Below are 72,089 nucleotides of genomic sequence, written 5' to 3' on the forward strand. Positions count from 1 at the left end.
TGTCAGAAGGAATGAAAAGCCACAGAATTGATAGCCAAAAGGAGGAGTGGATGCAGAACACAGAAGACATGCAAATATCCCATTTAGTGGTCATCTCTGTTTTGGATCTACTCCTGTTTGTTTTTGGCTTTAGCAATACTGATGATGGATTATTGACCGATTGAAAGCGGACAATGACGTTTGAAATGAAGGGCAAAATGATCAATGACATCAATGCAGAATTACTGCCGACACCCTCTGCGCTCTTTTGGGGGGTTTCTACATGTATCCGCGTTTAACAGAACATGCTCTGTCGTAATCTATGGAATCATCTGATCTCAGTGTAAAAAGAGTGCACTCTTTGATGTTATAGTGGGATCTTGGCCCTCAGCTCAGTCCTTTCGAGCTGGCACAGACATTACCTTGTCAGGCTGCATTCCCGCTTCACTTATTTGGTGAAGTTGGCCTCTGTAAGTGCCCATGGAATTGAAAAGTGAAGCGATTTTAAGAGCAGCGGCTTTTATTTGCGTGTCATACTAAAACACAGCATTGCTTGAAGACCAAACCATGCTCCCTATGCATATTTAAGCATGGCACAACATCCTACAACACCCTACAGGCTCTCTGCAGCCAGGAAATACCTGTTTTTTAACGTGATTCGTCATGATTCGATTTGGGTCAAATCTAATTTTTTCAAAAACTTTGGTGAAACAAATTTTTACAAATTTGCCCATCTCTATTCATATTATACCTTTATGTATGTAAATACATCGCTTCTTGTTTTTTAAATATGTATATTATAACAATACATTTTTATTAGATGTGTACACCATGTTTTCTACACTTTTTTCATATGTATACTATTTGATCATACAGGATCTGATGAAAATGAATGTCATCCTCATATTTATAAATAAATTATTCTGCCTATGTGGAAGTTTTGTTTTCCGAATTCCATGAAGCCTTACTTGACATTTCTATCCAGGTTACAGGACAGTGTGCAACCTTCACCACTATAGGCATACTGTCTTAGATAATTCTCCACTTATTGGGACCCAGACACCGGTGGGTTAGTCCACCTGATTCAACTTCACTTTCTACTCTACGGGAGCACAATCTCTCTGATGGTAGATTCCTCCTGCCTGCCTCTGCCATAATCTAATTTCATAACCCTGGAACCTAACCTAACCTAAACCTAACCTATTAATAACTTTATTTTAGTAATATGTAAATTAACTACACCGGCTACTGGGGCATGTCCTAGCCTGGCTGGGCAATGGGAGCTAAGGCTATTATATGCCCCAGTAGCCTCTGTAGTCACTTTACATAAAAAATTACTTTAAAAAGTTTTTAACAAGTTAGGTTAGATTCCAATATTATTAAATTACAGATTATGAGGAAGGCAGGAGGAATCTATCATCAGATTTATTTCTGATCGTAGATTCCTCATGGTAGGATTCCTTTAAAACCACATCATTGGCAAAGAGAGAAAAAGTGGTGGTAACCGTTACCTACCCACCCCTGTCTCATACCATGAGTTATTAAAAAGGGACGGGACAGAGCTCCTGATGTGAGGACTCAGGCTGAGGTGGATGAATATAGTGCCGTGACCGCTGATAGAAAGGGAACCTCCACACTGAACGTGCTTAGAACCGGTTTCAAGTACCCCCAATTAACGCGGTTTAACACCTTCTTGGCATTCACTGTAAGGAGCAGAGAAGGTGTCCAAAGAACTTTAGCTAAAGTAATCAAGTCTATAAACCTTTCGAGTGCCATCTGTTGTTTGACCCATAATGAACCCCACTTGATCTTCTGCTACAACCTGAGGCAGCAAGTTTGCAAGTCTCAAGGCAAGGAGTTTGGCATATAATTTTAGGTCCATATCTAATATGGGATATGGGACAAAAGTTCTGGGGTACATCGGAAGACTTCCCAGGCTTAGGGAGAGTGACTACTATGGCCTGCAACATCTCCGATGTTATTTTGCACCAAGTAAGGGGCCAACTCACCCTTCTGAAATTTATAATACTTGTTGGGAAAGCCATCCGGGCATGGAGATTTGTTATGTTTTAAAATTGAGATGGCTTTTTCTATTTCCTGAATTGAAAAATTTGCGGAGGTCACCAACCCCAGGCTGCAGGGTTTTAGGATCATCAGCCAAGTTACATGAGAAATCATAGTAGAGAGGCCTGTTCCCCTGCCTTCTGAGCTTGCGAAGAGCAAATTCATGTTTGTATGCATTCAATTTACAAAGTTGGCGTGTTTTGGATCAAATCTTAGACGTCCTATCTTGGGAGAATTCCTATTGGTTAAGTCAGCGTACAGAAGCTAGGTTTCCTAGCCTCGCAACCACTAAGATAGATAAATCACCTGGGCCAGATGGCATACACCCCCGGGTTCTGCATGAATTATGTATGGTGATAGACAGACCGTTATTTTTAATATTTGAAGATTCACTTAGGACTGGTTATGTTCCACAGGAATGGCGCATAGCAAATGTGGTACCAATATACAAAAAAAGGATCAAATAGTGATCCTGGAAACTACAGACCCGTGAGTCTAACTGCTGTGGTGGGGAAAATATTTGAGGGGTTTATCAGAGATGCTATCCTGGAGTATCTCACTGTGCACAACCTTATAACCCAGCGTCAGCATGGATTTATGAGAGATCGGTCCTGTCAGACTAATCTGATTGGTTTCTACGAGGAGGTAAGTTCAAGACTGGATCTGGGGGACGCTGTGGATGTTGTATATCTGGACTTCTCAAAGGCATTTGACACCGTGCCACATAAAAGGTTGGTATATAAAATGAGACTGCTGGGAATAGGAGAAAATCTGTGTATTTGGGTAAGTAATTGGCTTAGTGATAGAAAACAGAGGGTCGTCATTAATGGCACATTCTCAGATTGGGTTGATGTTACCAGTGGAGTGCCACAGGGGTCAGTATTGGGGCCACTTCTTTTTAATATTTTTATTAATGACCTTGTAGTGGGTTTACACAGTCAAGTTTCAATATTTGCTGATGATACTAAGCTGTGTAAAGTAATAAATACTGAGGTCGATAGTCTAGCATTACAAAGGGATTTGTGGAAGCTTGAGGAGTGGGCAGAGAAATGGTTGATGAGGTTTAATGTAGATAAATGTAAAGTTATGCACTTGGGCCATGGAAACAAAAAGTATAATTATGTTCTAAACGGTCAATTACTTAGTAAAACTGAAGCTGAAAAGGACTTGGGGGTATTGGTGGATGGTAAACTTAATTTTAGTGACCAGAGCCAGGAGGCTGCTGCTAAAGCAAATAAAATAATGGGATGTATCAAGAGAGGAATAGATTCTCATGATAAAGACATAGTTTTGCCCTTATACAAATCGCTGGTCAGACCACACATGGAATATTGTGTACAGTTTTGGGCACCAGTGTATAAAAAGGATATAGTAGAGCTGGAACGGGTGCAGAGGAGAGCAACCAGGATTATTAGGGGAATGGGGGAACTAGAATACACTGACAGATTACAAAATTTGGGATTATTCAGTTTAGAAAATAGACGACTGATGGGAGACCTCATTACAATGTACAAATACCTGAACGGACAGTACAAGGATCTCTCCAAAGATCTTTTTATAGCTAGGCCTGTGACCAGGACAAGGGGGCATCCTCTATGCCTAGAGGAGAGGCGATTCTACCATCAACATAGACAAAGGTTCTTTACTGTAAGAGCAGTGAGACTGTGGAACTCTCTGCCGCAGGAGGTTGTTATGGCGGACTCTATGTACATGTTCAAGAGAGGCCTGGATGCCTTTCTGGAGAGAAAAAATATCACGGGTTATGGGGATAAAACATTTATTTAATTCTTAAAGGTTGGACTTGATGGACTTGCGTCTCCTTCCAGCCTTATATACTATGATACTATGAATGTGTTTTCTGTTTGTAAGTGTACCCTATTTGCATGAGAGGCTTGATTAATAAAATGGGCCCTCAATGTGGCCTTGTGGGCACAACAAAATGTGGCAGGTGACCCCATTGTTGCTTTTTTTTAAAGTTTTCATCTATCGCCACTTTGGTGTGGAGGGAGTACCATAGATGATAGAGGACATGAGTATTTGTTGCCCATTTGTCAGATTGAGCTTGTAGGAGAAGGGAATTGTTAATTTACTAAAAGAGTTATTGGAGCATAGTCAGACCATTATATGGTTCCTATGGATGTGTCTGAGACCTAATCCAGCAGCTACTGACTAAAAAGTAATCGTTTCTGGTATAAATTTTATGAGAGATGGCGTAGAATTTGAAATTGCGCTCTCTTGGATGATGAATTTATGCAAGATTTGGACAGCAACTGTGTCTCTAATTGCTAACGAGACCCCACTGTTTTTTTCACAGCAGGCGCATGAAACATGAAAATTTTTTTGTTTTTAAACTTATAGTTATTTTCCTCATTGACTTTCGTCTCCTGGAAAAGTATAATATCCGAATTGGATTTGTGGGCTTTACTCCAAACAATGAACCTTTAACAAGAAGAATTAAGCCCTTTGACATTTACAGATACAAACTTAAGTACCATTAAGGAACCAATAGAGTTTTATGAATAGCCGCATTGTTAAGTGTTCAACTTAAGTGTTCAACTTCGTACAACACTGAGTCAAAAGTGTAGAAAGTTAGTAACTCAAAATTGCAGGAAGAGTCTCTAGGTGAATCTCTTCTTCCCTCTGTGGACCGTGATCCTCTCTGTTTGAATGTTTCTTCTTCCATGCTTGTGGCTATACACTCACCGGCCACTTTATTAGGTACACCATGCTAGTAACGGGTTGGACCCCGTTTTGCCTTCAGAACTGCCTCAGTTCTTCGTGGCATAGATTCAACAAGGTGCTGGAAGCATTCCTCAGAGATTTTGGTCCATATTGACATGATGGCATCACACAGTTGCCGTAGATTTGTCAGCTGCACATCCATGATGCGAATCTCCCGTTCCACCACATCCCAAAGATGCTCTATTGGATTGAGATCTGGTGACTGTGGAGGCCATTTGAGTACAGTGAACTCATTGTCATGTTCAAGAAACCAGTCTGAGATGATTCCAGCTTTATGACATGGCGCATTATGCTGCTGAAAGTAGCCATCAGATGTTGGGTACATTGTGGTCATAAAGGGATGGACATGGTCAGCAACAATACTCAGGTAGGCTGCGGCGTTTTAACGATGCTCAATTGGTACTCAAGGGGCCCAAAGAGTGCCAAGAAAATATTCCCCACACCATGACACCACCACCACCAGCCTGAACCGTTGATACAAGGCAGGATGGATCCATGCTTTCATGTTGTTGACACCAAATTCTGACCCTACCAACCGAATGTCGCAGCAGAAATCGAGACTCATCAGACCAGGCAATGTTTTTCCAATCTTCTACTGTCCAATTTCAATGAGCTTGTGCAAATTGTAGCCTCAATTTCCTGTTCTTAGCTGAAAGGAGTGGCACCCAGTGTGGTCTTCTGCTGCTGTAGCCCATCTGCCTCAAAGTTCGACGTACTGTGCATTCGGAGATGCTCTTCTGCCTACCTTGGTTGTAACGGGTGGCAATTTGAGTCACTGTTGCCTTTCTATCAGCTCGAACCAGTCTGCCCATTCTCCTCTGACCTCTGGCATCAACAAGGCATTTCCGCCCACAGAACTGCCGCTCACTGGATGTTTTTTCTTTTTTGGACCATTCTCTGTAAACCCTAGAGATGGTTGTGCGTGAAAATCCCAGTAGATCAGCAGTTTCTGAAATACTCAGACCAGCCCTTCTGGCACCAACAACGATGCCACGTCCAAAGGCACTCAAATCCCCTTTCTTCCCCATACTGATGCCCGTTTTGAGCTGCAGATTGTCCTGACCATGTCTACGTGCCTAAATGCACTGAGTTGCCGCCATGTGATGGGCTGATTAGAAATTAAGTGTTAACGAGCAGTTGGACAGGTGTACCTAATAAAGTGGCCGGTGAGTGTATTTGCTAAATCTTTATGAGCAGTGGTCAGCTCTGCCATCTTGTTCTCAAATGAAAGGTACAGTCGCCCAATGCAGAAACTTTGTTTCTTACGCTCTGGAGGAAACATTGCTCCTCTTTAGAAATGTTGTGCTGGAGGTCTGTCGTTAATAGTCTCATAGCTGCCATAGTCACTGTGATTCACTGGCTCCCTCATTCCCTGAGTGAGATAAGGAACTGTGAGGCACTGGCGATTCCCACGCACCTGTGTACTGCTGTGAAGGAGTCCCTGGCAGACGGAGTAGAAAGGCAAGAGGAGGCAAGGTCAGCGATGGTGGATTATCTGATTCCAAAACTGCAATAGAAAAATGGCTGTCTTGGGCTAAGGTAAGCCGTAGTTCCGATAGCAGGAAGTCTGCTAGTAAAGGAGAGTAGTCCTCCAAAGGTGGAATGGCTGCCGAAGTCGCAGTGCATGTCTCTTGCTCACCTCGTGGCTGGCACCATCTTGCTGCACCTCTGGAGCGGGGAAAAACATATTCATTTTAAGGGGCTTTGTTATTTAATTTTCTCCTTCGCCATGTTTCCTCATCCTGCACCACACTAGGTCAGGGAGAAAAAGGGCTGGTTCTAAAAGTCGATAAGTGCTTCTTTGGACCACAGTACCTTGGAGCTCACAGATCAGACATCCGGCTCCATGTGTATTGGAACACTTCCCCCACAGGTACATTTTTAATAATATCTAATTAAAGAAATGTATGTATATGACAGATTAAATTAATTAAATGTGAATGTCTAGATGCTAATACCCCTTTAATTTGTCGTTTTCAAAAAAATGCAATGATACTGCTAAAACCTTAATGTGTCTTCCAGCTGAATTAATTGTTTATGTGGTAAGCAATCATTGGTTGTGATGATGCAAGTGAAACCTAAGTTGCAGTATAAAAGTACGGGTTGCCAGAATGTGTTATGTTAGTGTGTTATGTTAGTGTGACAGCTTTCTCAACTTTCTCAACTCCAAACTTTCAAACTTTAAGTAAAAGTTTTGTTTAGATTTTTCCAGTTATTACAAGAACTAAAAGGAAATATTATTTCAGTGCAATTGCGAAGATGAGAAAGGTATGTGTTTCTATATATGTATGCATCTTGGTAGTATTTCCCTTTGTGGATTTGAGCACAAGCAACCAAGAAAATCTAAAGGACACTTTGTGTACTACATGTACCTGGAGGGAAAGCACCAAATTATCAAGATTAGAAACAATTAAATTTCAGATTCTTAGTAAACTTCGACTCGAGCAGACACCTAACATCAGCAAGAATGCTATAAAACATGTTTTGCCAAAAGCACCACTGTTGCAAGATATAATAGATCATTATGATTTGCAAAGAGATTCTAGCAGTGCTGGATCACTAGAAGATGATGATTACCATGCCACAACTGAAACAATCATCTTTATTCCAACTAAACGTAAGTAAAATAAATATTAATTATGATTAATAATTTAAATAGATGTTAATTATGACCTTTTATTTTCTGTAACTGCACTTTTAGTGGTGAGATAAAAATTGAGATTTAATACTGAAAGGACTACCACCAGTATGAAGGACTGTATGCAAATGAACCATTAACACCTATGGAGCCAGGAGCCCCTCATTTGCATACATAGGCCATTTAAATATTGTGAAGTACCAAGCGTTATGAAGTTTAGGACGGATTCACATTGGCATTTTTTCCCAGCAGTGATTTTTTACTGAAGGCATACTGCTTTCTAGACACATACAGATTGTTTTTCTCTTCCTGGCTTCAATGATACTGAAGCTTTTTCAAAGGGCTTTTTCACTCTTCAGTGTTTCTCCACTCCAATGGACAACATTGGATCATATTCACTGAAGCCAGAAAGAGAAAACCAATATGTATGTTTTCAAAAGCCAAAATGGCTTCCGTGAAAAATCACTGATGTGAAAAAATGCCACTGTGAACAAATGCTTACCAGCTGCAGCCTTTCAACTAAAAATCCATTGAATATATTTTTCCAAATGTTTATTTTAACCCTACACTCCAGCATCTGTTTTGGGCCTTGGTAACGAAGCTATTTTTATCCTACAAACAACTACTATCGGCTACAATTATTGCTATTTTTCTGTCATCATATCTGTATGCAAATATAATAGCACAATTATGGGTTTTACACATCTTGTAGATTTGTTCAATTGTCTAGCCTATGTTGCTGTGGGTGTGGAAACACTAAAATTAGTGTGCTGTAACTTTATACTTTACAGTGGTTTATTTTTCATTTGGGGTGATTGCTTTTAACAGTCTTTATTTCCCCTTCCACAATTATGTTTTTTAACATTGTACAATTATTTTGGACACTGAGATGTGATCACTTGTATAATGCACTGCACTAAAACAGTGTATCAGACACTGTTACTGTCAGAAATCAACTGATTTCAACTAATGCCCAGTAACTGATTCTGGGCATTATGTATGTCCTAAAAAGCAGATTTTACAGGCAATGTGAAGGTTCTTCATTAGACACCATTATTACCTTGTCATTTTTAAATGTTTTGTTTTAACAATTCACCTAAAAACATGTGGTGTGTTTAGGTAAAATATGTAGCAATAGTGCTACACAAATACCTTATTAAATATGTTTCAAATAAATAAACATATTAACAAATAAACCAAACTGTAGAGAAATTATTAGGAAGTGGTTAATTTTTTTTATTCTGTTTTTTTTAATGAAATACTATTGGAGATGAAGTCTATGGTGTAGTAAAGTCTACAGATTTTTTTTACTAAGATTAAGCAAAATTTAATTTGACAGATCAATTACAATGACAGATCATTGCAGGAGAACTGTTTAATTTGTTGGTGAGTCAATAGGAATATTTATCATGATTGATAGAAAAGTGTGTAATATTTGACTTTACAGTAGTTGGGGTTGGCATTGGGGGTTGTTTTCTTATTGTATATGCTACCATTGAAAGCAATAAATAATATACAGTAAAACACTACATAAAACCTATTCTTTGGGTTCTGGAGAAAATTATGTAACTTATTAACTGCTTTTCAGCTTAAAGCATCTCCTATAACTTTAATGGGCAGTTACACATTGGGGAACATGTATCTTTATTGATGCTGATTTTTGTTTCTTTCATTTTTGACATTTGTTTTGAGACTTTTGCTGTACACCTTTGTCTGCACATTATGCAGTGTGCCTTATGTATCTTTGTTTTTAAGATGTTCCATGCGGCATTTACCTTGTGTATAATTTTTTTCCTATATTTTTTTGCCACTTTTCAGGCACAAATCTGCACCTGGTCCAGGGCAGGGGCAGAGGAAGGATTGTGTCCACTATTGAAGTACAACTGCTGAGCTAGGTGCCACACAAAGGCCTGCGTATGGCAGGATATGACTTATTTTTTCCTTGGACCTTGTTTAAACATATAAATTGTAATTAGTTCACATACTTTGAATGTGTAAAATTTTGCACATGAACAAGTTTGGGCTTGTTTTTTTATTTTTAAATTTTTGCATGCATAATTTATCAAACCTTATTGGTTACTTATAAATTCAGCTTGCTTTCAATTGTTTGTTTTGTGGCCCAATTAGATGCGTTTATGTAAGTTTTAATTGCTAGGTTTAGTAAATTTCAAGGAGTGGTCACACGTGGCCTTTGCAGTGTTTTTTAAACTCATTGCAAAAACACATTTTTCATGTTACCGTGCATTTGGCTGCTTTGAAAACTGTTTTCTTCATTGCTGGAAGTGTAACCAGCTTTGAAAATAATAACTTCTCAAACCAGTAAAACTCATGGTAACATGAAAAACGCATTGCAAATGCCACATGTGACACCCTTCTATGTTGTCATCTCCCTGGGGTGTGGCTAGGGTGAGTTAAAATACAGGTCGCTTGCTAAAATCCATCATTTAGAGTAGTGTCTACTCCTGTACATAACCCTCCTTTCCTGGCTTGTGTCCATTTGAATTTGAGACATTTGCAAGGACATTTACAGGAAAAACTAAACGTATATCACAAGAAAAAAGACATGAACAAATATGATGTGCAAAAAAATCCTACCAAAAGTATCAATTAGACCAAGAAAATAATTCTCCACCGCAGATAATTTTCAAGGCTTAATTAATTCCATGTGTGGCCAAAATATTACTGGAATTACTGCATCAGATTTCTTTAAATATTGTAACACTTTTAAATTAGAAATGGAGCTGAGAAACTGACACCCTATCAGTAGTTGAACAATCAAAATAAACTAGAAACAGAATTGATTTTTACAGTAACTTCTGAATGACTGACATTCTATTGTCAGGATTCGGGATCAGTAGATGCTCAGGACCACTGTCAGGATTCAGGTACTAGCCGACACCTGGTACTGGAATCTAAGTGGTACCTGGTCTTCACCATAGCCCGCCGCAAAGCGGGATGGTCTTGCTGCGGCAGGGTATGACCAGGTCGTTCCACAAGTGCGACTAGCCCGCGGTGGCAGCCATGGTTGAGGTACCTTTGCAGGAGACAGTCTCATGGTCAAGCTCAGGCACAGGGTCAGGGCAGACGGCAGAGATGCAAGGTCAAGCCCAATCCGGGGTCAGCAACAGGAGGTCCAGGCAGAAGGGAAACGGGAACACAGGAAGAGACTGGAACACACAGGAGCAGGAACACACAGGACAATGGGACCAGGAATACAGGAACACGGAAACAGGAACGCAGGAACATACAAAAATGCAGGAACAGGAACACATAGGAACGCAGGAATACTCAGAGATTTCGCAGGGGAGCTATCTCTATGGCATAGGCTCAAAGATCCGGTGTGCTGGCCCTTTAAATTTCCTAGAGCTGGCGCGCGTACTCCCTAGGAGACGGGGACATGCGCACACAGACCATGGACGGGAATCAGGAGCGGGGAGAGATGAGCAGTACAAGCACTGTGCTTGTGAACATGAAGGGGCACGGGTGAGCCCGCGACCCGTGATATGGGTCGCAAGAGCACCCGTGACCCCCGTGACATGTATGTTTTAAGCAACATGATTTCTAATATATTGAGTACAGTGTAACATGTAGGATGATTTTGAATACTGTTTGAACATTTACTATCTCTCTTGGCTGATTATTTGAACATCTGAATAAAGTATTACAGCCATGAGAAATGTTAAAAGGGAAGTAGCTTTAAATCATATCTTGTTGGGTAACAGGCTTACAAATGGAATCTAACTGTTATCTTGGCAGGAGAAGCAGCTGCTTGTATATAATACAAGTGTAAGTGATAATGCTTTCCATCCAAGACATCTAATACATAGTGATCTTGTAGCAGAGAATACTTCAGCAATTTTTTATTTACATAACTTAATGGTCGTAATTCTTTTTATGATTTTATAGACCGGATAGGCAGTGGCAGCTGCAATAAAAATAATGTGTGTGCTCAAACTCTCTTTCTTGTTGAACAGAACTATGTGTGGTTCTTAGAAACAGGTAACTAGATGTACAAGCCAGCAATGTAAGTGATCCAATGTCCCAAGCCTTCTCAGTTTCACTACCAATTATAGAACTGAGAAAGTATTTTATGAAAGTTGTAATTGAGAGACATATGCCAATATGTAGATAAGTAGATACATGATTTATTTTTGGCAGTCACAGTTGCATAAAGAAATTAAAAACCTTTGCCAATACTTGTTGATATTGCTGCATAACATTTTGCCTTTGATATTTACAGTAGGGATAAAAAAAAGTGAATTCAAGTCAAAGCTATAAATAAATTATGTTTTCTTAATGAAGCCTTGGGGAAAAAATAACTTGCTTATTCTTACATTTTTTCATGTTTTAAATTTATACAATTATGAATAAAGCTACCATATCATAAACAATGCATTTAGATTTTCAGTAACATTTGTCTTTCAAACCATTTGGACTTATACATTCAGAATTTAAATTACTTGAAGGTTAGCTATATAGATACAATATACATGACAAATGATCCTTAGAAAAGATTTGATTTATGCTCCTCTTTGCTTTTCAGCTGAATTTTTAACTGAAGCAACAGAAAACCCCAAATGCTGCTATTTTAAAGTGAGCACCAAACTACAGTTAAATAAAATAACAAAGGCACAATTATGGATTTACCTCAAGCCTATCCAAAGACCAACAACAGTGGTAGTGCAAATCTTAAGACTCATTAAACCTTTGAAAGATGGCTCAAGACATATTGGAATCCGAGCATTAAAACTTGAGATGAATCCAGGACCTGGATCTTGGCAAAGTATAGATGTGAAAACTGTGCTTCAAAACTGGCTGAGACATCCTGAAACCAATCGAGGAATTGAAATTAAAGCATTTGATGGAAATGGAGAAGACCTTGCAGTTACCAACAATGAAAATGGCCTGGTAAATTTTAAATTCCAATTGATTTACGTGCTAATAACAGTTTTATTTAAAAATTCAAGTTTAAAAGGCTTCCCAAATTTCTACAATTCCCTTTTTATGTTAAAACTAGCCTGTTTAACTATTAAAAATAACTGTAAAGAGTCAGATCCCCTATATTTGGCTGTCTAGCACCTAAAAGAACACTTCTGAAATATGTGAAGAAAGTGGTTCTTTGTAATATAGTAGATGGTATGGTATACAGCTCGATGCTCCCGTTAGGTGGAATGTCTAGAAACAATGGCTAAATTCTCAGAGCACAACCATGGGCTGCTCCAGGACACAATATGGAAACATAGTGAATAGCAGATTCTCCAGTAGAGATATGAAAATAGTTCTTAACAAAAAAAAAATCTGCTACTTGGAGATTTCATTAATAGTAGACAACACATTCCCAGTGGCAACTTTGCAGGATAATGTGTAAGGGTACATTCACACTTCTTTTTTTGGTACACGTTCAGCATATACACCCGGAAATATCACGTATAAGCTGAACGAGTCCATTGCCGTAAAGCGAAAGATGGAGGCATGTTTTTTTGCCTCCATCTGCTCAGTGTATGTTGCATCCAGCAGGAAACACTGGCTGAAAAAGCACATCGCATTTTCTGCAGGAAAGAGCAGTGTACAATTTTGTAAAATGCACTGAACCTCTTTTTTTCCCCAATCTTTGTTGATGGTAACAATTTACAATCTAAATACATTGGCAAACCATAATCAGTACAAGTCAAATAATACAAGAAATAGAAACCATATCCATACACAATCAAAGATGCCTTTCTGCTATTTACTAGTGCATTTCCATAGTCATTTGTGTACTCTGCTGCTTTTCACTAATGCTAAAGTTACATTGTTTAGCATGCTGCTGCTACTCCCCCCCCATCACTCTCTCTACCCAACCCACCATATTTCTATTTTTATAGTCAAGTGTAGCACTGAGTATATCCAGTGCTGTATGTACAAACAATGCACAATAACTTGTCAAGTTTTGTATGTATATATCAGAGCATTGAACCACTTAACCAGTTCTATATATATAAAAACACACACACTACACTATCTAGTTCTGCAAGCAGTGTTGGACTGAGGTGCAGAGGGCCACCAGGGGAGCTGGTTCTGTGGGCCCACCTTTTACAATAATGCATCTTCCCCTTTTTTTATTTCCATAAGGACAGACTATAAAAGACACCTTATATACACAGGAGAGATATATAAGTCAATGGTGTAAGTTCACACAGGGATAGTTGCTGGCCAAACCTTGATTCCGCTAGCAGTAATATCTCCAAACTCCCTCATACACAGCCTGTTCAAGCATACATGTATAGTCAATGAAGTGAAAGGAGAGCTTCAGTATATAAAGATCAGGCAGTGAAAATTAAACTTGTCTAATATTTATCTCCATCCTGTCTGTCATTGGAGAAGGGAGAGTTTGGATGCCCCATACAAAATGGGACACATTTACTAAGGGTCCGCACAGCGCATTTTCGTCGGGTTTCCCAACTATTTCCGATTTGCGCCGCATTTAAGTGTGGTTTTTGGCGCACACAATTGGATTTTAGCGCTGACTTGCATGCAACACAAATTGAGGGGCGTGGCCGACGAACAACCGACTGATTCGGACTAATTCGGGATTTACAATTCAAATTGTGTCGCAAGACAATGCACTCACATACACCGGGAAGAAGAAGGTGAACTCCGGCGAACCTCAGCAGGGAAGCGACAGATGCAGGAAAATGGACGCACAATCTTGAAGAATTGCGCCGGACTTCATTTTTATTGGAGAACGCACCTCGAGAATCGCGACAGGACTGGGTAAGTAAATCTGCCCCAATATGTGGTTATACCTACCTTCCAAAAAAATTGAAATTAGACCATTTTCATCTAACGTGTATGGAGCTTAACAGTGCCAAATAGGAGAGGCACCCAGTGTGTATATAAGTTTACTACACCAGAAAAGCATAGATAAATGGTCCACAACAGTACACACAAATACTGCTATACGTTGTAAAGATGTATAGATCATGTAGATGCACAGCTAATGCATCAAACTAAGCACCTAGTTGAATCTCACAATATCCTATTCCTTGGTAAAATCTATCTACTGCGTTTTTCTACAGGATCAATAAGTGCCGCATTGTCCATGATCCTTTGTTGAACATCATTGAATGTGGTTGGTTTTGTTCTGTAAACATGGCTTTTTAGATGACCCCAGAATGGTTGCAAACATTTCGATAACGCTAATTAAAACAGACTTAGGTCAAATCAATGTAATTTTCCTGGAGAATCAGAATCTGCAATAGAAATGGATGGGGGTTCCCATTAAAGATTTTTAAGTTGCAACCGCCCCACCCCAATGGAGTCCCTAAATTTTTGGTAAACACTAGTTTTCAGCTCAATGACCAGACTCGATTTTTCAAATCTGACATGTCTCACGATAATTGGTTATAACTTCGGAATGCTTTAACATATCCTGGTGATTTTGAGAATGTTTTCTCGTGACACATTGTACTTCATGTTAGTTATAAAATTTAAGTGATAAGTTTTGCATTTCATTCTGAAAAAAAGTGAAAATTTGGCAAAAGTTTGTAAAAATTCTTAATTTTCTAAATTTGAAATGTTCTGGTTTCCAGAGTATACACGGCCGAGTATAGAATGAATGGAGGCGCCATTCACAGCAGATTTGTATTGTCACATTGTACGACCTATACATTTTAATTTTTTTTGGTAATACAAACATATGAGGGCTTATTTTTTATGGGATGAGATACAATGTATAGATAATTTATTTTGGGAGTCTAGAGCTTATTCTTGAGATTTTATTAACTATTTCAAGGGGGACACAAACAAAATCATCAATTTTTATTTTGGATTGTTAGCATTTTTTTTCCCCCGCTCACCGTAATGTAAAAATAATATTTTATCTTTATTCTCTGGTTCACTACGATTGCGGTGATACCTCATTTATATAGTTTTTCTTATTTTTGCTCAATTTTCCTGAGCAAAACCAATATTGGAGAAAATCGCATTGTTTTTACTATTGACAACTTTTCAGGGCCATAACTTCTGTATTTTTCTGTTGTCAGATCTGGTTGAGGGCTTATTTTTTCCGAAAACAGTTGTTCTTTTCAGTAGTATCATATTAGGGAACGTAACTTTTTTTTGATCACTTTTTAGAACATTTTTTGTGATGGTGTTTGATGAAAAATTGTATATTATGGGAAGTTTTCCGAGTTTTTTTTTAACGTAGTTCACCGAGCGGGTTCAATATTGATTTAGATTTATTGTACAGATTAATACGGACGCGGTGATACAAATATGTATGATTTTTTTTTTTTTAACTTTTTTACATTTTCTACTTCTTGGCTTGAATAAGCGATCATCTGATCGCTTATTCAAGCCTTTACACTGCAATACACTTGTATTGCAGTGTATAGTGTAAGTAACTGAGCATGCTGCGCATGCTCAGTTACTTACAGCCGGGTCCTGCCAGGAAGGCAGGACCCGGCGAGAACAGCCTCGGGTCACTCGTCGGGACCCGGGGCAGCGGCAGGAGGGATCACACCGGGGGGTCCGATCCACGGGGGACACACTTACACGCCGTGGTCATGCTTGACCGCGGCGTGTAAGGGGTTAAACACAGCCCGACACCGGCACTATACTGACCCGATGTCCCGAAATCTTGTTCTGACGCGGCGCCGTAGAAAGGCGTCGCGTCAGAAGAAGTACCCTTAATGACCGCCGTAGAAACCCGATAGGGCGGTCAATAAGGGGTTAACATGTTTAAAAATTAGTAAAAACAAAGAACATAGGCGCAAGGTTTTTGATGGTGTATGATATGAGTGTTAGGTGTCTTCTAGGAGGAAGTACAACCTTCTTGAAAGCACCTAATTTTTAGTCGCTGCTGGTAATGTATGAGCCGCCCTTGCTCATAAAAATGTACAAAGTGCCAAATTACTAAACAAATAGGTACCTGCGCTGACTCATATGAGTTCAGACCTGCATGTTGGATTTCTGGTACAATCTCCTTAAAGGTCTTCTATTCAATTTTATTCTCCATAGACTGTAACAGACAATCCACATCCGTTACTAACAGTAGGAGAAATAATAGAACCTGTCGATCTCAGATGTGAACTTGGCCTTACTCGCACACTTGCATATACACATACATATACATTCCATACAAACTTCATGCACATTTATACATTCTACATACATGTACATATACATTTCACTTATATTTCCATTAAACGTATATATATATAAAATAATAATTCTTTATTTATATAGCATCTACAGATTACGCAGAGCTGCACAAAGCATGCAAAATTGGCCCCAGTCCCCATGGGGCTTACAATCTAAACAACCTACCAGTATGTTTTAGAGTGTGGTCGGAAACTAGAGGACTAGGAGGAAACCCACCCAAACACAGAGAGAACATACAAACTCTTTGCAGATGTTGACCTGGGTGGGACAAAAACCCAGGACTCCAGCGCTGCAAGGCAGAAGTGCTACCCACTCAGCCACTGTGCTACCCCTATATATAAATTTGTATACACACTACTCTTACACAAATAGTCTACATTCATACATATTTCCCCAATATACATATTACAGATAGATATATGCAATACACTAATACTCCTAAAATAACTCATTCCCAACCACTCTTTCGTAATATATCTTTAGAGTTGGGGAAAAACATATTACACAGCTGGGAGATGAGGAAATAGCTAATGGGGGAGGATAATATAGCAGCTGATGGAAGAGAAGAGGTGTGTGCAGCTGGGGGACGGCAGTGGTGAGCAGTTTGGCGGGAATGTATATCTCAGGGCATGACAGCTGGTGTGTGGAGAAGAGGTTAAGGTGCAGTCAACAACAGCTGTTCACAAGGTCCGAGCTGGTGGGCGGGGCTTACTCAAATGATTTTCTGCACAAGTGCAGAGAGCTGGGCCCAGGTACTCCAAGGGGCCAGTCTGACAATGTCTTTAAGTGTATAACACTGAACAGTCCAATTTATTCAGTTTTGTATGTCTATAAAAGTGCACTGTAACCCTTATGCTATTCTTTCTGTGTATAACACTACTCAATAATAGTTTGATATGTACATAATGCCGTACAATAATATTTATCCATTTATGTATGTATAAAACACAGCGCACTACCCATCCTGTTGTATATATATATATATATATATATATAAATAATATGATGTAACAATAAGGTTGGGAGGGTGAAATACACCTTGGAAAATACTAGCACTTCTAGCAAAATACACATTGGATCTAAAAACTAAAACTACTAAAACTAAAAAATAATATGATGTAACAATAAGGTTGGGAGGGTGAAATACACCTTGGAAAATACTAGCACCTCTAGCAAAATACACATCGGATCTAAAAACTAAAACTACCGTATATATGCTTGAGTATAAGCCGAGTTTTTCAGCACAAAAAAATGTCCCGAGTCGTGTCTTACCTGTCCACTCTCCAGCGACAGCCCCTGTGGTCCGGCTCTGTGAGATTTAAAGGGCCAGCGCACCGTTAATTGTCGCTGACCTGCCGTTGACCTAATATATAGCCGGCCTCTTACTGTAACCCATGACAGATCTTTGTGCCCTAGAGAAAGCTTACTATTGTGACTCCTAGGATTACCCGTTGTGACCTCTGTTTCCATTTCTGACCTCGACCTTCTGCTACGTCCCTGACTCCGATCCTGTGCCCTCTTCCTGACCTCTACTTTAGTTCTGCCTGCCTTTTCTTTACCTCTGTACCGAGCAACGTCACGCCTGTGGAGCGACATGGTGGTATCCCGCTCCAGCAAGTTCTACCAACCTTGCAATGGTCTTTGGTGAGTGGCACTTAGATTCCACTCCCAGGTGTCGGCTTAAATCATCACTCGCGGTGGTTTAGTGGCTATAGTGTCTTCTGCAGAACCCAGCTCATTGAGCTCATGCCTACACAATTCGTCACTGTGGTCTAAGGTGTAATTCGTGGTCTACTCTTTGGGAAAGCCCTGGCATGGGCTACTCCTCTCTGGGACAGGAACAACCCGGTCACAGCCAATCTCACCATATTCCTTACTGAATTCCGGTCTGTCTTCGAGGAACCAGCCTGGGTATCTTCTGCTGAAAGCGTCAAGGGGATATGTCAGATGGAAACTATGTGGTTTAGTTCTGCACTCTTGGCTCCGTGCTTTCTTGAAATGAAGCGGCCTTGGTCGCCACTTTTAAGAAAGGACAGGCCAGTCAAATCAAAGACACTGGGGCTTATTTACCAAGGGTCCCACTTCCGCATTTCTGCCGGGTTTTCCGATGTTTTTGGGGATCGCGCCACTGGGACAGGTATTTAGTAGCACAAGATTGGATTGTGTTGAAATTTCACTGGCTTTCATGCCACACAAATCGGGGGTGGGCCGACGGATGATCTGACGGATTCGGACAAACCGCGGGATTTTACTTTGCGGATGTAAGCGGGGAAGCGACACATGCAGTAAATCAGGCAAACAATCTTAGTGAATCGCGCCAGACTGCCTGATTGACGGATACTCTGTACCGCGTGAACTCAAGTGGCTGGGTAAGTAAACGTGCCCCAATCTGTCTGCACGGGACCTACCGTCTTCACGGAGTGACCTCATCACTCTGGACACTCGGATTGACATCCACTTCTCAGAGCGTCTGTAGGAGCAGCGTCTTGGACAAGCACAGATCAGGACCCGTCGACTGCGCCGCTTGGCTCCAGTCTTCCAAACACCACCACAGCCGTCCTCCTTGACTTCTACAGAGGAGGCTATGCAGGTGGATAAAGCTCACCAGACAACCCAAGAGCGCTCCAGGCGATGACAAGAGAATCTGTATCTCTACTGTGCCAACCCGGAGCACTTTCTCTGGACTTTTCCTCTCTCCACTCCGTCCACGGCATCTGGGAAATGCATGCACCTAGTGTTCCTGGGAGAAGTGTCCCTAGGTGAGAGCGAAGCTTCTCCAAGCCTGAACATACCTGTCCTACTCAGCTCTGGCACAAGTTTTAAGCTTCTGCCTTCCTGGATTCCGGTTATTCAGGGAACTTTGTGGATCCTATTTTCTCAGCATCATCTTCCTGTGGTCTGTCTTGAGAAGCCACTGGTCAGCTCGTCCGTCAGTGGGCAGATCCTCTGCGATCTGGTCCTGTACCGCATTGAGCCCTTGTGCCTGTGTGGCACCCCTTTCTTTAGGCTGAGGCTCTCCACTGAAAGGGGGACCAGGCGATGAATGGAAGACAGTCTTCAATACTCGTGATAGACCCTTAGAGTATCTGGTCATGCTGTTTGGACTAGTTAATGCACCAGCCATTTCCAGGAGTTTTTCAATGACAATTTCAGAGACTTTCTATATATCTGTGTTGTGGTCTACCTGAACGATATAATGGTGTTCTCTGCAGACTTTGAGTCCCTCAATCGCCTGTATGCCAAGCTCGAGATGTGCATACTCCATTAAAAAAGTCTTCCTTTCCTCAGGTATATCATCTCTAACAAGGGACTACAGATGGACTGTCTGCAGTCCTTCAGTGAGCTCCAGTCCAGTGGGACTTTGGGCCATCCAGAGATTCCTGGGCTTCGCTAATTACTGATTCATACCACATTTTTCCTTCCTTGTGTCTCTCATTGTGGTGCTGACTAAGAAAAACGCCAATCCTATGCTCTGGCCTCTAGCGGCTGAGGAAGCTTTCTCCAAGCTGATGTGTGCCTTTGCTTCTGCTCCTGCACTCTCTCAGCCTGATACAGAGAAACCATTCCTGCTAGAAGTTGACTCCTCCTTGGTAGGAGCTGGTGCTGTTTTCACCCAGAAAGGGTCCAAAGGCCGAACTCTCACATGCGGTTTCTTCTCGAAAACCTTCTCAGCCAGATAGGAACTACTCCATAAGTGAACAGGAGCTTCTGGTCATAAAGCTTGCCTTGGAAGAATGGCATTATTTTCTGGAAAGAGCTTGTCATTTGGTCTGTATTTATACTGATCACAAGAATCTCCTATATCTCCAGACCGCTCTCAATCCAAGGCAGGCTCGTTGGTCCCTCTTCTTCTCTCGCTTTAACTTCCTGATCCATTTCCGTCCAGCAGAGAATAATGTCAAAGCTGATGCCCTCTCTCGTGCCTCCGATGTAATTGGGAATGAACCAGCTCCTCGACATTTCGTTCCTCCTGAACAGCTCCTGTGGATCTATGGCAAATTCCTTCCGGCAAGACCTATGTCCAATCTGCTCTTTGGAAGAGGATACTAACTTGTGGACACCGTCAGTTAGCCCCCTGTATATAGCCAGTCCCCCCCCCAGTATACAACAAGCTCACCTATAGAGCCAGCCAGTCCCCCCTCAGTATGCAGTCAGTCAGACTCCCCTCAGTATACAGCCAACCCCCCCACAGTATACAGCCAGCCAGCTCACCCTCAGTATACAGCCAACCCCCCTTCAGTATACAGCCAGCCCCCCTCAGTATACAGCCAGCACCCCCTCATTATACAGCAAGCCCCATCAGTATAAGGCCAGCCCCCTCACTATACAGACAGCCAGCCCCCCCAGTGTACAACAAGCTCCCCTATAGAGCCAGTCAGTCCCCCCTCAGTATACAGCAAGTCAGACTCCCCTCAGTATACAGCCAACACTCCCTCAGTATACAGCCAGCCAGCTCCCCCTCAGTATACAGCCATCCCCCCTTCAGTATACAGCCAGCCCCCCTTCAGTATACCGCTAGCCCCCCTCAGTATACAGCCAGCCAGGGCCCCCTCAGTATACAGCTAGCCAGGACCCCCTCAGTATACAGCCAGCCAGCACCCCCTCATTATACAGCCAGCACCATCAGTATAAGGCCAGCCAGCCCCCCTTGTGTACAGCCAGCCCCCCAGTATACAGACAGCCAGTCCCTCTCAGTATACAGCAAGCCACCTCCTCAGTAGAGTCAGACAGCTCCCCTTCTCAGTGTACAGCCAGCTAGCCCCCCTCAGTATAGAGCCAGCCAGCCTACCCTCGGTATACAGCCAGCTCCCCTCACAATACAGCCAGCCAGCCCTCCCTGTATACAGCCAGCCCCAATCATTATACAGCCATCTCCTCCTCAGTATACAGCCAGCCCTCCCCTGTATACAGCCAGCCACCCCCTGTATACAGCCAGCCATCCCCCTCAGTATACAGCCAGCCACCCCCCTCAGTATACAGCCAACCTGTCCCCCCCTCAGTATACAGCCTTCCTCCCTCAGTATAGAGCCAGCCAGCACTCCCTCAGCATACAGCCAGCCCCCCCTCAGTTTACAGCATGCCCTCTCCCTCAGTATACAGCAAGCCAGTCCCCCTACCCTCTGTATAGAGCAATCCCCCTGCCCAGCACATAAAAATAATAAACCCTGTACTCACCTTTCTGATGCTCCCCTGCACCATCCGCAGAGCAGTTGGCCCACCGGGATTTCCCACGGTGGGCTTAATGGGCAGACCACCCCTGTAGCCAGGTCTGGTCAAGGATGTACGAGACTTTGTGAGTTCCTGCACTTCCTGTGCACAAAATAAGTTGTTGTGTCTCAAGCCAGCAGGCCTACTTATGCCACTGCCTGTCCCCAGCTGACACATGGACTTTGTTACGGATCATCCGCCATCTTCCGGTAATAATGTCATCTGAGTGGTCACAGATTGTTTCTCTAGAATGTCCCACTTCATTCCTCTGCCTGGTCTGCCATCATCTCCTCGTCTTGCCAGCTTGTTCTTTCTCCACTTCTTCCAGCTTCATGGACTTCCTCAGAACATTGTCTAAGAGCGAGGAGTCCAGTTTGTTTCCAGGTTCTGGCATTCCTTATGCAACCAACCAACTGGCAAGGGGCAAGTAGAGAGTCAATCAGACTCTGGGCTGCTATCTACTGGCCCATCCTGTTACCTTGGGTGGAGTTCTCCTATAATTCTTTAGACTCTGAATCCGCCGGTGCTGCTCCCTTCTTCATTATTTATAGACAACATCCAATCTCTTCCTCTTTCCGTGCCTTTTGATGTTCCTGCCATAAAACAATTAGTACAAGACAACCTGGGAGCAAACTCGTCATACTTCAGGCATCTGCCCGCACCAAAACTTGGGCAGACAAGAAATGCAGTCCTCCTCCAGTCTGTTCTCCGGGTGATAGTTTGGCTGTCATGAAAAGTAAAAAGAAAATTGCGGTTCGCTCACCCAATCACCTAGTTATCCTCCTGCATCTGTATCCTGTGGTGGTGCACGCCGTCAGATCCTTGACTGTTAAAATCTTCAAACTTTGCAAAAGGTAGTAGTAGGCGGCACTCAGGAGAACCACACCGGAATACGTGCAAACATGTTCTTTTTATTGGGCTTAGTCGTGCATCAAAAACATGGATAAAAAGAACGCGTAAGATCTTACGCGTTCTTTTTATCCATGTTTTGGATGCACGACTAAGCCCAATAAAAAGAACATGTTTGCACGTATTCCGGTGTGGTTCTCCTGAGTGCCGCCTACTACTACCTTTTGCATAGTTTGGCTGTCCTCCAAATATGTCTGGCTAAAGATCCCCAGCTACAAACTTGGTTCTCGTTTCCTGGGTCCATTTGAGGTACTGAAGCCCTTGTCTTCCTCCCACCATGAACATCCTGAACTCCTTCCATGTCTCTCTTTTAAAGTCTTTCATCCTGAATCGCTTCAAAAGGCAAGTACTACCTCCTGCTCCACCAATGTCTTTGAAGTAAAGGATATCCTGGACATGAAGTCGGTTAGAGGGAAACGGTTCTTTCTTATCGATTGGAAGAGGTTTGGGGCAGAGGAGAGATCTTGGGAGCCTGAAGACAACATCTTGGACTGCATCTTGGGTCTTCAAAAACTTTTTCAGGCCAAGAAGAACAGGAGGCCGATGGGAGGGGCACTGTCATGGGTGCACCTGCAACCCACCTGCTGCTGCCAACAGAAGAGGAGAAGACCTGCAGGGGAAAGGGGAGTTTCAACCGCGTTCTGAAGATACCACGCGCGCTGCCATCTCAAGTCGGCGGAACTTCCGGTTACATGACCAAGTGATGTGACCGCTAAGGGGGAATGTATCTTTAACAGTCGTCATGGAAACCTGATGCAATTGTCAGTAGGAACATTGGCTTGCCGCTGACAGAAAAACACAGCTTCAAAAGGCTGATAAAGCACCACAATAGGTATTGTAAAGCGCCAGCCACCCGATTCAGTGGGTATTAGATTGTTATTCCATGTAATTATTAGCGACCTCCACATGACGTGGAGCTAGGAGTAACACTAATCGCAATTTCTTGCAGTGCACAACAAATTATGATTTCAGTGCTTCAACAGCACAAAACTGGTGTAGAAGCGCTGATAAATTTTCCCCGTATATAATAGTTATCAGATTAGTCATGGGTGGCAAGTAACATCGAAGCCCTTTATATTAGTGTCCTACACAGCCTTGCACTTAGAGCCATATCCACATCCATATGGATAAACAAATAATTTAAAATTACTTTTGACAGTCACTAGGGGACATGTATCTTTATTTCTGCAAGTTTAATTGTCTTTTTTGTGTCTTTTGTAGTTTTTGAAACTTCTCACTGCAACTTTTGCTGTCCGTTTTTCACGTACACCTTGGTCTGTACCTTGTGCAGTGTTCCGTGTATATCTTTATTTTCCAGATCTTCTGTGCGACTTTTCACTTGTGTATACTTTTTTTTTTGCTTATTTTTGCAACTTTTTAGACTGAAATCTGCACCATTATTTTTTCATGTGTGGGCTTGTATACTGCGCAACAAATTGCACTTCATTGTGACGGTATTTAACCCCTTAGGGACGTGGCCCTTTTTCGTTTTTCATTTTTTACTCCCTACCTTCAAAAATCTGTAACTTTTTCATTTTTCCATGTAAAGAGCTCTGTTTGGGCTTGTTTTCTGCATAACAAATTGAACTTCATAGTGATGGTATTTATTATTCCATAACGTATACTGGGAAGCGGGAAAAAAATTCAGAATGCAGTGAAAATTATTAAAAAACAAATTTGCGCCATTTTCTTGTGGGTTTGGATTTTACAGTTTTCACTGAGCGCCCCAAATCACATGTCTATTTTATTCTTTGGTTCGGTATGATCACGAGGATACCAAATTTGTACAGGTTTTATAATGTTTTCATACATTTAAAAAAATTAAAACCTGTTAAAAAAAAAATTCTTCATTTTGCCATGTTCTGGCACTAATAACTTTCTTACTTCAGTGTATGGAGCTGTGGGTGGAGTCATTTTTTTCGACTTTTGATGACGTTTTTAATGCTTTCATTTTTAGGACTGTATGGGCTTTTGATCACTTTTTATAGAATTTTTTATATTTCTCAAAATGGCAAAAAAGTGGCATTTTCGACTTTGGGCGCCAATTTCCGTTACGTGGTTAAACGCTGGGAAAAATCGATTATACTGTATATTTTGATAGATCAGGCATTTTGGGATGCGATGATACCTAAAATGTTTATGATTTTTTCCGTTTATTTATATTATAGTTCTAGGGAAAGGGGGGTGATTTAAACTTTTACTATTTTTACTATTTTTTCATATTTTTTAAAAAAATGTGTACATTTTTTTTTGCCATTATTTTAGATCCCCCAGGGTAATTTAACCCTGCAGGGTCTGATTGCTAATACTATATACTGCAATACTACTGTATTGCAGTATATAGTTATTTAACAATGATTTTTAATAGCCTGCCCTCTGGTGGCTATTAGAAATCATTGCACCTGGCAAGCCTACGAGTCTCAATGAGACTCTAGGCTGCCATAGCAACTGATCGCCTCCCTCCGATGACGTTCTAGGGGGCGGCGATCGGGCATCCAAGATGGCGGCGCCCATGTAAAGGTAATTTAGGTGCCGCGGTCGGGTGCCGCGGGCACTTAACAGGTTTACTGCGGCAGTGACAGGCGGGTGTTGGCTGTTTTATACAGCCATTACCCGCTGTGTATGGAGAGAGCTCAGCTCCATACACCCCTTGCCACGCAAGGACGATATAGTTCGTCCTCGGTAGGCAAGGTGTTAATATTCCATGGCGTGTGCTGGGAAGCAGGAAAAAATTCCAATTGCAGTGAAAATGGTGAAAAAATGTGTTTGTGCCGGATTTTACGGCTTTCACTCTGCGCAAATTACATGTCTACTTCATTCTTTGGGTCAGTTTGATCATGGAGATACCAAATTTGTATATGTTTTATAATGTTTTCATACATTTACAAAAATTAAAACCTGTACAAAAAAAATTATTAATTTTACTGGCGCTAATAACTTTCATACTTATTGTACGGAGCTGTGGGTGGTGTCATTGTTTGCAAATTTTGATGAGGCTTCCAATGCTATGATTTTTAGGACTGTAAGGCCTTTTGATCACTTTTTATTGAATTTTTTTATATTTTTCAAAATTGCAAAAAAGTGGTATTTTCAACTTTTGGTGCTATTTTCTGTTATGGGGGTTAAATGCTGGGAATGACCATTATTGCATTTTGATCTGACATTTTGGGAAGCGACAATACCTAACATGTTTATGATTTTTACAGTTTATTTATATCAGTTCTAGGGAAAGGGGGGTAATTTAAATTTTTAAGTTTTTTTAAAATTGTTTTTAAAACTTTTTTTTCAGTTTTTTTGCAATTTCTTAGACCCTCTTGGGTACATTAACCCTAGGTGGTCTGATCTTTCCTAAGATATACTGCAATACTACTGTATTGCAGTATACACTCACCGGCCACTTTATTAGGTACACCTGTCCAACTGCTCGTTAACACTTAATTTCTAATCAGCCAATCACATGGCGGCAACTCAGTACATTTAGGCATGTATACATGGTCAAGACAATCTCCTGCAGTTCAAACTGAGCATCAGTATGGGGAAGAAAGGTGATTTGAGTGCCTTTGAACATGGCATGGTTGTTGGTGCCAGAAGGGCTGGTCTGAGTATTTCAGAAACTGCTGATCTACTGGGATTTTCACGCACAACCATTTCTAGGGTTTACAGAGAATGGTCCAAAAAAGAAAAAACATCCAGTGAGCGGCAGTTCTGTGGGCAGAAATGCCTTGTTGATGCCAGAGGTCAGAGGAGAATGGGCAGACTGGTTCGAGCTGATAGAAAGGCAACAGTGACTCAAATCGCCATCCGTTACAACCAAGGTAGGCAGAAGAGCATCTATGAACGCACAGTACGTCCAACTTTGAGGCAGATGGGCTACAGCAGCAGAAGACCACACCGGGTGCCACTCCTTTCAGCTAAGAACAGGAAACGGAGGCTACAATTTGCACATGCTCATCGAAATCGGACAGTAGAAGATTGGAAAAACGTTGCCTGGTCTGATGAGTTTCGATTTCTGCTGCAAAATTCAGATGGTAGGGTCAGAATTTGACATGAAAGCATGGATCCATCCTGCCTTGTATCAACGGTTCAGGCTGGTGGTGGTAGTGTCATGGTGTGGGGAATATTTTCTTGGCACTCTTTGGGCCCCTTGGTACCAATTGAGCATCGTAGCAACGCCACAGCCTACCTGAGTATTGTTGCTGACCATGTCCATCCCTTTATGACCACAATGTACCCAACATCTGATAGCTACTTTCAGCAGGATAATGCGCCATGTCATAAAGCTGGAATCATCTCAGACTGGTTTCTTGAACTTGACAATGAGTTCACTGTACTCAAATGGCCTCCACAGTCACCAGATCTTAATCCAATAGAGCATCTTTGGGATGTGGTGGAATGGGAGATTCGCATCATGGATGTGCAGCCGACAAATCTGCGGAAACTGTGTGATGCCATCATGTCAATATAGACCAAAATCTCTGAGGAATGCTTCCAGCACCTTGTTGAATCTATGCCACGAAGAATTGAGGCAGTTCTGAAGGCAAAAGGATGTCCAACCCGTTATTAGCATGGTGTACCTAATAAAGTGGCCGTTGAGTGTATGCCATTTTTGCATAGTATTCATAACAATGAGCCACTAGTTCATTTTAATGATTCTGCAACAACGAGACATCCTCGGGTCTGCAGAAGACCCGAGGCTGTAATGGCAACCAATCAGTTTTCCCCATGACATCACAGGGGAGGGGGGTGCGGCGATCGCATCCAAGAAGGCCGCGCCAACACGCCACCCGGATTTAAATGCCTCAGGCATTTACAGGGTTAACACCCATGATCAGTGCAAGCACTGACCATGGGTGTTACTGGTGGGTGCAGCAGACGCACTGCAAAGAAAATATCAGATTGGGTTGAGGTTACCAGTGGAGTGCCACGGGTCAGTATTGGGGCCAGTTCTTGTAGTGGGTTTACACAATCAACTTTCAATATTTGCAGATGATAATAAGCTGTGATAAGTAATAAATACTGAGGTCGATATTATAGCATTACAGAGGGATTTGTGGAAGCTTGAGCGGTGGGCGGAACAAAATTGTTGATGAGCTTTATTGTAGATAAATGTAAAGTTATGCACTTGGGCCATGAAAAGAAAAGGTACAATTATGTTCCAAACAGTCAATTACTTGGTAAAACTGGAGATGATAAAAACTTGGGGGTATTGGTGGATGGTAAACTTAACTTTTGTGACCAGAGCCAGACAGCTGCTGCTAAAGCAAATAAAATAATGGGATGTATCAAGAGAGGAATAGATTCTCATGATAAGGACAAAGTTTTGCCCTTATACAAATCACTGGTCAGACCACACATGGAATATTGTGTACAGTTTTGGGCACCAGTGTATAAAAAGGACACAGTAGAACTTGAACGGGTGCAGAGGAGAGCAACCAAGATTATTAGGGGAATGGGGGGACTAGAATATAATGACAGATTACAAAATTTGGGATTATTTTTTAGTTTAGTTTAGAAAAAAGACAAATCATTACAATGTACAAATACCTGAACGGGCAGTACAAGGATCTCTCCAAAGATCTTTTTATACCTAGGCCTGTGACCAGGACAAGGGGGCATCCTCTACGCCTAGAGGAGAGGCGATTCTACCACACAAAGGTTCTTTACTGTAAGAGCAGTAAGACTATGGAATTCTCTGCCGCAGGAGGTTGTTATGGCGGACTCTATGTACATGTTCAAGAGAGGCCAAAATATCACGGGTTATGGGGAAAAACATTTGCTTAATTCTTAAAGAGTAACTTTAAAGTTTTTTTTGTTTTCCACAAACCATTAGCTCTCTGGATGTAAAACAACTTTGCCTATTATCTTTATTACCTATATGCAGTAGTTTCCTTGCTATAGCCCTCACATTACCTTAGTGCTGTAATGGCTGCCTCCATTCCATGTGCTGACAAGCCGTGGAATCTGTCAGAGAAACAAAGGTTAAACAAACTACAGATTGATGTCACCATATGCACCCTGTGTGTGCACTGTACAGTGTTCATTGGATTTACTTGTGGGAAACTAAATGGATTTAATGCTAAATTACTTTGAGAGAGAACACAAGGCATCATGGGAACTGTGGGCAAGCTAGCTGGCATCAGCTTGAGGGCATAGATTGGCAGACATTGGTCTCCACTCACTTCACCTCTAGTGAGAAATATTTTTGTCAAACACTTCCAGAACAGAAATTGTCATAACTTTGGAAAGAAAAGGGCAAGCAGCACAAAGTAGGCATCATTCTGTTTGTTTTCAAAGGGGGAATCACATATAATAATTTGGTAAAATCCCTATAGTTTTACAGTTACGCTTTAAAGGTTGGACTTGATGGACTTGCACCTTTTTCCAGCCTTTTATACTATGAACCTTCGTGACCAGGCCCTATTTTTATATTTGAGATTTGTCACTATGAGTAGTAATACCTTTGGAAAGCTTTAGCAGGTAAAGTTAGTTTTGAGAATGTTTCTTGTACTTTGTGTTAGTTGAAAAGGTTTGATATATCTATAGTTTAGTCATAAAAAAATTTTTATTTGGGAAATTTAAAAAAAAAATTCTCAAAGTTTTAAATTCTCTGCTTTTATACCACCTAAATAATTTGACATTTGATGAATTTCTTTATGTGGGAATTTTTTTTTTATCTCTGATGTTCTGGGTTTTAAAACTTTTGCAATTTTTTTACATTTTCATGTAAAACACCAAAACGTATTATTTAGGCACCTGCTGAGCTTTTAAATGTCTTTGAGAGGCCTAAATAATAGTTGGACACCAACTAGCTGTAACCTTTACTTTGCTGGTGAGCCAGTGACAGAAGCTAGACATAAAAATACTGCAATTTACAGAAAATAACTCCTCGAAGCAGGGTGTCATTATGTCCATTTGCTGCAAGGGGGTCAAACTATATAAAATCAATTAAGTGACCATAGTTTAAGTTATGACCAACAATTAATTATGGTTTAATTGCTACCACCAATGCATTAGTTAACTGAGAGAAATTAATGAAATTTTATGTGAAATTTTATTGGTCTATATGCATCTATTTATTAATCATATCCTCAACTGAATAAGGTGATTGAAACTACTTCTAGTAAATGGAAAACAAATAATTCATAATTAAAAAAAAGGAACTTCTAATGCATTTTGACTGGTACCCTGGTCAAATTCTAAAAGTATCCCCGCCTCAGCTTCTTCTTGCTGCTCAGGTGGACTGGCAGTCTTTTCTTCCATGTTCTGTTTCCTAACTGCAAAACAGGACTGGGATTGTTCTACTTATATACCTTCTACCAAGGGAGGAGTGGTTACATTTCAGCACAAAAACAACAACCAAGCATTTCCCCATATACTTACAGTCCCCATAGTATTCTATGACAGCAAGATTGTAATGTGTAAACAACTTTCCAAACATCACCTGTCATTCTAAAGGTCAGGCTGTCTGTTTTGCAGAAAAAAAACAGACTGGTTTACCAGACAAGCAATCTGTAATATAGATATGTAAAAATACTGGTTTCCCTGAGAAATAGAGATACACTGAAATGTCCCTCAATGTTCCCTTTCTACTAGGCTATACAGATACAACAATAATAAACAGAATGTAAACATAGGGGAGAGATCCCAATGTTCACAAATTTTAAAATGTCCATTGACCATATATTCACTATGATAAAGTTCAAAGAACTTGCATTCTCAGACCACAAGGTAACGTGAGTATGTTAACATATTTGTAAACTTATTTGTAAACTTGCATAAGCATAATCACAGTCCATCCTTTGAATGACCTTTTAAACAACTCATGTATCCTGCTGCTGACCATATATTCACTATGATAAAGTTCAAAGAGCTTGCATCTTCAGACCACAAGGTAGTGTGAGTATGTTAACACATTTGTAAACATCCTTTGAATGTCCTTTAAAACAACTCACGTATCCTGGTGTATGGACGGAGACCCTAACTCAAGCAGACGCCTCCCGAAAGTGCTGTGAGCACTGTGCTGTCCATGCTCATCTGTTATAGTGCACTATAGATCTGACAGAGGAAAAATAAACAAGCTTCAAATGCAGTAGGAAAGTTTGTTTTTACAACAAATTTTCATGTGAACACCATGATTTCTTAATTATGGTGTTCACATCATCGGGACAGCCTTTGATAATTTCTCACAGTACTTCTGCAGCAGATCGCAGCAAGTGCTGGGAGTTAAATCAGCACAGGGAAACAGTGTCTGTGCAAAAAAGTTCCATGTTCATTAACAGACTGCAGGCTCAAGGACCAGCCCTAAAGCATGTGAAGTGAGTGTCAAGGGGTTAAACAGTAAAAGCCAAGATAATTAAAAGTTAGATCCAGGATGCATAAAAAACTATTTTAGACTTTTGAGTGAATGTAACATTTTGAGTTTATTTTAGTTTCCAAGTCCGCATGACCACACTTTTCAGGCTCCTGCACCATATCTTGACAGAGAAAAAAACAGAACAATATTTTTTTTATTTATTAAACAAGAAAAACTGATGCTCAATGCCCAATGCTCAATTGGGGTTAAGTCAGCGCTCTGGCTGGGCCAGTCAAGAATGATCACAGAGTTGTTCTGTTGTTCTAGGATAGTCATTCTTGATCACAGAGTTGTTCTGTTGTTCTGGGACAGTTAAGAATGATCACAGAGTTATTCTGAAGCCAATACTTTGTAATTTTAGATGTGTGCTTAGGGTCATTGTCTTGTTGGATGGTGAACCTTCGGCCCAGTCTTATTTCCAGAGCACTCTGGAAGAGGTTTTCATTCAGTCGTCCTGTCCCTGGAGCTAATGCTGCCACCACCTTTTTTCACTGTTGGGATTGTATTTGCCTGCTGATGAGCAGTGCCTGGTTATCTCATCAGATCAGAGCACCTTATTTCTCATAGTCTTGGAGTCCTTCATGTGTTTTTCTGCAAACTGTATGCAGGCTTTCATATGCCTTGAGGATAGGCTTCTGTTGGCACACTCTGCAATAAAGCCCAGACTGGTGGAGGGCTGCAGTCAGCGGCGTAACTAGGGGAGGCTGGGCCCCATAGCGGATTTCAGTATGGGGCCCCCTTATATGCATATTTGTAAAGTTGCACACAATTATATACTCCAATACACACAAATAAGGTTCTACACTAGACACATTAATACACTCTTAAACTCATAGTCTCACATTTATACAGTAATAGATACGTTACATACAAACTCATAAGGGGGATGTTTATCAGGGCTTCTGTGCCAAAACACTGGCATATTGCTAGTACTATCCCTTTAAGCTAGTCGCATGTAGTGACTTTTCACACTGGAATAATTTCAGGTTGTGTTTATTTCTATGCTAGGTAGGACCTGTCATAGAAATAAGATGCACCGCAGCCACACACCAGATATATCATGAGGCTTGATGTATCTGGCAGCACAGCCTTCAGCAAAACTGTGACGGTTGGATTTGGTGTACTTTTGCACAAAAATATACAAAAACACCCCATGCCTGCCTACTCTGCCAACGGCTGTGTCCCTCTACGCCCACATGGCGTGGAGGTGGCGTAGTGGCGAAGGTGCTATTACTTCACTGTTTCTATGCCAAAAACTGGCAAATTTACCCCATAGTATATACACATCATATACACACATTCTGTATAGATAGCATTGAAAACGTCATCAAAAGTCACAAAAAAAATCACACCACCCACAGCTCTGTACATCGAAGTATGAAAAGGTTATTAGCGCCAGAAGATGGCAAAATGAAGAATAATTTTTTTGTACTGGAGGATTTAATTTTTGTAAATGTCTGAATACATGATAAAACCTATACAAATTTGAAATCCCCATGATCGCACTGACCCAAAGAATGAAGTAGACATGTCCTTTGGGGTGCAGAGTGAAAGCGGTAAAATCCAAGCCCAAAAAAATATGTTGAAAATGTGTTTTTTTTCGCCGCATTTGGAATTTTTTTCCTGCTTCCCAGTACATGGTATGGAATATTAAATATGTTCACTATGAAGTCCAATTTGTTATGAAAAAATCAAGCCCTCACACAGCTCTCTACATGGAAAAATAAAAAAGCTATAGATTTATGAAGGTGGGGAGTAAAAAAAGGAAACACATAAACGAAAATGGGCCTCAGCTGCAATGAATCAAAGAGTGAAAAATTTAAAGGGGTATGAATACTTTCCATACCCACTGTACACATGATGCATTAAAAACCTACTGCAAAAAGGTAACCTGTGTCTAAAAGGTCTAAGTGGCTGCAAAAGATAATGCTGGTAAGCAGAAGTAAAAACACACATTGGGGCTCATTTACTAAGGGTCGCGCTGCACTTTTGTCTGACTGTGCACTTTTTTCAGGGTTAAAACAGCTTGCACAGGTATTTAAGTAGCGGGTGCACTGCGATTGTGTCGCACCAGACCCTTTTTTTTGGTGCGGCTTCACTGGCTTCCATGAGACACAAATTAGGGGGCATGCCATCGGACGATCTGGCTGATTCGGACTGAGTGCATGATTTAACTTTCAAATTGTGTCGCAAGCCCTAACACTTACATGCACCACTAAAAACATGGTGAACTCTGTGGGACCTGAGCAGCAAAGCTACACTTTCACGATGTCGGGTGCACAGTGCATTATCGTTGAACAATGTACTTTCGGTGGACTACAGTGGCCGGGTATGTAAATGTGCCCTCATATGAGAAAAAAGATTATTATGCCTTTTTATGTAAATCATTTATGAGTTGCTTGTATGGGAAAGAGGGTGGACGTGGGCTGTGTGAGAAGGGGACTTGAGGGGTGCAGATTGTGGTGGTCATTGTGGTAAAGATTGTGTGAGAAGAAGGAAATGTTTGTCTTATATGGGCCCCTAGTGACGTGGTTAAAATACCATCTTAAAATCAGGACAGATACACCAAAGATGATAATGTGCATGTTAAAACAATAACCGGACACTCTACCTCATGTGTTTTATAAGGTGCATTTATAAATATATGTTTTATGAGTGTAAGGGGCAGGATATTAGATAATTTGGCAACATACAGTCCATCTATTAATTGTTCTGCTCTGCTTTTTTGATACGTAAAGTGAAGTCTCCTGTCTTTTACTTTATCAGCCAGGGATTCAGGTCCATAAAATGTCCACAGATGGGATCATGTGATCTCTAACCTATTTTGGACAAATCCCCCAATGTCCTACTTTGCACATTGATAACAATGCTATAAGCAATGGAAATGCTGATTGTTATGAATAATAGACTGTCCATCAACAACATGAAACCCACATGATGAATGATACACAAATGAAAAATAATTTTTAATGGTAATGAGCTTTTTGTATGCAATTAACCTTACTTGTGTTATATCCCCTTTTTTAACAGATGCCATTTATTGAGGTAAAGGTAACAGATGCACCAAAACGCTTTAGAAGAGAGTCTGGCATTGACTGTGATGATCATTCTGCTGAAACGATGTGCTGCCGTTACCCATTATTAGTTGATTTTGAAGCAATTGGATGGGACTGGGTTATTGCACCCAAGAAATATAAAGCAAATGAATGTTCTGGAGAATGTGGAATAGACTTTTTGCAAAAATATCCCCACAGCCATCTTGTAAATCAGGCAAACCAAAAGGGCTATACTGGGCCATGCTGTTCCCCAACTAAATTGTCCTCTATTAATATGCTTTATTTTAATGATGATGCAGAAGTTATTCAGAGTAAAGTTCCAGGGATGGTGGTTGATCGTTGTGGGTGCACATAAAATTTCTCAAAACCATTTTATAATGCTATCTTAACATCAGGACAGGTACACCAGAAACTCAAATGTGTAACATAATAAACCATTTGTAAAGTATATGGGTATATATACATTTACAGAGTGATCTATTGTTTTGTCATATGGTACTGAAACTCAGCAACAACCAGTAAACATGAATTTTACTTTTTAAACTTTTAACATACATGAATTGAGACAAAATAGCCTCATAAATATTACAATTAAGCAAACCTGGTGATGGATAAAAGTCATGTAGAATTGAAAAATCAAATAATTTGTATCTAATGTGACTCCATATAGCCACGTTACTATGGGGAAGGTATCTGTGTGTATTTATGTATTTATTCATGTAGAACATTTTAAAAATTATAACTTTAAAAATTATGCATAGCTTAAGTTAGAAATTGTGAACATTTCTAACTTAAGCTATGCATAGCATCATCCTCTACATTGTTGAATGTGAAGGACATTTCTCTGTATTTTCGCCTCTTTATGCCTGCATACAAACTGAAGGGACAGTATGGAGCTATATTTATCATTCTAGATTTTGGCTTTGGCTTACCTCTGGTATAGCTATACCACTGAATATTTATTTTAAGCAATTTCATGAGACTATACTTACAGCATTGGAGTTAAAATGTTCTCTCCTATGTGATGATTACAAATGAAAGAAAATTAGATCAGCAGGAGTCCATTAACTGGAACCATTGTGTTTTTTCTTATACATTTCTAAATATGTTATTATCTATGTTTACTCAATCAGAAAACAATAAAAATAAGCAGTAATGATAGCATAAGAATGCTATCATTCATTATATCATACCAAACCTTGTCTATGTTCTCAAGTGTGGAATATGTAAATAAATTTCTATCTTTTTCATTGCAGATCATACATTTGTGTGCACTAATTAATTAATGCTCCACATTTTCTTCAAATCACTGGAATTTAGCATATGTAGCAGATAAAAACTTGATGGAAAGCACATGAAAATTTGACAGATAGAAATTAGCAGAACAAATTATTTCCCCCCTTATGTTACCTCCATGCTGAATGTGCTTGTGCACTAGCCATAGCATCCTTTGATCCAAATCTGGATGAATCAAAACAGGAACATTCATAAAGCTTTTCTCTAGCTGTATGTATGCCAATGCAGCACCTGGATTCCAATTGGTTACTGCATCTTTCCCTGTCAGATCGCTCAACGGTTTTGCCAAAACAGAAAAAGTTTAAAAAAAATTTTTTAGTAAAAAAAAAAAAATCCTAAAAAAGGTACAGGGCTTTAAAATTTTTTTGGACAGTCTTAGGCCCCTTTCACACTTGCGTTTTTCATGCGCGTTTTCTGCATGTGCTTTTGACGTGCAGAACTGACATTGCACTCTGACCCATTGTAATCAATGGGTCTTTTCAGACTTGCATTTTTTCTCACGCACACACGCACGTTTTTTTTAACGTGCGTTTAAATCTCGACATGCTCTACTTTTGCAAGTCACACGGAAAACGCACCATACAAGTCTATGGAGATGCATCAAAAACGCATTGCACTCTGAGACACTTGCAAGTGCAATGCAAGTGCAATGCGTTTTTCACGCATCAATTGCCATAGAAAAGATAGAGCTCAGTCTTGAGTCCTTTCACACGCATTACCTGCGTGTGAAAAACGCATTGAAATTGCATTGAAAACGCGCATGAAAAACTGAGCCACTGAACACATACTGAAAACTGATTGCACTCTGATGCAAAATGTTCGTTTTTCACTGACCAAACCCTGATCGCACCCTGATCAAACTCTGACATGATCTGCAACGCAAGTGTGAAAGGGGCCTTAGTTTTCAATAGCTTGGACCTTGATTGGATCCATGCAAAATGATTCAGGAGTGATGCTGCCACACAGGAATGTTTTGGACTCCAAACACCTAGAAAGTGTAGCAAATAAAAGATTTTGATGAAGTTTAGATAATACATTCCTGGCATGTTATATACAAGTAACCCAATCCAAAGGAAAGATAAAGATAATACAAATAAACAACTCATTGGGCCAGGCGATCCCGGAAGATATCATTTACAAACTGTTGGAAGACAGCAGGAGCATTACACAAATATTCAAAATGCCCCCCCCCCCCCGGGAGTATTAACCCCTTAACGCCCGAAGCCACTTTTCACCTTCCTGACACGGCCCATTTTTTCAAATATGCCCTGTGTCACTATAAATGGTAATAACTTTGAAACACTTTATAATATCCAAGTGATTTTAAAATTGTTTTCTCGTGACACTTTGTACTTCGTGTTAGTTGAAAAATTTTGGTGGTATGTTTTGCATTTATTTATAAGAAAATCAGATATTTGGTGAAAATTTGGAAAAATTCTCGATTTTTGAACTTCAAAATGTTCTACTTTTTCCACACGTAGTCATAACCGCAAAAAACTTAGTAACTAACATTCACTGAATGTCTACTTTATGCAGACATGGTTTTTTTAAGCATACTCTTATTTTTGTAGGATGCTATGGGTCTTTGAACGTTAGGTGCAAGATTTCACATTTTCATAAAAAAAAGCTAAATTCTGCTATTGAGGGACCTGCTCAGGTTTCAAGTTACTTTGAGAGGCCTAAATAAAAATAAAACCCCATAAATTACCCCATTATAGAAACTATACCCCTCAACGTACATAAAACAACTTTTATGAAGTTGGTTAACCCTTTAATTGTTTTACACGGGGTAAATCAAAATGGGATGCAATTTTGAAAGTACATTTTTTTGGCTAAATTAATGTGTTTTTTAGAGATGAGCGAGCACTAAAATGCTCGGGTACTCGTTATTCGAGACGAACTTTTCAAGATGCTCGAGTGCTCGTCTCGAATAACGAGCCCCATTGAAGTCAATGGGAGACTCGAGCATTTTTCAAGGGGACCAAGGCTCTGCACAGGGAAGCTTGGCCAAACACCTGGAAACCTCAGAAAAGGATGGAAACACCACGGAAATGGACAGGAAACAGCAGGGACAGCATGCATGGATGCCTCTGAGGCTGCTTAAACGCACCATTATGCCAAAATTATGGCCAACAGCATGGCCATGACAGAGTGACAGAATGAAGCTAGATAGCATCTAAAACATCCAATAATTGACCCTGACACTATAGGGGACGGCATGCAGAGGCAGCGGCAGCAGCGGCAGGCTAGAGAGTGTCTTGGCAACATACCCCAAATGGACTCAGGCTTAAAACCAATGGGTGGCAGAGAGGAACAAAAGGAGGTGAGCAAGAAGCGCTCAAATAATATCGGTAAATGATAAAAGTTGGCAGTATATTTTGTGGATTACACAGCAGGGTGGCGACAAAGTTAACAAGTTTGATGTGGAAGCCATGAAAACAACCCAAAATTCTGCCAGACACAGCTCGTTTGATAAGGGGACCATGTATGGAGGTAGTGAACTAGTAGTAGATTAAAGGTGCTGCAGTTAAAACTATGTTAGTTGGATCTTGGGATGGAGCTGGCGCTCCGCTGCCAGGCGAGCTTTCGCCAATCCAAGCCCCTGTCTCTAGGCTACTCCCGAAACAGCACTTCTAAGAACCTTTTGTATAAGATCAAGTGTAGTAGCGTTCTTATAAGTTTAGGATATGGCGGGTGAGGGGAATGTAAACAGATGCGCAAGAAGCGCTGAAATAATATTGGTAAATGATAAAAGTTTGCCAGTATATTTTGTGGATTACACAGCAGGGTGGCGACAAAGTTAACAAGTTTGTTGTGGAAGCCATGAAAACAACCCAAAATTCTGCCTGACACAGCTCGTTTGATAAGGGGACCATGTATGCCTACAGTTCATGCCAGTCGCTGCACTGGCTGCCAGTCTCCTTTCGAATACAGTTTAAAATAATAACCCTCATCCATAGAGCTCTGTATAATGCTGCACCCCCCTACCTCTCCTCTCTTATCTCAGTCTATCGCCCAACCCGTGCTCTTAGATCCGCCAGTGATCTTAGATTAACCTCTACCCTAGTGCGGACCTCCCACTCGCGTCTCCAAGACTTCTCTAGAGCTGCACCAATTCTATGGAATGCTCTGCCCCGGACTATCAGACTAATACCTAACCTCCAAAGTTTCAAACGTGCTCTTAAAACCCATTTCTTTAGGCAAGCCTATAACACTCATTAACTGCATGAAGTTTTAACTCTTCTACTAACCCGTCCTGTGTCGTCCTCCCATCTGTTATCCAGCAACCAACAGGCACCAGACTTCTCTGCAGTCCCATTCACCCTGGACCTGGTATATAAGATGACGGCTGAGTGGTTCAAGCGACAGCAATTCCATTTATTATATTTTGTTCTATTCCCTAAGAAAAATGGCTTGACCATTAAATATTCTTTTACCTCGTGTTACCCCATCATCTTCATAAACCGTAAGCTCTGGCGAGCAGCGACCTCACTCCTGTTGTTCCATACAAATGTTGTGCTCTGTTACATTACATTTGTATTTGTTTCCTATGATTTGTAAAGCGCTACGGAATATGATGGCGCTATATAAATAAAGATTATTATTATTATTATTATTATTATGGAGGCAGTGAACTAGTAGTAGATTAAAGGTGCTGCAGTTAAAACTATGTTAGTTGGATCTTGGGATGGAGCTGGCGCTCCGCTTCCAGGCGAGCTTTCGCCAATCCAAGCCCCTGTCTCTAGGCTACTCCCCAAACAGCACTTCTAAGAACCTTTTGTATAAGATCAAGTGTAGTAGCGTTCTTATAAGTTTGGGATATGGCGGGTGAGGGGAATGTAAACATATGCGCAAGAAGCGCTGAAATAATATCGGTAAATGCTAAAAGTTTGCCAGTATATTTTTTGGATTACACAGCAGGGTGGCGACAAAGTTAACAAGTTTGATGTGGAATGCCCTGTAATAGCTCTTGGGCGGTGTGCCTTTTATCGCCTAGGCTCAGCAGTTTGAGCACCGCCTGCTGTCGCTTAGCGACGGCACTGCTGCTGTGCCTAGAGCTACCGACTGAGGGCACCATGCCCACGGATGGTAATTCGGAGGAGGAGGAGGTGGAGGAGGGGTGGGAGGAGGAGGAGGTATAGTAGGCCTTTGAGACCTGGACCGAGGTAGGCCCCGCAATCCTCGGCGTCGGCAGTATATGACCAGCCCCAGGGTCAGACTCGGTCCCAGCCTGCACCAAGTTAAGTGTAGTAGCGCTCTTATAAGTTTGGGATATGGCGGGTGAGGGGAATGTAAACAGATGCGCAAGAAGCGCTGAAATAATATCCGTAAATGGTAAAAGTTTGGCAGTATATTTTGTGGATTACACAGCAGTGTAATCAACAGATGCGCAAGAAGCGCTGAAATAATATCGGTAAATGATAAAAGTTTGCCAGTATATTTTTTGGATTACACAGCAGGGTGGCGACAAAGTTAACAAGTTTGATGTGGAATGCCCTGTAATAGCTCTTGGGCGGTGTGCCTTTTATCGCCTAGGCTCAGCAGTTTGAGCACCGCCTGCTGTCGCTTAGCGACGGCACTGCTGCTGTGCCTAGAGCTACCGACTGAGGGCACCATGCCCACGGATGGTAATTCGGAGGAGGAGGAGGTGGAGGAGGGGTGGGAGGAGGAGGAGGTATAGTAGGCCTTTGAGACCTGGACCGAGGTAGGCCCCGCAATCCTCGGCGTCGGCAGTATATGACCAGCCCCAGGGTCAGACTCGGTCCCAGCCTGCACCAAGTTAAGTGTAGTAGCGCTCTTATAAGTTTGGGATATGGCGGGTGAGGGGAATGTAAACAGATGCGCAAGAAGCGCTGAAATAATATCCGTAAATGGTAAAAGTTTGGCAGTATATTTTGTGGATTACACAGCAGTGTAATCAACAGATGCGCAAGAAGCGCTGAAATAATATCGGTAAATGATAAAAGTTTGCCAGTATATTTTGTGGATAACACAGCAGGGTGGCGACAAAGTTAACAACTTTGATGTGGAATCCATGAAAACAACCCAAATTTCTGCCTGACACACCTCGTTTGATAAGGGGACGATGTATGGAGGCAGCTATATAGACGACTTTTGGAGGTAGCAATGGAGACAACGTTTGGAGGCTGCTATGGAGACAATTTAATTTGGATAGTGCGTGTATGTGGCAGTCCAAAAAAGTTTTCAAACCAGAGGTGCAGGTAGGTGGCCCTCCAGAAAAATGAAATAGATTGAGTGCCTGTATGTGGCAGTCCAAAAAAGTTTTCAAACCAGAGGAGCAGGTAGGTGGCCCTCCAGAAAAATGAAATAGATTGAGTGCCTGTATGTGGCAGTCCAAAAAAGTTTTCAAACCAGAGGAGCAGGTAGGTGGCCCTCCAGAAAAATGAAATAGATTGAGTGCCTGTATGTGGCAGTCCAAAAAATTGTTTAAAACAGAGGACCGGGTAGGTGGCCCTCCAGAAAAATTAAATGCATAAAGTACTATAGCTAGAGCCAGTGGGCCCTGTCAAAAAATAGCCAGTTTCCTCTGCTTTAGTGTACAAAGAGGAGGAGAAGGAGGAAAATGAGGAGGAGGAGTGCATAAATTATTCAGGTTGAGCTTCCTTCACCTGGTGGAGATTGGAAATTATGAGAAATCCAGGCTTTATTCATCTTAATAAGCGTCAGCCTGTCAGTCGACAGGCGTGTACGCTTATCGGTGATGATGCCACCAGCTGCACTGAAAACCCGCTCGGACAACACGCTAGCGGCAGGGCAGGCAAGAACCTCCAAGGCGTACAGCGCCAGTTCGTGCCACATGTCCAGCTTTGAAACCCAGTAGTTGTAGGGAGCTGTGTGATCATTTAGGACGATGGTATGGTCAGCTACGTACTCCCTCACCATCTTTCTGTAAAGATCAGCCCTACTGTGCCGAGACTGGGGACAGGTGACAGTGTCTTGCTGGGGTGACATAAAGCTGGCAAAAGCCTTGTAAAGCGTACCCTTGCCAGTGCTGGACAAGCTGCCAGCTCGCCTACTCTCCCTCGCTACTTGTCCCGCAGAACTACGCACTCTGCCACTAGCGCTGTCAGAAGGGAAATACTGTTTCAGCTTGTGCACCAGGGCCTGCTGGTATTCATGCATTCTCATACTCCTTTCCTCTCCAGGGATGAGAGTGGAAAGATTTTGCTTGTACCGTGGGTCCAGGAGAGTGAATACCCAGTAATCAGTGCTGGAATAAATTCTTTGAACGCGAGGGTCACGGGATAGGCAGCCTAGCATGAAATCTGCCATATGCGCCAGAGTCCCAACTCTCAAGAATTCACTCCCCTCACTGGCCTGACTGTCCATCTCCTCCTCCTCCAACTCCTCTTCTTCTGCCCATACACGCTGAACAGTGAAGGTCTGAGCAATGCTCCCCTCTTGTGTCTCGCCAACATTCTCCTCCTCTTCCTCCTCATCCTCCTCCACCTCCTCCGATATGCGCTGAGAAACAGACCTGAGGGTGCTTTGGCTATCAACAAGGGAATCTTCTTCCCCCATCTCTTGTGACGAGCGCAAAGCTTCCGACTTCATGCTGATCAGAGAGTTTTTCAACAGGCCAAGCAGCGGGATGGTGAGGCTGATGATGGCGGCATCGCCACTGACCATCTGTGTTGACTCCTCAAAGTTACTCAGCACCTGACAGATATCAGACATCCACGTCCACTCCTCATTGTAGACTTGAGGAAGCTGACTGACCTGACTACCAGTTCTGGTGGAAGTTGACATCTGGCAGTCTACAAACGCTCTGCGCTGCTGGTAAACTCTGGATAACATGGTTAATGTTGAATTCCACCTCGTGGGCACGTCGCACAACAGTCGGTGAGCGGGCAGTTGGAGGCGGCGCTGCGCTGCCCTGAGAGTGGCAGCATCTGTGCTGGACTTCCTGAAATGCGCACAGATACGGCGCACCTTCGTGAGCAAATCAGACAGATTGGGGTTTGTCTTGAGGAAACGCTGAACTATCAGATTTAACACATGGGCCAGGCATGGCACATGTGTCAGTCTGCCGAGTTGCAGAGCCGCCACCAGGTTATGGCCGTTGTCACACACAACCATGCCTGGCTTCAGGTTCAGTGGTGCCAGCCACAGATCAGTCTGCGCCGTGATGCCCTGTAATAGTTCTTGGGCGGTGTGCCTTTTATCGCCTAGGCTCAGCAGTTTGAGCACCGCCTGCTGTCGCTTAGCGACGGCACTGCTGCTGTGCCTAGAGCTAGCGACTGATGGCGCCATGCCCACGGATGGTAGTTCGGAGGAGGAGGAGGGGGAGGAGGGGTGGGAGGAGGAGGAGGCATAGTAGGCCTGAAAGACCTGGACCGAGGTAGGCCCCGCAATCCTCGGCGTCGGCAGTATATGACCAGCCGCAGGGTCAGACTCGGTTCCAGCCTCCACCAAGTTAACCCAATGTGCCGTCAGTGATATATAGTGGCCCTGCCACGTGTCCGTGGTCAGGTGGACCTTGTCAGAAACGGCGTTGGTCAGGGCACGGATGATGTTGTCTGACACGTGCTGGTGCAGGGCTGGGGCGGCACATCGGGAAAAGTAGTGGCGGCTGGGGACCGAATACCGAGGGGCCGCCACCATGAGGTTGCGAAAGGCCTCGGTCTCTACTAGCCTATAGGGCAGCATCTCCAGGCTAAGCAATCTGGAGATGTGGACATTAAGGGCTTGGGCTTGCAGGTGGGTTGCACTATATTTCCGTTTCCGCTCCAGCGTCTGGGGTATGGAGAGCTGAACGCTGGTGGATGCTGTGGAGGATCGTGGAGGCGACGATGGGGTTTTTGTGCCAGGGTCCTGGGCAGGGGGCTAACTATCAGCTGACACAGGGGAAGGAGCAGTGGTGTGCACGGCCGGAGGTGAACGGGCTTGGTGCCACTGAGTGGGGTGTTTAGCATTCATATGCCTGCGCATACTGGTGGTAGTTAAGCTAGTAGTGGTGGAACCCCTGCTGATCCTGGTTTGGCAAAGGTTGCACACCACAGTCCGTCGGTCATCCGGTGTTTCCTTAAAGAACCTCCAGACTTCTGAAAATCTAGCCCTCGCCGCGGGAGCCCTCGCCACGGGAGCTTCACTACGTGACACATTTGGCGCTGATGCACCTGCTCTGGCCCTGCCTCTCCGTCTGGCCCCACCACTGCCTCTTCCAACCTGTTCTGGTCGAGGACTCTCCTCCGTCTCAGAAGCACTGTGTTCACCCGGCCTCTCAACCCAGCTTGGGTCTGTCACCTCATCATCCTCCGATCCCTCAGTCTGCTCAACCCTCGGACTTCCTGCCCTGACAACAACTTCACCACTGTCTGACAACCGTGTCTCCTTATCGTCAGACACCTCTTTACACACTTCTTCCACTACGTCAAGAAGGTCATCATCACCCACAGACTGCGACTGGTGGAAAACCTGGGCATCGGAAAATTGCTCAGCAGCAACCGGACAACTGGTTTGTGACTGTGGGAAGGGTCCAGAAAACAGTTCCTCAGAGTATGCCGGTTCAAATGCAGGGGAGGGGGCAGACTGGGGGGGAGGAGGCTGAGGTGCAGGAGCTGGAGGAGTGCCGATTTCGGTGACATGGTGGACTGCGTGGAAGACTGACTGGTGGACAAATTGCTCGAAGCATTGTCGGCAATCCATGACATCACCTGTTCGCACTGTTCTGGCCTCAACAGTGCTCTACCACGAGTCCCAGTAACTTCAGACATGAACCTAGGGAGTGTAGCTCTGCGGCGTTCCCCTGCTCCCTCATCAGCAGGTGGTGTCTCACCCCGCCCAGGACCACGGCCTCTGACCCCTGCAGTAGTTGGACGCCCACGTCCCCGCCCTCGTCCTCTACCCCTAGCCCTCGGGTTAAACATTTTGAAAATGAAAGTTATAACTTTAATTTTTTTTTTACTTTTTTGTGTTTTTTTGTGTTTTTTAGTTTTTAAAACCAAACGATGCTATCCTATTGTTATGGCTATTTTCTAGCCAAGTATGAAAGCACACTGCTATGCCAGATGAGATGACGCTGAGTTACGAAAAAATAAACGTAAAATAAAAAGTAAATGGCAGACTGTGCCTAATTGAAATCAAACCCCTAATAAATTTTCCCACTTCGGTCTTTGCGATGGATATGTGCGTCACTAAGCGCTAAACACAACGGTCGCAAGTCTCACTACAAATTCCTCACAATATGGTAGTAGATGCACTGCAGCAAAGACAGCCACCAGCAGATCAACCAGAAATAAAATATATATAACGCTATTGTAGGCCTAAGTAAGCCGTTTGGATTCTCCTATGGCTATTTTCTAGCCAAGTATGAAAGCACACTGCTATGCCAGATGAGATGACGCTGAGTTATTAAAAAAATAAACGTAAAATAAAAAGAAACTGGCAGACTGTGCCTAATTGAAATCAAACCCCTAATAAATTTTCCCACTTCGGTCTTTGCGATGGATATGTGCGTCACTAAGCGCTAAACACAACGGTCGCAAGTCTCACTACAAATTCCTCACAATATGGTAGTAGAGGCACTGCAGCAAGGACAGCCACCAGCAGATCAACCAGAAATAAAATATATATAACGCTATTGTAGGCCTAAGTAAGCAGTTTGGATTCTCCTATGGCTATTTTCTAGCCAAGTATGAAAGCACACTGCTATGCCAGATGAGATGACGCTGAGTTATGAAAAAATAAACGTAAAATAAAAAGTAAATGGCAGACTGTGCCTAATTGAAATCAAACCCCTAATAAATTTTCCCACTTCGGTCTTTGCGATGGATATGTGCGTCACTAAGCGCTAAACACAACGGTCGCAAGTCTCACTACAAATTCCTCACAATATGGTAGTAGATGCACTGCAGCAAGGACAGCCACCAGCAGATCAACCAGAAATAAAATATATATAACGCTACTGTAGGCCTAAGTAAGCCGTTTGGATTCTCCTATGGCTATTTTCTAGCCAAGTATGAAAGCACACTGCTATGCCAGATGAAATGACGCTGAGTTATTAAAAAAATAAACGTAAAATAAAAAGAAACTGGCAGACTGTGCCTAATTGAAATCAAACCCCTAATAAATTTTCCCACTTCGGTCTTTGCGATGGATATGTGCGTCACTAAGCGCTAAACACAACGGTCGCAAGTCTCACTACAAATCCCTCACAATATGGTAGTAGATGCACTGCAGCAAGGACAGCCTCCAGCAGATCAACCAGAAATAAAATATATATAACGCTATTGTAGGCCTAAGTAAGCCGTTTGGATTCTCCTATGGCTATTTTCTAGCCAAGTATGAAAGCACACTGCTATGCCAGATGAGATGACGCTGAGTTATGAAAAAATAAACGTAAAATAAAAAGTAAATGGCAGACTGTGCCTAATTGAAATCAAACCCCTAATAAATTTTCCCACTTTGGTGTTTGAGATGGATATGTGTGTCACTAAGAGCTAAACACAACGGTAGCAAGTCCCCCTGCAAATTCCTCACAATATGGTACTAGCTGCAAATAAAAAAAAAAAAAAGTATAACGTTATTGTATTCCTAAGAAGGGCTGTTGGGTTCTTGTAGAATCACTCCTGCCTAACACTATTCTAATTGAACAGCCTAACGCTTTCCCTGACCAGCAGCAGCTCTCTCCCTAGCGGCATCCAGACACAGAATGATCCGAGCAGCGCAGGCAGGGGCTAGTCTATTCCAGGGTCACCTGATCTGGCCAGCCAACCACTGCTATCGACTTGTAAGGGTACCACGTCATGCTGGGTGGAGTGCAGAGTCTCCTGGCTTGTGATTGGCCCTGTTTCTGGCCGCCAAAAAGCAAAACGGCGGGAGGTGCCATTTTCTCGAGCGGGCGAAGTATTCGTCCGAGCAACGAGCAGTTTCGAGTACGCTAATGCTCGAACGAGCATCAAGCTCGGACGAGTATGTTCGCTCATCTCTAGTGTTTTTCAAAAAATGTACAAATTCTCAGTGGATAAAATACCAAAACGCTCCACAAAATTTGACTCCAGAAGTTTGGCGTAATAGTACTGCATTTTGCAGGAACGTTCCTCCCGCGATGCAGTACTATTACGTCAAATGTCGGTAAGGGGTTAAACGTGATCTTCTTTTTGTCTCCTTCTCTGATTTGGGTCAAATTGTAAGCCCTGCTTATATCAATACCATGGTCATTGTAGTCAATACATACCTGTCCCCATGGGGTAATTTGAGTTGCAGATATGCCCCTTCTGTCCCAAATGGACTCCTGCAAAGGCTCATGTTTTGGAGGAGACAGATTGAAAATGATACACTGATGATGGGTGGAGATAAGGGGAGGGAAAAGAATAATAAAATATTACTAGGGGTTTGTTATAAGGCTCCAAATATAATGGAGGCAGCAGAGGAAATGCTGATAAGTGAAATGGATGCGGCTTCAAAGCATGGTGATGTACTTATCATGGGGGACTTCAATTACCCAGATATTGACTGGCGGGCAGAAACCTGCAGGTCCTTCAAAGGTAGCAGGCTCTTGTCAACAACAAAAGACAATTACCTGTTGAACTAGTCCTGGAGCCAACAAGAGGGTGGGCACTGCTGGACCTTACCCTTACCAACAGACCTGATAGGGTATCAAAACTACAGGTTGGGGGGAACCTGGGGAATAGTGATCATAATATCATTGATTTTGTATTACGCTTTACTAACAGCGTTAGTGAAGGGGCAACCAGCACTCTAAACTTCAGGAGGGCAAATTTTCAGCAACTAAGGGAAGACCTTAAAGGCATAGACTGGGATAATGTTCTCAAAGACAAAAGCCCCCCCCCTCCCCCAAAAATGGGACTTTTTCTCATATATTCTGAAAAAGTCCTGTGATAAACACATACCTTATGGGAAAAAGCATAAAAGGAACAAGAAAAAGCCTATGTGGCTAACTAGTCTTGTAAGGAAAGCAATAAGCAAGAAAGATAAGGCGGTTAAGGTGCTTAAACATGAAGGTAGCAATGAGGCATTACAGGATTATAGAGAGAAAAATAAATCATGTAAAACGGCCGCAAAAATAGAGACTGAGAGAAATATTGCCAGGGAGAGCAAAAATAACCCAAAATTATTTTTCAAGTATATAAATTATAAGAAACTAAAAACAGAGAATGTGGGTCCCCTTAGAAATAACATGGGGGTCATGGTGGAAGGAGATGAGGAAAGGGCCAATCTACTGAATGTCGCTTTCTCAACTGTCTTTACCCAGGAAAATCCCCTGGTGGAAGACACAATGAGAAATATTGTAAATTCTTTTTGGAATGTCAACAGTTTAACCCAGGAAGAGGTACGGCGCCACCTCGCAACCACTAAGATAGATAAATCACCGGGGCCAGATGGCATACACCCCCAGGTTCTGCATGAATTATGTACGGTGATAGACATACCGTTATTTTTAATATTTGAAGATTCACTGAGGACTGGTTATGTTCCACAGGACTGGCGCAAAGCAAATGTGGTACCAATATGCAAAAAAGGATCAAATAGCAATCCTGGAAACTACAGACCCGTGAGTCTAACTGCTGTGGTGGGGAAAATATTTGAGGGGTTTGTTAGAGATGCTATCCTGGAGTATCTCACTGTGCACAACCTTATAACCCAGCGTCAGCATGGGTTTATGAGAGATTGGTCCTGTCAAACTAATTAGATTGGTTTCTACGAGGAGCTAAGTTCAAGACTGAATCTGGGGGATGTTGTATATCTGGACTTTTCAAAGGCATTTGACACCGTGCCACATAAAAGGTTGGTATATAAAATGAGACTGCTGGGAATAGGAGAAAATCTGTGTATTTGGGTAAGTAATTGGCTTAGTGGCACATTCTCAGATTGGGTTGATGTTACCAGTGGAGTGCCACAGGGGTCAGTATTGGGGCCACTTCTTTTTAATATTTTTATTAATGACCTTGTAGTGGATTTACACAGTCAAGTTTCAATATTTGCAGATGATACTAAGCTGTGTAAAGTAATAAATACTGAGGTCGATAGTTGAGCATTACAGAGGGATTTGTGGAAGTTTGAGGAGTGGGCAGAGAAATGGTTGATGAGGTTTAATGTAGATAAATGTAAAGTTATGCACTTGGGCCATGGAAACAAAAAGTATAATTATGTTCTAAACGGTAAATTACTTAAACTGGAGCTGCAAAGGACTTGGGGGTATTGGTGGATGGTAAACTTATATTTAGTGACCAGAGCCAGGCGGTTGCTGCTAAAGCAAATAAAATTATGGGATGTATCAAGAGAGGAATAGATTCTCATGATAAAGACATAGTTTTGCCCTTATACAAATCCCTGGTCAGACCACACATGGAATATTGTGTACAGTTTTGGGCACCAGTGTATAAAAAGGATATAGTAGAGCTGGAACGGGTGCAGAGCAGAGCAACCAGGATTATTAGGGGAATGGAGGGATTAGAATACACAGACAGATTACAAAATTTGGATTATTCAGTTTAGAAAAAAGACGACTGAGGGGAGACCTCATTACAATGTACAAATACCTGAACGGACAGTACAAGGATCTCTCCAAAGATCATTTTATACCTAGGCCTGTGACCAGGACAAGGGGGCATCCTCTACGCCTAGAGGAGAGGCGATTTTACCATCAACATAGACAAAGGTTCTTTACTGTAAGCAGTGAGACTGTGGAACTCTCTGCCGCAGGAGGTTGTTATGGCGGACTCTATGTACATGTTCAAGAGAGGCCTGGATGCCTTTCTGGAGAGATAAAATATCACGGGTTATGAGGATAAAACATTTATTTAATTCTTAAAGGTTGGACTTGATGGATTCGTCTTTTTCCAGCCTTATATACTATGATACTATGATACTATGACTTGGGATATTTAGAGCCTGGTTAGATATCAATCCTACAGTTGTAAGGCCAATGTGGGGGCAAGGACTTAGCACAAATATTTATCAAAAACATCAGCAAAATCTCCAATGAATTCAGGCAAATTATTATTCTCAATCTGGTAATCAGAAACAAGCAAGGAAATATAGTGAGGAGAATATTTTGGGCCCCATTTAACTTATTTTCCAGAGCTCCAACCAAAGACGGGATTATGTAGAATTAATAATGTTAGACATGATAGGGATGGATTCTATATCACCTAATACATCCCCTTATTAAGAGCCTATTCATCTTAATGTCCTTAGTTGTGATGAATAAATATTATTCCATAAAGAACATGAATAATGATCTGTGTAGGAGACCAGAATGGACTTTGATCAGTTATCTATACTTTTAATTATGGAACTAGCTGCACCTGGCTCTTAATAGGAAAATCAATAAGCTAATTATTAACCAATCAAGTGCTATGAAATTATAGAATGGGGCCTTGACGCTGTCCAATGATTGTAAGACTACTCAGTAACAGCCCTTTTGGGTATATAAGACGGTCTATGCTATAATAAAGTTGAGTCTTTATCCTGAGAGCAAACTTGCGTTCTTGCTTAATGACTACCTGCAGATTACCAGAAACATAAAGTCGTCTGTTCTAAAGAAAACAAGAAAATTCCCCGGAGCAGAAAAAAAGTTAAATGCTAGGGCAAATTTACTAAAAGCAAATTTACTAAGAGCTGTGTGCCAGTTTTGCTGGACTTTGCACATCCTTTTAGGTATAAACTGCTTGCATAGGTATTTACATGCAACCCTTTTGAGGTGCAGCTGCACTAGGCATCATGCAACACAAATTAGGGGGCGTTCCAGTGCTCATTTGGAGCGTGCAAAATCCAACAGAATTGTGTTGCACGCCCTATGTTGAAGGAGCACCAAAAAAAAGTTTGTGAACTCTTTGGGGGCAGTGCAGGGAGCACCAGATTCATCTAAGAATTTATATCCTTATTCATACTCAAAACCAACAAATGCGGCAAGTTAATATATTACTCCAATGAAAGTGACTGAACAGTAACCCCCCCTTCCGGACATAATGCGATGACAATATGCATAAAAAAGGTAAGTGAAATAAAACAATATAAATACTAGCAAATGCATGATATGCATTACCATATCATAATATGTTAATGATACGCATTAACATAACATGCATTTGCTAGTATTTATATTGTTTTATTTCACTTACCTTTTTTTATGCATATTGTCATCGCATTATGTAAGGACATAAATTCTTAGATGAATCTGCTGCTCCCTGCACTGCCCCCAAAGAGTTCACAAACTTATTTTTGGTGCTCCTTCAACATAGGGCGTGCAACACAATTCTGTTGGACTTTGCACGTTCCGAATGAGCACTGGAACCCCCTAATTTAATCATTCAGAAGGTCAAGCACTGGAACGCCTCCTAATTTAATATATATTCATGGTTTGTCCTAAAAAAAGGTAAGTGAAATAAAACAATATAAATACTAGCAAATGCACGATATGTTACATTAATGAATGACGAGTATCCAAAGTAAGTATCCAGAAGGTGTCACACATATGTGCAGTTTCTTTTTTTCTGTCTCCTCCCTTATGATCCGTAGTGTCCCGTAGTTTCAATAGCTTTAACAATGAAGAATTTTACAGAACTTTTATGGTAAGTGCTTAGAAAGACTAGATCCAGATTTTCCTTCTGTTAAAGTCTGAGGGTCAGTTCCCAAAATATGTTCTCCAATCCTCATCTTGAGTGTACGTGTGGTACAACCAACACATTGGAGTTTGCATTTATCACACTACCAAATATATGATAAAGATGGAATTACAATTCATGTGTTGTTCAATAGTGAAAGTAGATTTAGTAGAATTTGATTGTAAAATAATAGCCTGACGCATATACTGACGTAGACTTTGGGTCAGAATTGATTAATATGCAAGGAGATAAAAAATTTCCTAGAGTGGTGGCTCTAGCAGAGACACTATTTATGCTTTCCTGTAAGATTTGACGTAGAGAGTTTTCATGACACAAGATAGAAGATGTGTTTTCTAACTATTTAGACTATTCCATCATAATTGCTACTATATCGGGTGGAAAAGGTAGGTGTACAACAAGCGTCTCATTTATTGTTAGAATTAGCAATATTCAAATAGTGAAACTGAAATTTAGTGTCTTTAATGCATCTTTTTCTGATACAAATCGTATAACCTCTATCATATAATAAGTGGAAAATATCATTACAGGTCTGCTTGTACTTAAAAAGAGTGGTACATGCCCTCTTAGCAGGTACAAATCCACTAAGAGGTATATTCCTAACTGAATGCTGTCTGATCAAATCAGTGTGTTACCTGACATGGTTTTACAGTATAGGCAGGTAAGTACCTCATTTTCCTCACTGAACACGAGAAATATATCCATAAAGGGTATGGTAACAGGATGGTGCTAAAAAGTAAACTTTAAATAAAGGGGATTGTCATTATTATAATGGATAAAATTAGCAGCTGCCTCAGAACTGTAACATTCCAAGAGGCAGTCGTCAATATAACGACAATACCATTTAATTAAAGACGTTAATGGATTGAAAACACTGTAGAGCTATCTTTCCTCCTAAGTAGCCAACCTTCTGGATACATACTTGGAATACTGGTAATAGGACAGCTAGGAAGAGGTTGCTGCTCGTCATATGGTCAGTCAGACAGGCAGGAACTGCTGAAAATTGTCCTTGTCAAGAGTATAGAAGAGGTTCCTAATATAGGTAAAGATGGAAATCTAAAACAATTATTAGGTCACTCTGAAGATTTACATGAGTGTAGGGATATTCTGACTGATTACAGGATTATACAACAATCAGGGCCGGATTAAAGGAGGGTTCCTGGGGCTCTAGCCACGGGGGCCCCCACCACTTTCACTTTTTAACGGGCCCCCACCAGTTTCCGATAGTCAGCGACTCAGCTGACTGTCTTTGTGTCCGATGCACAATGCACATAGGGGTCTAGGATGTCAGCAGTGTCAGGGAGACACAGCTGCCATTGCTGGGGGAGTTTGCTGATGCACTGTTTTGGTGGCAGGAGGTTGTGATGGGACGCCGGTGGTGAGTGATGACGTCATGCTGTCAGCGTCCGATCACTACATACTGCTGCCAAAACAGTGCATCTGCGATCCCCCCCAGTGATGGCAGCTGTGTCTTCAGTGGCTGGCGGCTGCCTGAAGAGTGAGGAAGAGCCTGCAGCGTCGTGGGATCACTGGAAGGGAAGGTGAGGTAAGTTTATTATTTTGTGGCTATTTTCTAGAGGGGACTACCAGCTAAATTCTAAAGGGGGCTGGTGGCTGTATACTACAGGGGGCTGCTGGCTGTATTCTACAGGGGGCTGGTGGCTGTATACTACAGGGGCCTGCAGGCTACATACTACAGGAGTCTGGCAGGCTATATACTACAGGGGGCTGGCAGGCTACATACTACAGGGGGATGGCAGGCTGCATACTACAGGGGGCTGGCAGGCTATATAATACAGGGCAGGCTATATACTTCCAAAAACATTGTTGGAAAGGCCCCCACCACCCTTAATCCTGACAACAATAGTTGCAAAGACCAGACAGGATTTTTAGCTTTTACGGCATAATCCATCATGAATGCCCTGTCTTTGTAAAGTATTCAGCTCTAAAAAGATCATCATCATCAATCATAACTTGATGGCAAAATTGCTCCTGTCAGTGAATAGTGCATACAAATATGTTAATTCTAAAAGTTTTGTTGCCAGTATAAAACACGCACACTGATAAGTGAATCAGAAAAGTAATTTTATTACTGAATAGTGCACAATGATACATTAATCAGAAAATATGTAGATTATAGAAGTTCTTTTGTTTGTAAATAGCGTGATACCTTGATTGTAAGGCTGTTGTCACAGTATTGTTGGTACTGCAGGTATAAAATCAGGAAAACAGGATTACAGTACAGGGACCCGGGATGGGTGCTGGTTGTGAAGGAGATTGAGATGTTTCAGGGAGAGGACGTGTTCCATTTCTGCATGCTCCAACTTCCTCTGGAGCAATTAGGCAGCAGGATTTGAGGCATTGGTTGATTACATGGTAAACAGTACATCAACTTCCATGGGATTAACTTTGCCACAATCTTTCTCAGTTGGAAGTGCAGAGCCCTCCACCTCACCCCCCTTCAAAGTAGCAAAACCGTTTCAGCCCCAAGTCATGGAGCAGGCAGTCATAGCTTGGAGTCTGTGGCCCATCCACCTGCCCCTGTCCCAGACAAAGAGTTTCAAGATTTCCAATAACTTTTATTGGAGGATGAGTTGTGGGCGGTGGAACATTAGAAGAGACTTATGATGACATTGAAACACAAATGGCTGTGGCTTTCTGCAATGTAGAAGGCAGTGACACTCTGGACAAAGAGGTGGTATCCAGGAAGCCACAGGTAGCTGAAAGAAAAAGCCAAAGGGAGCCATGGCACAGAGGTCTGCCCTTAGCCACATCATCATGCTACTGCCAACAACCTGGCACCCAGAAAACAAAGACTATCCTACATGGTGCCTCTAGCATGGTATTTTTTCTCACAGAATGCAGAAGACAGAACATGTGTCATTTGCTGTGTCACCAGTCCATCAAGCATGGCCAAAGCCTTACCAATCTGAGTACCTCATGTATGACCAAGCACCTGCAGAGTAAACATGAGCTACAGTGGCTGAGACACCAAAAAAGCCTGGAAACACCTTATGGCTCTGCCTGCTGCTTCATTTGGCCCAACCCTTTCCACTGCTTCCCTAGTCACAAGGTTACCTGTCTCCCTACTAAGGGAAGATGTGACATTGTCACCACCACTACCCCCACCATCAGCACCACCATCACCAAGCCTGATCACAACATCAGCTAACTATCCCACAAATCATGGATAGAAAAAGCAAAAGGTTGGTCCTTCGCATGCACAATCTCTAGCCGTTAATTGGAGCATGTCCAAATTGCTGGCCTTTCAATTGCTCACATTTTGGATGGTGGAGACAGACAGCTTTAAAGATCTTATCCCAGCCACCCTGCACCAACAGGTTGTGGACAAGAGAAAATGTGCACTGTGCAATGCTATTAGCCCAGGTTCACAACTGACACATGGATCAATAAGAATGAGCACTGGTTTAATGTAGTGACGGCTGTTCCTAAGGCAGGGGGCACTCTGGCTCACATCTGTCCACCCCCAGGATTGCCGGACATCACTCCTTGCCTCTTGTCGCCTCTTCCTTCCTTAAACCCCTCTATCTAGGGTGAAAGACCACACCTGCGGACTGGGACCCAGGAGCAGACAGGTGAGAGGTTGCTGCTGCTGATCCTCAAGCCCAGCAAAGTGGTGTGCAACAATATCTGGAACCTTTTAGCAGTTTTTGTCCGAGCTAAGTTTATGCACATCCCATGTATTGCACATCTGCTCCACTTGGTGGTGCAAAGTTTCCTGTACAGACCTTCAATTGTGGAATTCCAGTTCCAGAATGCCTGGCTGAGTCAAAGTAGTCACCAGGAGCACATCACCACCAATGGCTGGGTGCCCATGAGGGACATTTGTTCAGTGCTGCACTGCTTCCAATATGCCACCAATATTGTCAGCTTTACCATCCCCATCTTTTGCCTGCTTGAAAGGATGTGCACACTTCCCATTAAGGCTCCACAGGGTGGGTTCCCAGAATGGTGGTCTGCTACTGCACAGTCCAGAAGCAGGAGGAGGAGTTGGGTGAGAAGCTCAGAGCAGCTCAAGAGCGTACTGGAGCATGGCTGACAGCATGGCTCACAGGTCAGATTGTTATTGCCTTTGGACACTCTTGCCAAAATTAGGCACTATATGCCTGCTCACTGACACCCGAGTTGTCTATATACTCAACAGTGTTGAATACTGGGTGGCCACATAAATCCTTACAAATCTTTATGAATCCATTGATTAAAATGTAACGAATAGTAAAAAGCTGAATTAAAAAGTGTGTTTCACAATTTATATGGTGTACAAATACATAAGGCCTTACGAAAGTATTCACCTCCCCTGAACTTTTCTACCTTTTGCCACAGGTTTCAAACATAAAGTTCTAAAATTGCAATTTATTGGTGAAAAATCAACAACAAGTGGGACACAATTATGAATTGTAACTAAATTTATTGGATATTTAAAACTTTTACGTCAAGCTTCTGGTGCCAGCTCCTGAACTGAAAAGATGGAGATGCAAAAACAAATGAGATTTCCACTATATTCATTTTTTTCCCAGTAAAATTGTAATAATATATGAAAAACTATATAAATGAGGTATCACCGTTATCATAGTGATCTATAGAATAAAGATAATATAGTATTTTTAGTGTAAGGTGTACGACCCCCAAAAAATACAAAAAGAAAGGAAACCAAAATTGACAATTTCCTTTTCACCCATACATTCAAGAGTATAAATAAAATCTCATCAATAAGCTTAAATGAAGTATTTGTAAAGTGCATCAAATTTTTAGAGTTTTGGTATTTTATCCACTGAGAATTTGTACATTTTATGAAAAACACATTCATTTAACCAAAAAATGTTACTTTCAAAATTGCATCCGATTTAGTTTTAACCCCGGTAAAACAATTAAAGGGTTAACAAACTTCATAAAAGTTGTTGCATACGTTGAGGGGTGTAGTTTCTATAATGGGGTAATTTATGGGGTTTTACTTTTTATTAAGGCGTCTCAAAGTGACTTGAAACCTGAACAGGTCCCTCAATAGCAGGATTTAGCGTTTTTTATGAAAATGTGAAAAATCGCACTTAATGTTCAAAGCCCCATAACATCCTACAAAAATAAGAGTATGTATAAAAAACCATGGAGGGATAAAACAGACATTCAGTGATTTTTGCAGTTATGACTATGTGTGGAAAAAGTAGAACATTTTAAAGTTCAAAATTTGAGAATTTTTCCAAATGTGGCAGTGCACAAAGAGTGGAATATACAACCAAAATTAGAAGTATGAATAAATCTTAAGAAAACCTCCTAAAGCAAAATAATAGAAGTAAACAAAGTTATAAACAATTTTTGGTATGTGGTCCTATTAAAATCAATCACATTTGATAGATAGTGTATATGAACACAAATCAGATCAGCGCACAATAATAGCAGCGTAATTGCATCTTCAAAATGAAGTGAGGCAGCATGGCAGGGCAAATCGCCCCCCAAGTAGGGTTTAAAAAGGCTTTATAAAGCAGAATAAAATTATCTAAATTAAATAAAAGGAAAAAAGACAATAGGAAATGACAATTGACAAGAAATAACCGCATAGAATGTACATGTAACATATGATAAGTCATTCACTGAAAAGGTGAGGTATATAGGGCTGGGAAAGTTGAAGTCATCCGTCCTGCTGACCCAAGGAAACATCCAATTCACAGATATGTATGGGTTGTCGCTACAGTATTCTATATATAAATACATGTAGTGGATGTTGAAGTGGAACTGATTACTCCGATAATTCTGTGTAAGTATTCAAAAATGAAAGAAAGTGCCTCCTAAATAAAGCAAATTAAATGACAGATTAGGGACCAAAAACAGCCATTATGAATCAATTGTAGGGGGCCCAATAGCACAACCAAAAAAATTAGGGGGTCCAAAAAGTGAACAAAATAGTGGGTTGGTGGCTATGTGAATTAATCATGTGAGCATGAAACATGTAAAAGGTGTGTCAAAAATGCTTGTGACTAGAGATGAGCGAGCACTAAAATGCTCGGGTACTCGTTATTCGAGACAAACTTTTCCCGATGCTCGAGTGCTCGTCTCGAATAACGAGCCCCATTGAAGTCAATGGGAGACTCGAGCATTTTTCAAGGGGACCAAGGCTCTGCACAGGGAAGCTTGGCCAAACACCTGGGAACCTCAGAAAAGGATGGAAACACCACGGAAATGGACAGGAGACAGCAGGGGCAGCATGCATGGATGCCTCTGAGGCTGCTTAATCGCACCATTGTGCCAAAATTATGGGCAACAGCATGGCCATGACAGAGTGACCGAATGAGGCTAGATAGCATCTAAAACATCCAATAATTGACCCTGACACTATACGGGACGGCATGCAGAGGCAGCGGCAGCAGTGGCAGGCTAGAGAGTCTCATGGCGACATACCCTAAATGGACTCAGGTTTCACCAAAGGAGGTGAAATGATTTCCTATGTGAACAAAAAATTGACGGTATATTTAGTCGATAACACAGCATGGTGGCGACATAGTGACCAAGTTCCATAACGTATCTGGTGAAACCCCCGAAAAATGAGCCTGACACAGCTCTTTTGATAATTGGACGACATGTGGAGGCAGCCATGGAGACGACTTCCATGATTAAGAGCGACAGTATGGGGCATTCATATTGCGCTGCTATGATTCCAACTTCAGGTCTCCAGCATGGCGGCGACAGATGGGCCGAGTTCCACTATGTATCTGGTGAAACACCTGAAAATTCTGCCTGACACAGCTCGTTTGATAAGGGGATGATGTGCTGCATATCCTCTTGTGCTCCAGCTTCTGGGGTATAGAGAGTTGAAATGAGACATTGGTGAACGCTGTGGAGGATCGTGGAGGCAAAATGGACAGGAAACAGCAGGGGCAGCATGCATGGATGCCTCTGAGGCTGCCTAATCTTGGGATGGAGCTGGCGGTCCACTGCCAGGCGAGCTTTCGCCTGTCTAAGCCCCTGTCTCTCGGCTCCTCCCCACCCAAAATGGGCCTGGGGGCCAGAAGCGTTTACATTGAAAAAATTATAATTTTCAAAGCAGGCCGGGTCGTTTGAATATTTCACCTAGGAATAATGGAATAGCATAGTGGTTCTATTTTTAATTGTTTTTACGGAAATGGTTCCATGATTAAGAGCGACAGTATGGGGCATCCATATTGCGCTGCTATGATTGCAACTTCAGGTCTCCAGCATGGCGGCGACAGATGGGCCGTGTTCCACTATGTATCTGGTGAAACACCTGAAAATTCTGCCTGACACAGCTCGTTTGATAAGGGGACGATGTATGGAGGCAGTGAACTAGTAGTAGATTAAAGGTGCTGCAGTTAAAACTATGTTAGTTGGATCTTAAGATGGAGCTGGCGCTCCGCAGCCAGGCGAGCTTTCGCCAATCCAAGCCCCTGTCTCTAGGCTACTCCCCAAACAGCACTTCTAAGAACCTTTTGTATAAGATCAAGTGTAGTAGCGTTCTTATAAGTTTAGGATATGGCGGGTGAGGGGAATGTAAACAGATGCGCAAGAAGCGCTGAAATAATATTGGTAAATGATAAAAGTTTGCCAGTATATTTTGTGGATTACACAGCAGGGTGGCAACAAAGTTAACAAGTTTGATGTGGAATCCATGAAAACAACCCAAGATTCTGCCCGACACAGCTCGTTTGATAAGGGGACGATGTATGGAGGCAGGGAACTAGTAGTAGATTAAAGGTGCTGCAGTTAAAACTATGTTAGTTGGATCTTGAGATGGAGCTGGCGCTCCGCAGCCAGGCGAGCTTTCGCCAATCCAAGCCCCTGTCTCTAGGCTACTCCCCAAACAGCACTTCTAAGAACCTTTTGTATAAGATCAAGTGTAGTAGCGTTCTTATAAGTTTAGGATATGGCGGGTGAGGGGAATGTAAACAGATGCGCAAGAAGCGCTGAAATAATATTGGTAAATGATAAAAGTTTGCCAGTATATTTTGTAGATTACACAGCAGGGTGGCGACAAAGTTAACAAGTTTGATGTGGAAGCCATGAAAACAACCCAAAATTCTGCCCGACACAGCTCGTTTGATAAGGGGACGATGTATGGAGGCAGTGAACTAGTAGTAGATTAAAGGTGCTGCAGTTAAAACTATGTTAGTTGGATCTTGAGATGGAGCTGGCGCTCCGCAGCCAGGCGAGCTTTCGCCAATCCAAGCCCCTGTCTCTAGGCTACTCCCCAAACAGCACTTCTAAGAACCTTTTGTATAAGATCAAGTGTAGTAGCGCTCTTATAAGTTTAGGATATGGCGGGTGAGGGGAATGTAAACAGATGCGCAAGAAGCGCTGAAATAATATTGGTAAATGATAAAAGTTTGCCAGTATATTTTGTGGATTACACAGCAGGGTGGCGACAAAGTTAACAAGTTTGATGTGGAATCCATGAAAACAACCCAAAATTCTGCCTGACACAGTTCGTTTGATAAGGAGACCATGTATGGAGGCAGCTATATGGACGACTTTTGGAGGCAGCTATGGCGATGACGTGTGGAGGTAGCAATGGAGACAATGTGTGGAGCCAGCTAAAAAGACGACATGTGGAGGCTGCTATGGAGACAATTTAATTTGGATAGTGCCTGTATGAGGCAGTCCAAAAAAGTTTTCAAACCAGAGGAGCAGGTAGGTGGTCCTCCAGAAAAATTAAATAAATTGAGTGCCTGTATGTGGCAGTCCAAAAAAGTTTTCAAACCAGAGGAGCAGGTGGGTGCTCCTCCAGAAAAATTAAATAAATTGAGTGCCTGTATGTGGCAGTCCAAAAAAGTTTTCAAACCAGAGGACCGGGTAGGTGGCCCTCCAGAAAAATTAAATACATAGAGTACTATAGCTAGAGCCAGTTGGCCCTGGCAAAAAATAGCCAGTTTCCTATGCTTTAGTGTACAAAGAGGAGGAGAAGGAGGACAATGAGGAGGAGGAGTGCATACATTATTCAGGTTGAGCTTCTTTCACCTGTTGGAGAATGAAAATCTGGAGAAATCCAGGCTTTATTCATCTTGATAAGCGTGTCAGTCGACAGGCGTGTACGCTTATCGGTGATGATGCCACCAGCTGCACTGAAAACCCGCTCAGACAACACGCTAGCGGCAGGGCAGGCAAGAACCTCCAAGGCGTACAGCGCCAGTTCGTGCCACATGTCCAGCTTTGAAACCCAGTAGTTGTAGGGAGCTGTGTGAAACGGCGTTGGTCAGGGCACGGTTGATGTTCTCTGACACGTGCTTGTGCAGGGCTGGGGCGGCACATCGGGAAAAGTAGTGGCGGCTGGGGACCGAATACCGAGGGGCGGCCGCCGCCATGAGGTTTCGAAAGGACTCGGTCTCTACCAGCCTATAGGGCAGCATCTCTAGGCTAAGCATCTTGGAGATGTGGACGTTGAGGGCTTGGGCGTGTGGGTGGGTTGCATTATACTTCCTTTTGCGCTCCAGCATCTGGGGTATGGAGAGCTGAACGCAGGTGGATGCTGTGGAGGATCGTGGAGGTGAAGATGGGGTTTTCGCACGGGAGGTGTTTGGGCCGTGGTCCTGGGCAGGGGGCTGACTAGCAGATGCCACAGGGGAAGGAACAGTGGTGTGCCCGGCCGGAGGTGAACGGGCTTGGTGCCATTGAGTGGGGTGTTTAGCATTCATATGCCTGCACATACTGGTGGTAGTTAAGCTAGTAGTGGTGGAACCCCTGCTGATCCTGGTTTGACAAAGGTTGCACACCACAGTCCGTCGGTCATCCGGTGTTTCTTTAAAGAACCTCCAGACTTCTGAAAATCTAGCCCTCGCCACGGGAGCTTGACTACGGGCAACATTTGGCGCTGATGCACCAGCTCTGGCCCTGCCTCTCCGTCTGGCCCCACCACTGCCTCTTCCAACCTGTTCTGCTATAGGACTCGCCTCCGTCTCAGAAGCACTGTGTTCACCCGGCCTATCAACCCAGCTTGGGTCTGTCACCTCATCATCCTCCGATCCCTCAGTCTGCTCCCCCCTCGGAATTCCTGCCCTGACAACAACTTCACCACTGTCTGACAACCATGTCTCCTCATCGTCCGACACCTCTTTACACACTTCTTCCACTACGTCAATAATGTCATCATCACCCACAGACTGCGACTGGTGGATAACCTGGGCATCGGAAAATTGCTCAGCAGCAACCGGACAAGTGGTTTGTGACTGTGGGAAGGGTCCAGAAAACAGTTCCTCAGAGTATGCCGGTTCAAATGCCAAATTTTGCTGGGAGGGGGCAGACTGGGGGGAAGGAGGCTGAGGTGGAGGAGCCGGAGGAGTGCTGATTTCGGTGACATGGGTGGACTGCGTGGAAGACTGGTGGACAAATGGCTAGAAGCATTGTCCGCAATCCACGACATCACCTCTTCGCACTGTTCTGGCCTCAACAGTGCTCTACCACGAGTCCCAGTAACTTGAGACATGATGAACCTAGGGAGTGTAGCTCTGCGGCATTCCCCTGCTCCCTCATCAGCAGGTGGTATCTCACCCCGCCCAGGACCACGGCCTCTGACCCCTGCAGTAGTTGTACGCCCACGCCCACGCCCTCGTCCTCTACCCCTAGCCCTCGGGTTAAACATTTTCCAAATTAAAGTGTAAACTTTTAATTTTTTTTTTGTGTTTATTTTTTTTTTTTAACAAAACGATGCTATCCTATTGCTATGGCTAGTTTCTAACCTACACTGACAGCACACAACTGGATTTTGTGCTGTGCCTGATGAGTTTGAGCTCTAAAATGAAATAAAGGTAAAAAAAAAAATAAATCAGCAGACTCTGCCTAATTCTAATCAAACCCCTAATAAATTGTCCCACTTCGGTGTTTGAGGTGGATATGCGTGTCACTAAGAGCTAAACACAACGGTCGCAGGTCTCCCAGCAAATTCCTCACAATATGGTACTAGCTGCACTACTAATGCCAGCAAGCCCAGCCACAAGCAAACAAAAAAAAGGAAAATATAACTCTATTGTAGGCTTAAGTAAGCCGTTGGGGTTCTCCTATGGCTATTTTGTAGCCGACACTGAAAGCACACTGCTTTGCAAGATGAGTTTGAGCTATAAAATGAAATAAAGGTAAAAAAAAAAAAATAAATCAGCAGACTCTGCCTAATTCTAATCAAACCCCTAATAAATTGTCCCACTTCGGTGTTTGAGGTGGATATGCGTGTCACTAAGAGCTAAACACAACGGTCGCAGGTCTCCCAGCAAATTCCTCACAATATGGTACTAGCTGCACTACTAATGCCAGCAAGCCCAGCACAAGCAAACAAAAAAAAGGAAAATATAACGCTATTGTAGGCCTAAGTAAGCCGTTGGGGTTCTCCTATGGCTATTTTGTAGCCGACACTGAAAGCACACTGCTTTGCAAGATGAGTTTGAGCTATAAAATGAAATAAAGGTAAAAAAAAAAAAAAAAAAATCAGCAGACTCTGCCTAATTCTAATCAAACCCCTAATAAATTGTCCCACTTCGGTGTTTGAGGTGGATATGCGTGTCACTAAGAGCTAAACACAACGGTCGCAGGTCTCCCAGCAAATTCCTCACAATATGGTACTAGCTGCACTACTAATGCCAGCAAGCCCAGCCACAAGCAAACAAAAAAAAGGAAAATATAACGCTATTGTAGGCCTAAGTAAGCCGTTGGGGTTTTCCTATGGCTATTTTGTAGCCGACACTGAAAGCACACTGCTTTGCAAGATGAGTTTGAGCTATAAAATGAAATAAAGGTAAAAAAAATAAATAAATCAGCAGACTCTGCCTAATTCTAATCAAACCCCTAATAAATTGCCCCACTTCGGTGTTTAAGGTGGATATGCGTGTCACTAAGAGCTAAACACAACGGTCGCAGGTCTCCCAGCAAATTCCTCACAATATGGTACTAGCTGCACTACTAATGCCAGCAAGCCCAGCCACAAGCAAACCAAAAAAAGGAAAATATAACGCTATTGTAGGCCTAAGTAAGCCGTTGGGGTTCTCCTATGGCTATTTCGTAGCCGACACTGAAAGCACACTGCTTTGCAAGATGAGTTTGAGCTATAAAATGAAATAAGGGTAAAAAAAAAAAAATAAATCAGCAGACTCTGCCTAATTCTAATCAAACCCCTAATAAATTGTCCCACTTTGGTGTTTGAGGTGGATATGTGTGTCACTAAGAGCTAAACACAACGGTAGCAAGTCCCCCTGCAAATTCCTCACAATATGGTACTAGCTGCACTACTAGTGCCAGCAAGCCCAGCCACAAGCAAATAAAAAAAAAATGTATAACGTTATTGTAGCCCTAAGAAGGGCTGTTGGGTTCTTGTAGAATCACTCCTGCCTAACACTATTCTAATAGAACAGCCTAACGCTTTCCCTGACCAGCAGCAGCTCTCTCCCTAGCGGCATCCAGACACAGAATGATCCGAGCAGCGCGGGCAGGGGCTAGTCTATTCCAGGGTCACCTGATCTGGCCAGCCAACCACTGCTATCGACGTGTAAGGGTACCACGTCATGCTGGGTGAAGTGCAGAGTCTCCTGGCTTGTGATTGGCTGTGTTTCTGGACGCCAAAAAGCAAAACGGCGGGAGATTCCATTTTCTCAAGCGGGCGAAGTATTCGTCCGAGCAACGAGCAGTTTCGAGTACGCTAATGCTCGAACGAGCATCAAGCTCGGACGAGTATGTTCGCTCATCTCTACTTGTGACCTATACCTGGTGGACATTAAATGAAGAAAAAGTGTAAAGCTCAGATCGAGGAAGTGATAAAATGGTACACTAATTATTCTGTAATCTTTTATTTTTTATTTTTTTTATACTGACCTGTAAATAGTAGCTCTTCATTTAGGCCATTGGGGGCAACAGTGTCAAGCGTGTAGATCCATCTGGATTCACTTTTAAACAGTTGGGGTACTCGATTCCCACCCCAGAAGTTCTGTAATATCTTCTATAGAGATGAGTGAGCACTAAAATGCTTGAGTGCTCGTTACGCAAGTCGAACTTTTTCCGATGCTCGAGTGCTCGTTTCGAATAACGAACCCCATTGAAGTCAATGGGAGACTCGAGCATTTTTCAAGGGGACCAAACATTGCACAGGGAAGCTTGGCCAAAAACCTGGAAACCTCAGTAAATGATAGAAACACCACGGAAATGGACAGGAAACAGCAGGGGCAGCATGCATGGATGCCTCTGAGGCTACCTAATTGCACCATTATGCCAAAAATATGGGCAACAGCATGGCGAAGACAGAGTGACCGATTTAGGCGAGATAGCATCTAAAACACCCAATAATTGACCCTGACACTATAGGGCAGTGGTGGCGAACCTATGGCACTGGTGCCAAAGGCGGCACTCGGAGCCCTCTCTGTGGGCACCCAGGCCATAAACCCAGCATGATGTTCACCAGACAGGACTCATGGAATCTTCCTACAGAATCTTCCTACAATGATAGGTGAATTTGCCCTCCTCCTTTCAACTGCGTTGGTGTCTTTAGGAGGCTGAACGATTGAAAATTGTCAAAGAACAAGGAGAAATAAATTACTGCTTAAATTGCTGCCCTGGCACTTTGCAATAAATAAGTGGCTTTTGGTTGAAGTTTGGGCACTCAGGCTCTAAAAGGTTCGCCATCACTGCTATAGGGGATGGCATGCAGAGGCAGCGGCAGTGGTGGCAGGCTAGGGAGTGGCATGGCGACATACCCCAAATGGACTTAGGCTTCAAACCAATTTAAAAAATTCCTTTAGGCGAGGATAACGTGTAGCACTGTAAGTATCAGAATTTGGCCTGGTTATGGCGGCAGAGAGGAACCAAAGAACATGAACAAGAAGCGCTGAAATGATTTCCTATGTGAACAAAAGGTTGATGGTATATTTAGTCGATAACACAGCATGGTGGCGACAGAGTGACCAAGTTCCATAACGTATCTGGTGAAACACCCAAAAAATGAGCCTGACACAGCTCTTTTGCTAAGGGGACGACATGTGGAGGCAGCTATGGAGACGACTTTTGGAGGTAGCTATGGAGATGACATGTGGAGGGTGTTATGGAGACAAAGTGTGGTGGCAGCTATGGAGACAATGTGTGGAGGCAGCTATGGAGACGACTTGTGGAGGCAGGTATGGAGACAATGTGTGGAGGCAGCTATGGAGACGATGTGTGGAGGCAGCTATGGAGACGATGTGTGGAGGCTGCTATGGAGACAACATGTGGAGGCAGCTATGGAGGCGGCGTGTGGAGGCAGCTATGGAGACGGCGTCTGGAGGCTGCTATGGAGACGACGTGTGTAGGCAATGGGGACGGTTATGGCACCCGAGGTGAACATAGGGAGGTGAGAAAAGAGGAGTGAAGATAGATTTTAGAGGTAAAATGTTATAGGTTGTAGGTTGCTGCAGTTCAAACGATGTTAGTTGGATCTTGGGATGGAGCTGGTGGTCCGCTGCCAGGCGAGCTTTCGCCTGTCCAAGCCCCTGCCTCTCGGCTCCTCCCCACCCATAATGAACCTGGGGGCCAGAAGCGTTTACTTTGAAAAAATTCTCATTTTCAAAGCAGGCGGGGGCTACAAACAGCATTTCTAAAAACCTTCTGTGTAAGATCAAGTGTAGTACTGTTCTTATAAGTAATTGGCCTGGTTATGGCGGGGGATTGGAACGTAAAGAGATGCGCAAGTAGCGCTGAAAAAATATAGGTCAATGGTAAAAGTTTGGCAGTATGTTTTGTGGATAACACAGCAGGGTGGCGCCAAAGTTAACAAGTTTGATGTGGAAGCCGTTAAAACAACCACAAATTCTGCCTGACACAGCTCGTTTGCTAAGGGGACGATGTATGGAGGCAGCTATATGGACGACTTTTGGAGGCAGTTATGCAGATGACGTGTGGAGGTAGCAATGGAGACAACATGTGGAGGCAGCAATGGAGACAATGTGTGGAGGCAGCAATGGAGACAACGTGTGGAGGCAGCTATAAAGACAACGTGTGGAGGCTGCTATAAAGACAACGTGTGGAGGCTGCTATGGAGACAATTAAATTTGGATAGTGCCTGTATGTGGCAGTCCAAAAAGTTTTCAAAACAGAGGAGCGGGTAGGTGGCCCTCCAGAAAAATTAAATACATAGAGTACCTGTTTGTGGCACTCCCAAAATCTTTTTAAAACAGAGGACCAGTTTTTTGGCCCTGGCAAAAAATAGCCAGTTGCCTCTGCTTTAGTGTACAAAGAGGAGGAGAAGGAGGAAAAGGAGGAGAATGAGGAGGAGGAGTGCGTACATGAGAAATATTCAGGTTGAGCTGCTTTCACCTGGTGGAGAATGGAAATCATGAGAAATCCAGGCTTGATTCATCTTGATAAGCATCAGCCTGTCAGTCGACAGGCGTGTACGCTTATCGGTGATGATGCCACCAGCTGCACTTAAAACCCGCTCTGACAACACGACAGGGCAGGCAAGAACCTCCAAGGCGTACAGCGCCAGTTGGGGCCAGATGTCCAGCTTTGAAACCCAGTAGTTGTAGGGAGCTGTGTGATCATTTAGGACAATTATATGGTCAGCTACGTACTACCTCACCATCTTTCTGTAAAGATCAGCCCTAGTCTGCTGAGTCAGGTGACAGTGTCTTGCTGGGGTGACATAAAACTGGCAAAAGGCCTTGTAAAGCATACCCTTGCCAGTGCTGGACAAGCTGCCTGCTCGCTACTCTCCCTCGCTACTTGTTCCGCAGAAGTACGCCCTCTGCCGCTACTGTTTCAGCTTGTGCACCAGGGCCTGCTGGTATTCATGCACTCTCACACTCCTTTCCTCTACGGGGATAAGAGTGTTAAGATTTTGCTTGTACCGTGGGTCCAGGAGAGTGAATACCCAGTAATCAGTGCTGGACTAAATTCACTAGCCTGACTCTCCATATCCTCCTCCTCCTCCTCCAACTACTCTTCTTCTGCCCATACACGCTGAACAGTTAAGGACTGAGCAATGGTCCCCTCTTCTGTCTCGCCAACATTCTCCTCCTCTGAACTATGAGATTCAACACATGGGCCAGGCATGGCACATGTGTCAGTCTGCTGAGTTGCAGAGCCGCCACCAGGTTACGGCCATTGTCACACACAACCATTCCTGGCTTCAGGTTCAGCGGTGCCAGCCACAGATCGGTCTGTGTCATGATGCCCTGTAATAGCTCTTGGGTGGTGTGCCTTTTATCGCCTAGGCTCAGCACCGCCTTCTGTCACTTAGCAACGGCACTGCTGCTGTGCCTAGAGCTACTGACTGATGGCGCCATGCCCACGGATGGTAATTCGGAGGTGGAGGAGGGGTGGCAGGAGGCCTTGTAGGCCTGAGAGACCGTGACCTAGGTAGGCCCCCCAATCCTCGGCGTCTGCAGTATATGAGCGGCCCCAGGGTCAGACTCGGTCCCAGCCTCAACCAAGTTAACCCAATGTGCCGTCAGCGATATATAGTGGCCCTGCCCGGCAGCACTCGTCCATGTGTCCTTGTTTAGGTGGACCTTGTCAGAAACGGCGTTGATAAGGGCACGGATGATTATGTCTGACAAGTGCTGGTGCAGGGCTGGGACATCGGGAAAAGTAGTGGCAGCTGGGGACCGAATACCGAGGGGCGGCCGCCACCATGAGGTTGCGAAAGGCCTCGGTTTCTACCAGCCTATAGGGCAGCATCTCCAGGCTGAGTGATTTGGAGATGTGGACGTTGAGGGCTTGGGCGTGTGGAACTGTATTTCCTCTTGCGCTCCAGCGTTGGGGATAAAGACAGCTGAACACTGTGCATGGAGACATTGGTGGACGCTGCGGAGGATCGTGGAGGCGAAGGTGTGGTTTTCGCGCGGGAGGTGTTTGTGGCGGGGTCCTGGGCACAAGGCTGACTAGCAGATGCAGCAAATGAACAAGGGAAGGAGCAGTGGTGCGCCCGGCCGGGTTGAATGGCCTTGGTTCCATTGAGTGGGGTGTTTAGCATTCATATGCCTGCGCATACTGGTGGTGGTTAAGCTAGTAGTGGTGGAACCCCTGCTGATCCTGGTGTGGCACAGGTTGCACACCACAGTCCGTCGGTCATCCGCTGTTTCTTTAAAGAACTTCCAGACTTCAGCAAATCTAGCCCTCGCCACTGGAGCTTCACTATGTGAAACATTTGGCGCTGATGCACCAGCTCTGGCCTGCCTCTCCATCTGGCCCCACAACTGCCTCTTCCAACCTGTTCTCGTATAGGACTCGCCTTCGCCTCACAAGCACTGTCTTCACCGAGCCTATCAACCCAGCTTGGATGTGTCACCTCATCATCCTCCGATCCCTCAGTCTGTTCCCCCCTTGGGCTTCCTGCCCTGACAACAACTTCACCACTGACTGACAACCGTGTCTCCTCATTGTTCAACACCTCTTTAAACACTTCTTCCACTACGTCAAGAATGTCATCATGACCCACAGACTGTGACCGGTGGAAAACCTGGGCATCGGGAAAGAGCTAAGCAGCAACCTGGTTTGTGACTCTGGGAAGGGTCCAGAAAACAGTTCCTCAGATTATGCCAGCTCAAATGCCAAATCTTGCTGGGAGGGGGCAGACTGGGGGGAAGGAGGTTGAGGTGGAGGAGCATGAGGATTGCTCACTTGGGTACCATGGGTGGACTGCGTGGAAGACTGACTGGTGGACAAATTAGTTGAAACATTGTCCGCAATCCAAGACATCACCTGTTTGCACTGTTCTGGCCTCAACAGTGCTCTACCATGAGTCCCAGTAACTTGAGACATGAATCTAGGGAGTATAGCTCTGCGGTGTTCCCCTGCTCCCTCAGGGTGGTGTGTCTCACCCCGCCCAGGACCACGGCCTCTGACCCCTGCAGTAATTGGATACCCACGCCCTCGTCCTCTACCCCTAGCCCTCTGGTTCAACATTTTCAAAATTAAAGTCTATTATATAGACAAAACAGAAATATAAACTATACATTTTTTTTGGTTTGTTTTTTTGTGTTTTTTTTTTTAATAGAACAAAACGTGCAGAAGAAATCAGACAGCAACCACAGAAGATAATGCTATGGCTAGTTTCTAACCTACACTGACAGCACACAAAAGGATTTTGTGCTGTGACTGAGTGTGTCAGTTAAAAAATGCTAATGTAGCCCTAACAAGGGATGTTGGGTTCTTGGAGAATCACTCCTGCCTAACGGTAAGGTTCTTTTAGAATCACTCCTGCCTAGTAATCTACGGCATCCAGACAGAGAATGATCCGAGCAGCGCGGGCAGGGGCTAGTATATTCCAGGATCACCTGATCAGACAACCACTGCTATCGACATGTAAGTGTACCACGTGATACTGGGTGATGATTCTCCTGGCTTGTGATTGGCTCTGTTTCTGGCTGCCAAAAATCTTAACACCGCGAGATAACGAGTATGCTCGCTCATCTCTAATCTTCTCCAAACCAAGGATACAAAGATCTTGTGTTCGACTCCTATGGAAATTAAGGAAGTGACAGGCTACCGATGTGAGGGTTTTCCCTTTCTGTAAATCAGATGCCGCTGTGTTGATGGTGGACAGATGTTGGCATCTCTTGCATAACTCTTGGGTAGTTTGACCCACATATAATTTCGGGCAGGGGCACAGTAGTATATAAACAACTCCCTTGGTTTTGCAATGTACGTAGTCCCCAATCATGAAATTCCCGTGATATGTTGGGTCATGAAATTCCGATGCACTTATCAAGTGTGGACATACCAAACAGTAACCTCATGGGAAAGACCTCTACAGACAGATCCCCCTACCTAACGAAGATGAAGGGCATTGAAAATGGCTGTTCGTGAGGACATCTTTTAGGTTTCAGGAGCATCGTGCTTTAAGTGATTGTGTCTGTAAGGAAAGGAATCAATCTTGCATCACTTTTAAATTATTATTATTATTATTATTATTATTAAACACTGTGACTAACCTTGGTGTGGAGTCCGTCACACAGGCCTTTGTTTGAAGAAGATCTCTGTGTTCACTCAACTTGGCTTTTGTGAATGCTACAGAAATTATTTTCTGTGGATATCCCTGGTCTTTAAACCGAGAGGTTAGATCACGTGCATGTCATTTGAAATCCGAGCTGCTGCTGCAATTCCGTTTAAATCTTAGGAACTGTCCGGTGGGTAGTCCATTCTTTAAATGTTGAGGCTGAAAGCTGGAGAAATACAAAGGGACATTCTCCTCCCACCATCCCAAAAATAAATTGGCATAGGAGGGAGCATATTTAACCCCCATAGCTGTGCCCGACACTGGTTTGTAATACGTGCAATCGAACATGAAATCATTTTGGTGTAGGACCAGGAAAAGAAGGTTAAGGAGGAAAGAATCATGCCTTCTGTCCAAAGACCATTGTTTATCCAAGAAATAGGTTATTGACCTACCTTATGTTTATTCAAAGAATAGCACCTCTTGACCTACCTTACGTTTGATGATAGTATAAAACGCTTCAACATCCAGAGTGACCAATAGAATAGGGACAGAAGTCTTGAAATTTTCCAGTGGCTGAATCAAGTGTGTTGTATCCCGAACTTAGAATACCAGCCTATAAACGATTGATTGTCCCGGTGGTTTCTCCAAAGATTTATGAACTTTGGGAAGCATGTAAAAAGTGGGAATGGTGGGTTTATCAGAGGGTAGAGTGGTAAAAAAGTTAGAATTGTTCAGCTGTCTTTTTGCTTCCTCAAGATAAAGTTTGAATGGGCAGATCCCAATATTTCCCCCTTTATCCGCTTCTTTGATCAAAAACCCTTTCTGTTTCTTCAGATTGGAGAGAGTGGGGCATTCTGCATGAAAAAGATTTTCTCTTTTATTATTGTCAGTTTTCAATGCTCTGATATCCTGGAGAGTGTGTTCATAAAAGATATTCAACGCTGGAAACAGTCTGAAGCTGGGAGTTCTCTGCAATGGGGTACGTGTAGTAAATTTTCTCTTACCTGAGCTGTCAGATGCTTCATTTAACAAGTCTAAAAGGTCCCTGAAGGTCTGTCTATCCTCCTCAGGAGAGTGTCCACTAAGTCTGGTTGATGGTATAGCAGCTTGAATGCTGCAAAATAAGTAGACATCTTTGGTAATTTCAAACTTGTTGAGTCTGTTCATAGGTGAAAAGAACAGACTCTTTTGTAAAACAGATAACTCAGTTTCAGAGAGTTGATATGTAGACAAGTTAATAATTTGTAAGCCGACAGTCTTAAAGTCCTTCTTTCCTCTTTTCATCTTATCCCGTTTGTAACTGGGAGACCAGTCCCGGTGTGTGGGGCCTCTTTTTCTGGTATTATTGTTGGACACCAATGTATCATCCTGTGAGCTCCACCCGTCGATTGGGTGCGTGGCACCTGGAAACGAGAGCACCTTTTGTTGCCCCTGTAGGACCAGTAATAGGCTTTGCCTCTCTTGTAATTTCTTTTATCCCTTTGTAGTTAGTTCTGTTTGGTGAGAATGATGTTTTTCTCATACCCCTTAATCGTCTCCTTAAATTTCATGCAGAAGGGTTCTGCTAAGGATACGGCATCAAATGACACCAAACGGGACTCTAGTTGTTTAATCAATTCATGTTGTTGATTCAGCAGTCCATGGTCGTGATCAAGGAGCATGTTCACAAGTATGAGTGAACACTGAGAAAGACCCTTTTCCCAATTGTTTTTTTCCACCAAGTCTACTTCCCAGGATGGAAAAATCTGTGTCCTCAGGCCCCTAGGAAAATCTTCAACCTCAAATATTCTTCAGGGTTGCAAATATTCCACTACAGTCTTGTAATCAGTTTATAAACATTAGTTAATTCGTTAGAAATTTTGTTGAAGTCATTATTAGTGGATGAATCGTCCGAATCACTAAAAATACTTGTAAATTGGCTATTCCAAGCCATCTCACGTGCCTGTAGATCCATTCCTGTCCACTCTTCACCAAACCTATTATCTAGAAAAGATGAAATACAACATATTTCACATGTGACCCAAAAAAGTAGTTTGAAACCCCAGCACATTCTTCCCAGAAGATAGATAGTCACAGCACGCTCTTTGACCCAGGCTTAGACAATTGTGGTGATGGCACCTGGGTCGCACAAAGGACGTAGGCAGCGGTAACATCACTGCCTGTGTACAGTGATCAGTCTAAGACA

General features: G+C 42.9%; 1 protein-coding gene across 1 annotated transcript; it reads left to right on the forward strand.

The window, feature by feature from the left end:
- The first annotated feature begins 6,919 nt into the window (after positions 1 to 6,919).
- LOC140075275 (growth/differentiation factor 8-like) lies at positions 6,920 to 35,353 on the forward strand. Its single transcript, XM_072120916.1, has 3 exons — positions 6,920 to 7,402; positions 11,967 to 12,331; positions 34,068 to 35,353. The coding sequence occupies exons 1-3, from the start codon at positions 7,045 to 7,047 to the stop codon at positions 34,446 to 34,448; spliced, it is 1,104 nt and encodes a 367-aa protein (XP_071977017.1). The 5' UTR covers positions 6,920 to 7,044; the 3' UTR covers positions 34,449 to 35,353.
- Positions 35,354 to 72,089: the final 36,736 nt, after the last annotated feature.

The sequence above is a fragment of the Engystomops pustulosus genome, chromosome 8 (assembly GCF_040894005.1).
Source record: "Engystomops pustulosus chromosome 8, aEngPut4.maternal, whole genome shotgun sequence".
Classification (NCBI taxonomy): Eukaryota; Metazoa; Chordata; class Amphibia; order Anura; family Leptodactylidae; genus Engystomops; species Engystomops pustulosus.

Coding starts and splice junctions, on each gene's coding strand:
- LOC140075275 (XM_072120916.1), top strand. CDS start 7,045: ATGAGAAAGGTATGTGTTTCTATATATGTATGCATCTTGGTAGTATTT. Junction 7,403..11,966: donor CATCTTTATTCCAACTAAAC/GTAAGTAAAATA, acceptor TTTGCTTTTCAG/CTGAATTTTTAACTGAAGCA. Junction 12,332..34,067: donor CCAACAATGAAAATGGCCTG/GTAAATTTTAAA, acceptor CTTTTTTAACAG/ATGCCATTTATTGAGGTAAA.